This window comes from Lactuca sativa, chromosome 8 (assembly GCF_002870075.4).
Source record: "Lactuca sativa cultivar Salinas chromosome 8, Lsat_Salinas_v11, whole genome shotgun sequence".
In the NCBI taxonomy this organism is placed as follows: domain Eukaryota; kingdom Viridiplantae; phylum Streptophyta; class Magnoliopsida; order Asterales; family Asteraceae; genus Lactuca; species Lactuca sativa.
The window spans coordinates 93,168,591-93,240,679 of record NC_056630.2 but is presented as its reverse complement, the minus strand read 5'-3'; the positions used below and the strand labels follow the sequence as shown (position 1 = coordinate 93,240,679).

The window sequence follows — 72,089 nt, the reverse complement described above, 5'->3', positions numbered from 1 at the left end:
TCTGGAACACTCGAGTTCTAGCCTTCGATTATTTATGAGCAGGTCAGAAACGAGAGAGAGAGAGAGGAAGGAGGCATTTGAAGGAATTCAACAAAGGATAGATATTTGATCAGGTTTCTCTATGATCTCTTTATACAATTGTGAACTATGATCTTTTTATACAATTGTGAATCAATCATTGGTGATAAGTTATTTATTTTTATCAGGTTATGGGTTTGATTGTTTGACAAGAAAGAAGGAAGAAGGAAGAACAAGAGGGAACAGCTGGTGTTTGGGTGGTCTGAGGCTAGCAGTGAAGAAAGGAGTGCACGTTAGTTCAATTCAGAAAGGGTAAAGGGAACACCATTTTAGTTGTACAAAATTAGATATTTTGGGGTTGCTTTTGACAAAAAATCGATGGGTGTTTGTAGAGTTGATTGGGTTTGTTGTTTTCACAGGAATGGGAGAAGGAAGAACACGATTGGGAAATTGGCCTTTTTTTGGTTTGCTAGGTACATAAGGGCAAGAACAAGATTGTTCTTGTATTTCTTGACGGTAATCCATGTGACAGCATCTATTGTGAAAAGGAAACACTTTTTCCTTTGGGTTTAAGTGTAGTAATGTCCTGAAAACCATAATGAAATGGAATCACAGAATGGTATTGGTGAGATTTCAATTCTATTGGAATGGAATCACGAATTCCAATTCTGTTGGAATGGAATCACGAATTTCAATTCTGTTGGAATCACAGAAGTTGATGTTTGAAGAACGGACCACAAAATTGAAACGGGCCACATTATTCTTTTAAAATGCATTAGTCATTGTTAGATTTTGATTTTTTCTTTCACGTTTTGAAAGTTTTTTTAGTTTTATTCTTTAACAATAAATGTAATTCTTAACAATTGTTACCTGTATTTTATAAGAAATAATGTATTTTTTGTTTTTATTCTTTAATTTATTCTTCAAGAATTTGTTAATCTACAAGAAGTTTTTAAATCTATGATCAAGAAATAGATTCAAGAATATTTTTATTATTTATTGTTCATGAATATTTTTATTTTTGAATATACTCACAAACATATTCTGTCAGAATGTCCGAATTAAAAGAATTATAATTCGTAAAATCGGATTTTTTAAATTAATAGAATCTATTATCCCTTAAAAAAATGCAATTTTCCTTTATTAAATCTGTATTAATTGACTAAATTACCCTTGTAATTAATTAAGATGATATTTTTCAATTATATTTAATTCAATAATATATATATTAATCACTTTTTTAAAATAAGTAAATTTTATTGGCCCATATTTTTGCATACAATAACACAATAATTACTTTGAATAGAATAACCTAAGCCTATATATATATATATATATATATATATATATATATATATATATATATATATATATATATATATATATATATATATATATATATATATATATAATTTTTTTCCTATTATCCCACTATAAATACCACAACACCAAACATTTTTTTAACCCATACCTACTTACTCTCTCCAAAAAAATATTAATCAAAATGTCATCATCTTCATCATCCGATTCGACGACTCTAGAGGAGACTAAGTTTATCGGTTTCGTCATGGCGAAAGGTTGCATACTTTCAAAACCGACAAGGCGAAACATCACGTGCACGATCTAAACCAAAAAAATCGTCGTTGTGTAGAAATCGCGAAGCCGAACACGATTATCTTATAGAAGACTACTTTGCAGATGACGCCATCTACGCTGTAAAGTTTCGACATCGGTTTCGGATGAGGAATGAACTATTCTTACGTATTGTTGGCGATTTGGAAGGCCGCTTTCCATATTTCCAATGGAAAATGGATGCGAGATGAATAAAAGGTTTCTCTCCAATTCAAAAATGCACGGTTGCAATAGAATATGGCATGGGCGTAGACAGATGGGACGAGTATTTTCGGATACCAGAGCGTACCGTGCGGGAGTGTGTGTACAAGTTCTGCAAAGCGATCTGTTTGGTTTATGGGCAACGATATTTGTGCAAACCAACTATGAACGATATCCACCAATTGTACACGGTGCATGAAGGCAAGCATGGATTCCCTGGAATGCTAAGTAGTATTGATTTCATGCATTGGAGTTGGTCATTATGTCCCAACGCATGGCGTGGTCAGTACATGAGAGGCGACCACAAAGAACCGACGATCGTTCTAGAGGTTATCGCATCACATGATCTTTGGATATGACATGCATTCTTTGGTCCAGCTGGTGCAAACAATGACATCAATGTGCTAGACCAGTCGCCGGTATTCAATGATATCTACCTTGGAAAGTCACACGATGTACCTTTTTAAGCAAATGAGGTAGCTTATAAGCGTGGATATTATCTTACTGACGATATATATCCTCCCTTGTCTATTTTTGTGAAATCGTTTACATGTCCTAAAGACCTAAAAAGGAAAAAGTTTAAAGAGGCACAAGAGTTAGCTAGGAAGGATGTGGAGCGAACATTTGGTGTACTTAAGAGACGTCGGCAAGTACTAGTAGCCAGGGCAAGGTCATATGAAGTGAAAAGGTTACAACATGTAATGTATGCATGTATCATATAGCATAATATGATACTTGAAGACGAAGGAAGAGCGATATGTCGGTACAACGAAAATGAAGTTTTGCCAAATGTCGAAGGAGTAGTCGTTGGTACACAAGAGTATAGGGTAAATAGAAGAGAAGTACACAATCGCGACATTCATCACGCCCTTCGTGCTGATTTGGTGGAGCACATTTATAGGGCTCATATTCAGCCGGCCGATAGAGTATTGTCACGATGATTTGTTTGACGAATCAGACGAGGATTCTGATATGTTCGTCGCGAGCGAAGATTCTGATGACGAGAGTGACGTTCAGGAGAATGATGAAGACGATGAGGTCGATGACGATGACGATGATTTCGAGTGACGTATTTTGATTTTTTTTTAAATTATGATATTAATTATGTTTTCTATATTGTGGTTTGTTTGATTTTTTATTTGTGTTTTTTTTTATTTTCTATTAAATATTATGTTTAATGTAAGTTTTATTTTAATTAATGAAATGTTTTTTATTTTTAATTAAATTTTATGTTTATTATTAATTTATGTTTTTAAATTATGATATTAATTATGTTTTCTATATTGTGGTTTGTTTGATTTTTTATTTGTGTTTTTTTTTATTTTCTATTAAATATTATGTTTAATGTAAGTTTTATTTTAATTAATGAAATGTTTTTTATTTTTAATTAAATTTTATGTTTATTATTAATTTAAAAATTATAAATCATAAAAAAGAATTAACTTTATTTTAAAAAATAAAAGAAAAACAAAGGTGAGAGAAATGAAAGTGAATGAAAAAGTGATATCGCCCACAAAAAGTGAAAGTAATTTCGCTTACAAAATAAACATGTCATTACTATTTACTTGATCACATAAATCCTTTATAAAAAACCAATACGGCAATACCGTTTTATCCCCCCCCCAACCCAATCGGAGATACCCACGGTGCTTTTTCAATTTACTTTTGCAGGCCATGGGTTTATGATTCTGAAAAGGGAAAAGAAAAAGGAAAAGAAAAAGAAAAAGAAGAAGATTACAGTATTAAATTAGATTACCTAACAAATTAATAATAGTAGTAAATGGATCCATAAACGTTAGAAGCTCAATCTTTTCTAATTGTTTTTGCCGGGGAGTCTCTGCAAATTCTGAGGTTCTTGCAACCGAAGATCATGTTTTTATCCCAACCCAGATAAGTTTTCTTAATTTCGCAGCAGTTTTTTTCGAATTTCTCACTATTTGTTCAAGAATTTTGATTCACAAGAGAGAATTTTGCGTCTACTTGCTTAAAAGATCAGCATCTCTCTTTTTCTGAATCGGGATTCGTTTGTGTTCATCCCCAATTCACTGCATCAAATCCTGATTCAGAGAGAAAAACAAAACTTGGGTCTTTAGTTTCACTTTCCGTATATTCGTTGCTTTGATTCCATTGCCATTCTTGGTTTTGAGCTATGAGATTCGTAACTTACACATACTGAAGGTGTCCTAGGTGAAATTCGTTTGTGGGTTCGATGAGATATAATCTGAGAAAGCTAATTGACTGATCTTGGTTAGGAGTTGGAGTCTGTGAGTTCTCATATTAGTTACCTCTAATTTCAAGAACTCGGTTCGTAGTTCTTGAAATTTGATCTTTAGGGTTAGACTTGTTATTCTTGATCCAATTCGAAAATTTCAATGTTTTAAGTCTCGAAATCATTTTTCCAAAAGAGATTCAAATAGAAGAAATTCAATTTCTCTGTTCCACAATGGGAAAATCAAGAAAAAACAAGAAAGTAGGATCAAACAATGTTAATCCGGATCAAAGCAAACTTGACGATGGTAATACCACAAAGATCTACGATAAAGACACTACCATTTTCATTTCGATGGCACATGAACTTAAAGATGAAGGAAACAAATCGTTTCAAAATAAAGATTATGAAGGAGCGATATTAAAGTACCAAAAAGCCCTCAAATTACTTCCAGGAAACCATTTAGATGTTTCTTATCTTCATAGTAACATTGCCGCATGCTATATGCAAATGGGTATCGCTGATTTTCCTAGAGCCATTCATGAATGCAATTTGGCACTTGAAATCACACCAAAATACACTAAAGCACTCTTGAAACGTGCTAGATGTTACGAGGCTTTAAATCGACTCGATTTGGCTTTAAGAGATGTAAATATGGTGTTAGATTTAGAGCCCAATAATCTCATGGCAATGGAGATCGTAGATAGGGTAAAATCCCGTATGGAAGATAAGTCGAATCTTGAAAAAAAAGATCACAAAAGTGAACTAGATATCGATTCTATTCGAATCTTGGAGCCATTGAAGGAAAAAGTACATAAAAAGAAGAAGAAAAGCACAAAACTTGATCGGATTGATGAAAAGAAAGACGAGTTAAAAGATTTTGAAAGAGATGATAAAAAGATGGAAGACAAGATAGTTGTGGAGGAGAAGATAAACACAAGTAGCAAAGAAGAACCGAAAAGGGTTGTGAAATTAGTCTATGGGGAAGATATTAGGTGGGCGAAAATTCCGTTTAATTGTGATATTATAAAACTAAGAGAGATTGTAGATGAAAGGTTTCCCATTTCAAAGGCAGTTCTTATGAAATACAAAGATGAAGAAGGTGATATGGTGACAATTACCACAAACGAAGAACTCCGGTGGGCAGAATCGTCAAATTCAGATCAAAGGAATGCAATTAGACTCTACATATTTGAAGTCAACCCTGGTCAAGATCCATTCTTTGACCATGTCAGAAGATTAGAACAAAAACAAAAGCTTTTAAATTCATCTGCTTGTATCGATGATTGGATTCTTGAATTTGCTCATCTTTTCAAGAATTACACCGGGTTCAACACGGATTCATATTTGGATCTTCATGAGCTTGGAATCAAGCTCTACTCAGAAGCTATGGAAGACACTGTCACAAGTGAAAAAGCTCAAGAATATTTTCAAATGGCAGCTGATAAGTTTCAAGAAATGGTAGCTTTGGCTTTTTTTAATTGGGGAAATGTTCATATGTCAAGAGCACGAAAAAGGGTATACTTTAAGGAAGATGATGATTCACTTTCAGAGATCGAAGATTCGTATGATTGGGCACAAATGGAGTACTTGAAAGCTGGTGAGAGATACAAAGAAGCTATCAAAATTAAACCTGATTTCTACGAGGGTTTTCTTGCTTTAAGTCAACAACAATTTGAACTTGCAAAACTTTCATGGTGTTATGTTGTTGGCAAGAATGTGAATCTTGAATCATGGGATTCAACAGAAACAGTGAATCTTTATAATGAGGCTGAAGAGAATATGGAAAAGGGTATGAAAATATGGGAGGAAATGGAAAGTGAGCGTGTTAATGGAGGTTTGAGGCCAAAGTTAGAGTTTCAGAAAACCGATTTGGGGAAATTTGTTGAAGATGTTAAAGAAGATGAAGTGGCTGAAAGGGCTGCAAATATGAGGTCACAGATGAACATATTATGGGGGAGGATGCTTTATGAAAGATCAATTATGGAATATAAGATTGGGAATCCTGTTTGGCATGAATCTTTGGAGATGGGTGTTGAGAAATTTGAAGTAGCAGGAGCTTCGCGTAATGATATTGGTGTTATGATAAAGAATCATTGTTCTAATGTTACCACACAAGAAGGTTTGTTCTTGATTTTCTTTTTCAACTTTTTTTTTTGGTTTTTGATATTCATAATTTGAAGAAATCTTGGTTTTTAATTTCGTTTTTTATGGTTTTTAGGTGTGGGATTTGATATTGATGAGATTGTGGAGGCATGGAATGATATGTATGAAGCGAAAATGTGGCAAACGGGCGTTGCTTCTTTCAGATTAGAGCCGTTGCTTAGAAGAAGAGTTTCTAAGATTTTCCATGCCTTGGAACATGCTTGAAATCTATGGTTTAATATAATGCTTTTATAACCTTACACACATTTTTTATCCTCTTATACTGCTTTTATAAGCTTACACATACATTTTTTTTCTCTCCCTTTTTTTTGAGTGTAACAAAGTGTGACTTCTTGTTTATCTTCATGTGGAGTCTTGTTTTTTTTGGGTTGTGATAGATTCATTTGGACATAAATTGACATGAGTATATGTTCCTTCATTCTTTATCAATACACATATTATATAGAAAGAATCATTTTTTTGGATGTTTGGAATCATTAATCGCCTTTTTCTTTCTTTTCCTTGATATATTTTGGACACAAAGCTACTATGTGTCAATGATATTGAGTAGTAACCACGCTTCATATGTGTTCCACTTATGTAATTCAAACATTTTTTAAGGGTTTAGTGACTCATGTTTTGATTTTGGTACATTTTTATGAAATTTGAAAACAAAACCCATCCACTTGAACTATATATGGGGGTTGCCTTGACAAAATTTCATCTGTATGTTGACCATTGTGATGAGGATGGAGTTCAATAAATTTGTAGAATTTAGTGAAAATTTACTATGTTGGAAAGCACAAGGCTCTACTATTGTGTTCCTAGGTAGAGTTTATATAAGGGCTTTTGACATAAAAGTTTTTAAGTTTCTTAGATTTTGTTGGTTTTGTCAATGTGACGATTTTTTATTCATTAATGTCCAAAATTTGCCAAGTCTTTTTTTGTTTTTGCCCTTTCTACCTATAATAGTAGGTGTTCAGGGACAAAAATAACAAAATTTAACAAACTTAAGGACTTTCATGTCAAATTTGGAAAACATAATTAAAATAAAAAAATATAAGATTTGTAAACTTAAGGATTTTTTTGCAAATTTGAAAAATATACTTAGGGTAAAAACATAAAATATTTGTAGAAAGGACAAAAATGAAAAAAAATGGTAAACTTTGGACATTAACGAACAAAAAATCGTCATAGGAACAAAACCAACAAAACCTGACAAATTTAAGGACTTTTATGTCAAAAGCCCTTTATATAATGGATTAAGCCTTGTGAAATGTGATTTGGATGTTTATGTGTTTTGGGACCTATAGGGTGCAAATTCCGGATGAATTGCTTTGTATTTTGACCATTGTGATTATGATTTTAATGATTTTATAAGGGATTACCCATAAGTAATCTATAGAAACTATATTTTGTATTTTTTTTCATTATAGATCTATTAAAAAAAATACTCAACTTTTATCTATTTTTTTTGCTATTTTATTCTTGGAACCGGTTACCAGATTTCATAGAGACGCTATATTTTACTTTTTTCTCATTTTAGACCTACAACTTTTTTTTAAAGTAAACTTAACTTTAACTTATTTCTTGTTATTTCCTTAATGGAGTCAATTACCAATAGGTAACCTTATATTGTAACGACCTAATTTTTACGTCAAAAAATTTCATTTTTGATTAAGTGATTTGCAAAACATTCGTAACAAAATATCATCCAATCATATCATTTAATAAAAACATGTCTTGTATCTGAATACCGAATCGTAAAAACTTAATAATGTCAGAGTACAAATCTCAGAATAACTCATAGTGCGGAAAACAAAGAGTGTGTGTATGATGTGCCGCTACCGCGCCAGCTCCTTCCCCTTCGCTGAAGAGGTACCTGAAACCAAAACTGTAAACTATAAGCACGAAGCTTAGTGAGTTCCCCTATCGTACCACATACTATACAAACACATAGCATACATACTGTCGGGCAATTCTGGGGTGCCCGACCTACCCGGTATGGCCATTCTGGGGTGCCGATCTACCCGTGTCAGGCCATTCTGGGGTGTTGACCTACCCATGTCGAGCTATTCTGGGGTGCTGACCTAATCGTCGGTCCTAACAACCGACCCTCGGGGACTAATCCACCCCTACTGCTGCTATCACGTATATCATAACACAAACATACTATCAGACATATCTGGGGTGTCCGAACTACCCTTCGGTCCTAACAACCGAACTTGGGGATTATTCTCCTCCTACTACCACTATCACATATAACATATCATGCCAGCATATAAACATATCATCACATACTGTCAAACATATATGGGGTGTCTGACCTACCATTCGTTCCTAACAACCGAACTCTACTACTATCGCATGTAACATATCATGCCAACATATAACATATCAGGTAGTAGCAACCTAGATGATATCACAAACACAATCATCTAATCATACAACTCCTACTGTTGGGTCGACATTGTGGCCGTAGACCCACCACTACTGGAGGGTAACTCACCTCGTAGTAGTTGATGATCTGTGCGGGAATCCTCTGACTGCTGCTACTGCTGCTCCGGAAATCCTCCGACTATAATTCACACAAAACACTTAGCCATACACTGCTAATTGTTCTTAGGGTAAAATGATCATTTTACCCCTGACCAAAATCAAAGTCAAAGTCAACTTCTAGTTGACCTGACTCGTCAAGTTGGCTCGCCAACTCGCCGAGTCCCTATCCTTCCATTTTTTCTTATACCCTCTCTACTCGTCGAGTTAGGCGATGACTCGACGAGTTTTCCTTCTTAATGAACATCAACTGAATCCTCATCCGACTCGCCTAGTTGTATGAACACTCGTCAAGTTCACCTTCAACTGATACACAGGTCATGTCCTTGACTCGCAGAGTTGTATGAACAACTCGTCGAGTTCATCTTCATCCTTAAGAAGATTGCCTTGGACTCGCCGAGTCTGCTTATGCACTCGATGAGTCCCATGAACTTCTAGAACAAAGGCTTAGTCCAGAACATTGGGTCACTCCCTGGGACCCCCTAAAACCTTTCCACACTCAACTGGGTCTTTATGACCCTCAACTGATGGGACAGAAACCTTGGACTCGCCGAGTCCAAGAATGGACTCGTCGAGTTGGTCACATCCTCTCACTAAATCTTCGATTTCTGATGTACAACCCTTCATCAAAAGATAGATCTATGCTTCTACAATCGATCTAGCACATAAAGTTACAACCTTTACGTGCTTGCATGGGACTTTGAGCTCAAAAGGTCCTAAAACAATCTCTTACAATGCATGGGGCCTTCTTTGAGTGCAAGAGCCACTCCTTTCTGCCTTGTAACCCCTCTAAGGGCCTAGATCTGAAACATCAACCCCTAATCATGCTTGCCATCATGGTTGGTGACCAAAATGGCTTAGAAAAGCCCTAAAACTCCACAAAATGGGATCTATCAAAAGAACAAACAAGGTATAGACTTTATACCTTCTAAAGACTGCAAATGATGCTCAAAATCGGATCCTTCTAGCCTCCTCTTGATCCTTTAAGCTTTTCCTTCCTTCCTTGGGTCACAAAAGTACCAAAATCACTCCAATGCCTTAGATTTCTTCAATAACGGCTAGGGTTTGCTATGGGAGTCTTCTAGGAGCAAATGGGACGAAGGAGGCCGAGTTAAGGTGTTTAAATAGGGTGCAAACCCTCGGGTTAGGGTTTTTGTCCAGATAGGGCCTACTCGTCGAGTCCGGGACTCGACACGTCGAGTCCACTACTTAAACCCCGCGTCTCATCCCGCTTCTACTCGGCGAGTTGGTCCTTCAACTCGCTGAGTCCAAGGCCAAAATGCAAAAATATTAATAAAAGAATACGTACCAAGAACCAGGTGCTACAAATCTCCCCCACTTATTTTAGACTTCGTCCTCGAAGTCTGCTGCTCGATCCTGAAACAGCTCGGGGTAATGCTCCATCATCTCGTCCGCCGGCTCCCAAGTCCACTCCGACCCCTTCCGGTGCTGCTATTGCACTTTCACGAGTTCTACTCTTTTGTTTCAAATCCTTCGACTTCCAGTCGAGGATTGCCACCTGTCGCTCAATGTAGTTCAGACTTTCATCAATCTGAATGTCCTCCAAGGGTACCACTGCTTAGGCTTCCACCAGGCACTTTTGCAGCTGGGAAACATGGAAAGTGATGTGTATCTGACTGAGTTCGGCCGGCAAATCCAGCCTATACGCCACCCTGCCCACCCGAGCTATAACCCTGAACGGTCCAATGTACCTGGGGCCCAACTTGCCACGCTTCCTGAATCAGATAACGACCTTCCATGGTGACACCTTCAAGAGAACCATATCCCCGATCTGGAACTCCAGGTCTGATCGGCGCTTATCGGCATAGCTTTTCTACCGACTCTGAGCAGTCTGAAGCCTGCTCCGGACCTGCTGAATCTTCTCTGTCGTCTTGAGCACTCCTCAGTGCTCCCCATTACCCTCTGGCCAACCTCGCCCCAACATATCGGGGTCCTACACTTCCTCCCATATAGCATCTCGAAAGGAGGACGATCAATGCTCGCATGATAACTATTGCTATAGGAGAACTCTGCCAATGGAAGGTAGGTATCCCAACTACATCCGAAGTCTAATACATATGCTCACAGCATACCCTCCAGGGTCTGGATGGTCCGCTCGCTCTGACCATCTGTTTGGGGGTGAAAGGCGGTGCTAAAATGCAGACAAGTACCCAGCTCGTCATGGAACTTCCTCCAAAACCTGGAAGTGAACCGCACATCCCTATCTGAAATCACAGAAACTATCACACCGTGCCGCACCACCACCTCCTGGATATAGACGTCAGCCAACTTCTCGGCCGAGATGCTCTCCTGAATCGGGATAAAATGGGCGCTCTTGGTCAATCGATCGACGATGACCCAGATCGAATCCACTCCCCGCGCGGTCCTGGGAAGCTTGGTGATAAATCCATTGTGATGTCTTCCCATTTCCACAGCGGAATATCCAACGGCTGCATCTTGCCGTGAGGTCTCTGATGCTCAGCCTTGACCTTCCTGCAGGTCAAGCACCGCTCCACGAACCATGCCACATCCCGCTTCATGCAGGGCCACCAATAGTCCAGACGAAGATCCCTATACATCTTCGTTTCCCCGATATGAATGGAGAACTGAGATTTGTGCGCCTTCTCCATCAGAACCTGGCGCACACCCCCGTGGTATGGCACCCACACCCTACGGTGTAGTGTCAGTAATCCTCGACTGTCATAGTCGAAGGAGTAAACCTGCCCCACGATCCGCTCACTCTTCCGATGTTCCTCCTTCATGGCCTCCTGTTGGGCCTCCCGAATCCGCTCCAACAACGGAGTCACCACTGTCATCCTCAGGCAGATATCCCTGATCGGCACTGCCTTGCGGCTAAGCGCGTCGGCCACCATATTGGCCTTACCCGGGTGATAAAGGATCTCACAATCGTAATCCTTTACCACGTCCATCCACCGACGCTGCCTCATGTTTAGATTCAGCTGATCCATGAGGTACCTCAAACTCTTATGGTCTGTGTAGATGGTACAGCGAACCATATAGAGGTAATGACGCCAAATCTTGAGGGCGAATACAACAACCCCCATCTCCAAATCATGTGCCGGGTAGTTCGCCTCGTGAGGCTTCAACTGCCTCGACGTGTAGGTGATAACATGCCCTCTCTACATCAATACTACGCCCAAACCTGAGATGGATGCATCGCAGTACACAACAAAATCCTCCATGCCTTCTGGCAGGGCTAAGATTGGCGCCTCGCACAATCTCTGTCTCAGTGTCTCGAACGCGGCCTGCTGCTCAGGCCCCCAACGAAAGACCACGACCTTCCTTGTTAGCCTGGTCAGAGGTACGGCTATCTTGGAGAAATCTTGGATGAATCTCCGATAGTAGCCGGCTAATCGTAGGAAACTCCGAATCTCGGATGGAGACTTCGGAACCTCCCATCTCATCACGGCCTCCACTTTGGCCAGGTCTACTGAGATCTCGTTCTAGTTGACGAGATGCCCAAGGAACTGCACCTCGCGCAACCAGAACTCACACTTGGAGAACTTAGCATACAAGTTCTCCCTCCTCAAAGTCTCTAGAACCTCTCGCAGATGCTCCTCGTGCTCCTCCTGCATCTTGGAGTAAACCAAGATACCATCGATAAACACTATCACAGACCGGTCTAACATCAGTCTACACACGCGGTTCATGAAGTCCATGAACACGGCAGGAGCATTGGTGAGCCCGAAGGGCATCACCACAAACTCGTAGTGGCCATAGCTCGTCCGAAACACGGTCTTCTGTACATCCTCCTCTCTGACCCTCATTTGATGATATCCTGAACGCAGATCAATCTTGGAGAACCAAGATGCTCCCTGTAGCTGGTCAAAGAGGTCATCAATCCTCGGGAGCGGGTAACGGTTCTTCACCATTACCTTGTTCAGCTCCCGGTAATCTATACACATCCAATGCGACCTGTCTTTCTTTCTCACAAACAGAATCGGGGCTCCCCAGAGAGAGCTACTCGGTCGAATGAATACCTTGTCTAACAGCTCCTGAAGCTGTGTAGACAACTCCTGCATCTCAGAAGGAGCCAACCGATACGGTGCCTTGGCTATCGGAGCCGCACCAGGGACTAGGTCGATCCTAAACTCCACCTACCTCTCCGGAGGTATCCCTGGCAACTCCTCGGGGAATACATCTATAAACTCTCGCACTACGGGCACATCACCCACTATCGCCTTACCCGCCTCCCGGGTGTCCATGACATAAGCGACATATCCTGCGCAACCCTGCTGAAGGTAACATCTAGCTCTCGCTGCTGAACATACCGCTGGTCCTTGTTGTGGCCCCTCGCCCTGAACTACCAACTCTCCCCCACTTGGAGTCCTGATCCGAACCAGCTGATGCGTGCAATCTATCACTGCCCCATTGGGGCTCAACCAATCCATGCCTATAATCACCTTGTTCCCTCTCAACAGAATAGGAACCGGGTCCACCAGATAACACTCCTCGAATAATCTCAGCACACAGTCTCGAAATACCGTCGATGCTCGCACCGATCAGTCATCTACAATCTCTACCTCTAAAGGGCAATCCAACATGCTCGAAGACTTAGGAAACTTCTTGATAAGCGCAAGAGAGACAAATGATCGGGTAGCCCCCGAATCAAATAGTACCTGAACTGGGATACCGTTCACATGGAACGATCCTAAACAGAGCACATACATAACATATCAAAATCACAGCAGCGCATCATAAAGCATAAAGATAAGAGATCATATCGTCACCACATCGGGTGCAGCGCGTGCCTCCTCAGTTGTCAACTGGAATGCCCGGCTCCTCACCACTGGAGTCTCTGCCTTGCCCTGCCGGCCATCAGTGATCCGCAGGGTTGCTGGAGCTGATGTTGCTGTCAATTGGGGGCAGTTGGCCTTCTTGTGGCCCCTCTGGTTGCAGTGGAAACATACCAACTCAGATGTCTGAATAACCGGTGCAGGGGAAGTATAATCCCTGCTGAAATGCCCCGTCTTGCCGCACTTGTAGTATCCCGATGATCCCAATCTACACGCCCCCTCATGTGGCTTGCCGCATTTCCTGTAGCGGCCCGGTCCTGACTGGCCTTTCGGCCTACCGTCTGATCCCTTGGGCTTCTTCCCCAAAGCCCCAGTCGTCTGACCATCCTCTATCTTTCTTCTCCTGACATGCTCCAGATCAATCTACCTCTCCCTTTCCCTGACAATCATGGAATCCAGGGTAGGGCACGCTGAAAAACTAACATGCTCCCGAATGTCGACCCATAGCATGTCGTGGTAGCGGGTCCTCCTCATATCCTCATCTCCCACATACTGGGGAACCAGTAATGCCTTATCCCGGAACTTGGCGGTGATCTCCGCCACAGTCTCCGTAGTCTGTCTCATGTCCAAAAACTCCCTGGCCAAATGCTGAAGCTCTACAGCTGGCACAAACTCTGCTCGGAATCGGGTCACAAAATCTGACCATGTCATAACCTCAACAACCGAGGCTCCCAGAGAGTCACCAACCGACTCCCACCAATCCCTGGCCCGGTCCCTCAAACACCCTGCTGCAAATCGTACCTTCTACCCTCGGGGTAGAAGCTGGTCAGCTGCACGGACTCAATGTCCGCAATCCATCGTCTGGCAGCAATGGGGTCCTTCGCCCCGTGGAAATCTGGTGCACCACTGCCCCTGAAGTCCTTAAAGGACAGTGTGCGGGATCCTAACTGGCCAGACACCATGTCACTCCTGAACGCCCTGAGGCGATCCTCCATCAGCTCGACTATCCCTTCCTTGATCGACCCAAAGATGATGGGGGTCGACTCAAGGATGCCTCTGGTGATCTCTGACGCGATGAACTCGCGTAGCTTCTCATCTACTGGCTCGGAACCTGATCCCGAACCCGATCCCTCTCCTAAACTGCCAACTACTGGCCTCTGCCGTAGTACCAACATTCTGCAAAACATAATACCAACCGTTAGTGATACCGATACATCTCGAGGGATCACATGCACTACAAGTTCCCTGGTCTTGTCTCAGCCTTCCTCAATTTAGGTACGGATCCTCTGCTTTCAGTAGTACGGGCCCATACTACCTTCCACATCTATCTGTACCTTCCTCAAGGACTGCCTTGACTCCACTAAGTCCCCTTTACCACTGTTGATTCTCTAATATTCTCATTCTAGGCTTACCCTAGGGAAAATCTCTAACTCCACCCCGAACTGGTCCTCAGCTGCTGAAGGCCTCCTTGTAATGCCAATTAGCCATTACCTGAATACCATCACATGTGAAGAGGCTCAGATAATCCTTCGAGTAACAGACTCATCCCTACAACGGTTAGACTCAGACAAGAGCTGTGCAATAGGGCCAAATCCAGCACTCTGAGATTATTCAACCCTGATCACATGTGACGTGACGTATTCACCTAATGGCTAACTCCCATCACTCAGAGTCCCACAAAGCACAATGCAAGTGGCATTCAAACGCAGGAAAACTACTCAAGCAAATTTTTCCTTATAATGAGAAGTTGAACTAGCATATAATGCTGAGCTCATACTACCAGGCATAACCTAAACAGGCTATCCTACTACTGTCTACTCAATACTAGCATGCAATTCTCATAAGCTGAAGCACATAAAGCAGGCACATAAGGCATGATTCCTAGATCCTTAGTCCTATTCTAGCATGCTGTTCTACTGAAACTGATAAACATAAGATAACTGGTATGGGTACTATTGGGAATACTTACTTGAGCTCGTCCGGTTGCGCACATCACACACTTGTTCCTTCTCAAAACTTCTTTATCTTAGCTTTTAAAAAGTCATTTTCCTTGTAAAAATCTTTTAATCCCTTGGTTTGAGTCCAGACACCCCCGAAGGTGTGTCCGAATCCCTCAAACCAGGGCTCTGATACCAACTTGTAACGACCCAATTTTCACGTCCAAAAATTTCATTTTTGATTAAGTGATTTGCAAAACATTCGTAACAAAATATCATCCGATCATATCATTTAATAAAAACATGTCTTGTATCTGAAAACCGAATCGTAAAAACATAATAATGCCAGAGTACAAATCTCAGAATAACTCATAGTGCGGAAAACAAAGAGTGTGTGTATGATGTGCCGCTACCGCGCCAGCTCCTTCCCCTTCGCTGAAGAGGTACCTGAAACCAAAACTGTAAACTGTAAGCACGAAGCTTAGTGAGTTCCCCCATCGTACCACATACTATACAAACACATAGCATACATACTGCCATGCAATTCTGGGGTGCCCGACCTACCCGGTACGGCCATTCTTGGGTGTCGATCTACCCGTGTCAGGACATTCTGGGGTGCTGACCTACCCATGTCAAGCCATTCTGGGGTGCTAACCTACCCGTCAGTCCTAACAACCAACCTGAAACATCCCAAAATACAACTCAATTTTTTTTTTAATATAATAAAATCATATGCTGAACATCATATCATAAATCTATACGTCAATTATCTCAAACCATAATAAAATGTCGTGATACAACTGTATCAAATCAAACTAAGTATCAAACCAATCTCCCAAGACAAAAACTGAAGCTATGGTGTGTGCGATGCCATCATCCCGAACTCTTCACTTTACTTGCGGAAGTACCTGAAACCAAAACTGAAACTGTAAGCACGAAGCTTAGTGAGCTCCCCCAAATTACCACATACCATACAAACATATAACAATTACTGGGCCTTGCCCACTGCATCGGACCCAAATCCAGAAACTGCATCGGACCGGAGTCCAGAACTAACCAGGGCCTTGCCCTCTGCATCGGACCGAAGTCCGGAACTAACCAGGGCCTTGCCCTCTGCATCGGACCAAAGTCCGGAACTAACCAGGGCCTTACCCTCTGCATCGGACCGAAGTCCGGAACTACTGAGGCCTTGCCTCCTGCATCAGACCGAAATCCGGAACTCACTACATCGGAACGAAGTCCGGAACTGACTGGATCGGACAGAAGTCCGGAACTACTGAACATAGCATAGCATAAACATATCAGTAACACAACAACACATATTGCATACTGCTTCGGGCCATAACCCGGAACACATAACACGCAAACCTGTCTGAGCCACAAAGGCATCAAACATACTAACTACTGCATCGGACCGAGGTCCGGAAACTACTGCTAGCTAAACGGGCTGGCATTGTGGCCTTAGACCCGTTCCTACTGGAAGGAAACTCACCTCGTGAACTGGCTGCTGAGTTTATGGCTCTAGAAGCTATCTGCTGCTCTGGTATCTCCCCGGCTACAATTCCACAAACACACTCAATCAAATACTAATAACTGTATTGGGGTAAAAATGACTCTTTTACCCCTGGCTAAAGTCAACTCTCCCGGTCAAAGTCAACTTATAGTTGACCTAACTCGCCGAGTTGGGCCGCCAACTCGCCGAGTCCCTACTCTCACTTCTCAACCCTGTTCGCTGCTACTCGTCGATTATGGCATCAACTCGACGAGTTCCCTTTCGATTCTAGAACTCAGGCTATCTGCATCCGACTCACCGAGTTGTACGAACAACTCGACGAGTTGTTCTTGAACTAAGGAGATTGCCTTGGACTCACCGAGTTGTATGAACAACTCGTCGAGTCCCTCCATTACTGAGTCTGACTCCGGCTCACTGAGTTCATTCCACTACTCACCGGTCCCCACTCAGAATCACTCAATTAAGGGGGAAAATTGGGGACTCGCGGCTCGACACGCCGAGTCCTAAGAATGACTCGCCGAGTCGCATGCATGCAGTTACTATAAACTCGATTCTGCTTGAATCCAACACATATAACTTGTAGATCTGGGCTCCTTAGGCTCGATTAACACGTAAAGATTCTATCTTTACGTGCCTATCAGCATCCATGAAGGTTAAAAGGCTCAAAAAGCATAATAAAGGCTAGATCTAGGGTTCTCATGCAAAGCAACTTCAAAAAGGCAATAGATCAGGGCTCTACAACTCCTAAATGAACAAATCTAGGGATATCTCGACCCACCAAGGCATCCATACAACTATAAAGCTTGGAAAAATACATTAAACTAGCCTTAGAGGTGTTCCAATGGAGGTTCTAAGCACAAAACAGAATGATTCCGAGAAATACCTCAATGAACTTTGATTTTGACCTTGGATCTTGGCTCTACACCTCTTCTTTTTGGTCATTTCTTCTTTTTCTTCTTCAAGCCTTCAAAAATCCACACAAAACACTTAGTCAAACAAGGAATGGTTTAGGGTTGCTCACAGGCTCCCTCTGAGGGTGAAGGAGGCGAGTTTGGGGCACATATCATTGCTTAAATAGTGAGCAAACCCGGGGATTTAGGGTTTCTTTCAGACAGGCGGACTCGCCGAGTCCCGAATATAGACTCGTCGAGTCGCCGACTTACATGTGCTCGAAATCCCGTCTCCACTCGACGAGTCGGGCTATAGACTCGCCGAGTCCCTCTGGAAAACTTCAAAATAATAAACATGAAGACAACATACCAGAGACGGGACGTTACAATTCTCCCCCACTTGACTCAGACTTCGTCCTTGAAGTCTGCTACAGCTGAATCTGCAAACAACTCCGGTTAGTGCTCTCTCATCTCCTCCTCAGCCTCCCACGTCCACTCAGACCCCTTCCGGTGCTGCCACTGCACCTTCACTAACTCAACCACCTTACTCCTCAAGGTCTTCGTCTTCTAATCCAATATCGCTATCGGCCTCTCAATATAGTTCAGGCTGCTATCGACCTGAATGTCCTCCAGGGGCACCACCGCTGACTCGTCCACCAAACACTTCCTCAATTGGGAAACATGGAAAGTGCTGTGAATCTGGCTAAGCTCCGCCGGAAGATCTAACCGATACGCAACCCGTCCAACCCGGGCCAAAATCCTAAAAGGACCAATGAACCTGGGGCCTAACTTGCCCCTCTTCCGGAACCTGATGACACCCTTCCAGGGTGAGACCTTCAGGAGGACCATATCGCCCACCTGGAACTCCAAGTCTGAACACCTCCTGTCGGCGTAGCTCTTCTGCCGACTCTGCGCAGTCTGCAGTCTGCTACGAACCTGCTGAATCAACTCGGTCGTCCTGAGCACCACTTCGGTGCTCCCAATGACTTGCTGACCGACCTCGCCCCAACAAATCGGGGTCCTGCACTTCCTCCCATAGAGTATCTCGAAGGGAGGCTGATCAATACTCGCATGGTAATTGTTGTTATAAGAAAATTCTGCTAACGGAAGATACGTATCCCAACTGCCACCAAAGTCTAGGACACATGCCCGGAGCATGTCCTCGAGAGTCTGAATCATCCTCTCGCTCTGCCCGTCCGTCTGAGGGTGGAAAGCGGTGCTGAAATGAAGACGAGTACCCATCTCATCGTGAAACCACTTCCAAAATCTGGATGTAAAACGGACGTCTCGGTCTGACACCACCAATACCGACACTCCATGACGTCCCACTACCTCCCGCACATAGATGTCGGCTAACTTTTCCGTTGATATGCTCTCCTGGATCGGTATAAAGTGAGCACTCTTCTTCAACCGATCCACTATTACCCAAATCAAGTCTACCCCACGTGCGGTCCTGGGAAGCTTGGTGATAAAATCCATGGTGATGTCCTCCCATTTCCACACAGGAATGTCTAACGGTTGAATCTTGCCGTGAGGCCTCTGGTGTTCTGCCTTGACCTTCCTGCAGGTCAGGCACCTCTTTACATACCAGGCGACATCTCGCTTCATGCAGGGCCACCAGTAATCGGGTCGAAGATCTCTATACATCTTCGTCGCCCCGGGGTGGATAGAAAATCGAGACTTATGAGCCTCGTCCATCAGCACCTGCCGTACTCCGCCCCAGTACGGTACCCACACTCTCCCGTGAAGAGTCAACAACCCTCGACTATCATAATCAAACGAAGCTACTCGGCCCACTATCCTCTTGCACTTCCGCCTTTCCTCCTTGAGGCCCTCAACCTGAGCCTCTCTGATCCGCTCCAACAATGGAGTAATCACCGTCATCCTCAGACATAAGTCCCTGATAGGGGCTGTTGTCGCCTTGCGGCTTAGGACGTCGGCCACTACGTTGGCCTTCCTTGGATGGTAAAGGATCTCACAATCATAATCCTTCAGCACATCCAGCCACCGTCTCTGCCTCATGTTTAGATTTGGCTGATCCATAAGGTACCTCAAGCTCTTGTGATCCGTGTAAATGGTAGAACGGACCCCAGAGAGGTAATGTCTCCAAATATTGAGGGCAAACACCACCGCCCCCAGCTCTAAATCGTGGGTAGGATAGTTAGCCTCGTGAGGCTTCAACTATATCGAGGCGTAAGCTATCACATGCCATCGCTGCATCAATACTGCTCCCATACCTGTGATTGAGGCATCACATTAGACTACAAAATCCTCTATTCCTTCTGACAGGGTAAGGATCGGAGCCTCGCACAATCTCTGCCTGAGGGTCTCAAACGCCGCCTGCTGCTCAGGCCCCCAACGAAACACCACCGACTTCTTGGTCAGTCGGGTGAGCGGTACTGCTATCTTGGAGAAATCCTGAATGAATCTCCTATAATACCCTGCCAAACCTAGGAAGCTCCGAATCTCGGATGGAGACTTCGGGACCTCCCACTACATCACGGCCTCTATCTTGGCCGGATCTACCAAAATACCCTTCTGGTTGACGAGGTGACCAAGGAACTGCACCTCACGCAACCAGAACTCGCACTTGGAGAACTTTGCGAAAAGTCTCTCCCTTCTCAAAACTTCTAGCACCTCCCTCAGGTGCTCCTCATGCTGCTCCTGAGTCTTGGAATACACTACGATATCATCTATGAATACTATCACAGGCTGATCCAACATCGGTCTGCATACGCGATTCATGAGATCCATAAATGCGGCTGGAGCATTAGTGAGCCCAAAAGGCATCACCACGAACTCGAAATGACCATAGCGGGTCCTGAAAGCAGTCTTCTGCACATCCTCGCCTCTGACCCACATCTGGTGATATCCGGAGCGTAAATCGATCTTGGAGAACCAAGATGCCCCCTGAAGCTGAACAAACAAATCGTCTATCCTCGGGAGGGGGTACCGGTTCTTCACCGTTACCTTATTTAACTCCCAGTAGTCTATACACATACGGTGCGACCTATCCTTCTTTTTCACAAACAGGATCGGCGCTCCCCAAGGTGAACTACTCGGCCGGATAAAACCCTTGTCTAGCAGCTCTTGCAGCTGCGTAGACAACTCCTGCATCTCAGAGGGAGCTAACCGGTACGGTGCCTTAGCTATCGGAGCCGCACCAGGAATTAGGTCGATCCTGAACTCGACCTGTCTCTCAGGTGGTATTCCCGGTAAATCCTCTGGAAATACATCCGGGAAGTCTCGCACCACCGGAACATCGTCAACTGTCGTCTTGCCCTTCTCCCGGGCATCCAAGACATAAGCTACATAACTGGCGCAACCCTGCTGAAAATAACGCCTCGCTCTCGCCGCTGAACACAGAACTGGTCCGCGTTGTGGCCTCTCGCCCTGAATCACTAACTCTCCCCCACTGGGAGTGCGAACCCTCACTAATTGCAGCTCACAATCTATCACTGCCCCATTGGGGCTCAACCAATCCATACCCACTATAACCTTATTCCCTCGTAGGGGAATAGGGACCAAATCCACCGGAAACTGCTCGTCGAACAACTGAAGACGACATCCTCTGTGCACCTTAGCGACCCTCACAGTCCTGTCGTCTACTATCTCAACCTCTAGTGGACAATCCATCTCCCTTGGAGCTCTACTAAATCTCTTGCTAAGCGCTAGCGATACAAACGATCAGGTAGCCCCCGAATCAAATAATACTGTAGCAGAAATGCCGTTCACAGAGAACGACCCTATACAAAACATATAACCATAAGCGATAATCAATAATAAATACAGAGATGAAGGGAAGATACATACCCGTCACCACATCAGGAGTTGCTCGCGCCTCCTCTGCTGTCATCTGAAAAGCTCTACTCTTCGCCACTGGCGCCTCGGCTCGGCCCTAACGACCATCCGTAATCCTCAAGGTAGCAGGGGCAGGTGCCGCCACCTTCCCCACTGTAGCTAAACTCAGACACTGTCCCCTCTGATTGCACTGAAAGCAAATCAGATCTGATGTCGCAATGGAGGTAGCAGGGGCTGTACAATCTCTGCTCAAATGCCCAATCCGACCGCACTTGTAGCAGCCGGAGCTCCCTGCCTTGCACACCCCATCGTGCAATCTCCCACACTTGCCACATCGACCGTGGCTCTGATAACTCCTGGATCTGTGATCTGAAAACTTGGGCTTTTTGCCCGAACTACCTGTACCCGAAACCGCCTCCGGCTTCCTCTTCCTTTCCATCTCAAGATCAATCTCCCTCTCCCGAGCCCTAGCAATCATGTCATCCAGCGTTTTACAGTTGGATCGGCTCACAAACTGGCGAATATCGCTCCGTAGCATCTCATGATAACGGGCCTTCTTAATTTCCTCGTCAGTTGCATACTGAGGAACGAGAAGAGCCCTTTCCCTGAACTTGGCGGTGATCTCTGCCACGATCTCTGTAGTTTGGGTGAGGTCCTGAAACTCCCTAGGTAACTGCTGCACCTCAATAACCGGTGCAAACTCCGTCCTGAATCTGGTAGAGAAATCAGCCCAGGTCATGGCATCTAACGCTGCATCATCTCCAATGGCATGTCCAACCTCCTCCCACCAATCCCGTGCCATGTCCTTCAGAAGACAGGACGCCAATCTGACCTTGTCCCCCTTGGGACATCTGCTCGTGCGGAATGCGTTGGCCACATCCGCCAACCATCTAGTACTCACTATGGGGTCCCGCGCCCCGTGGTAGTCTGGAGCTCCACATGCCCGGAACTCCCTGAAAGTAAGCGTGTGCGACCCCATCATGGCCGCCACCTCGGCACGAAAGGTGCCTAGCTTCTCCTCCATCATCTCTAGTATACCCTCCTTGATCGAAGCAAAGATCACTGGAGTCTGCTCAAGAATGATACGAGTGACTTCTGAAGTGAAGAACTCTCTAGTCTTCTCATCCAACTGTTCGGCTCCTGAGCCTGATCCCGATCCTCCTTCGGCACCTGAACTGCCGCCTGCTGGTCTAGAGCGTAAAACCACCATTCTGAAAACACATTACGATAAATGTCAGAAACGTTGATATATCTCGAGGGATCACTACTAATACAGACCCTCCGGTCTCATCTCGGTCTTCCTTGATTCGAGTATAGATCCTCTGTTTCCAGTAGTATGGGCCCCTACTACCTTCCACATCAATCCGTACTTTCCTCAAGGACTGCCTCGACTCCACCCAACCACTACTACTGCTGCTGATCTCTACTACACTCATCCTAAGCTTGCCCTAGGGAAATATCTGACTCAATCCTTACCAGTCCTCAGCTGCTGAAGGCCTCCTTGTGATGCCAATTGGTCATTACATGAATGCCATCACATGTGGCGAGGCTCAGATAATCCTTCGAGTGCAGAACTCGTCCCCACAACGGTTAGACTCAAATGAGAGCTACGCAGTAGGGCCAAATCCAACACTCTGAGATTATTCAACCTTGTTCCCATGTGATGTGACGCATTCACCTAACGGATAACTCCCATCACTCAGTGTCCTACAAAGCACAAAGCAAGTAGCATTTGGACACGAAAACTACTCAAGCAATTCTATCCTCGCAATGAGAATTGTACTAGCATACAATGCTAAGCTCATGCTATCAGGCATAACCTAAACAAGCTATCCTACTGTTGTCTACTTGATGCTAACATGAAATTCTCATAAAGCTGGAACACACAAAGCAGGCACATAAGGTATCCTACTAGATCCTTAGTCCTATACTAGCATACTGTTCTACTGGAACTGAAACAATTGATCATAATAAAAACTTGTATGGGTAACTTAGGAGTACTTACTTGAGCTCGGCTGATCGCATGCACCACACCCTTATCTTGTTTTCAAAACTCCTTTCTTTCTAAGTGCTTTTCAAAAAAAATTCTTTCGAAAACACTTTCCTTTTGAAAATCTTTTTATCTTTCCCTTAGTTTGAGTTCAGACACACCCGAGAGTGTATCTGAATCCCTCAAACCAAGGCTCTGATACCAACTTGAAACATCCCAAAATACAACTCAAATTTTTTTTTTAATATAATAAAATCATATGATGAACATCATATCATAAATCCATACGTCAATTATCTCAAACCATAATAAAATGTCGTGATACAACTGTATCAAATCAAACTAAGTATCAAAACAATCTCCCAGGACAAAAACTGAAGCTATGGTGTGTGCGATGCCATCATCCCGAACTCTTCCCTTTACTTGCGGAAGTACTTGAAACCAAAACTGAAACTGTAAGCACGAAGCTTAGTGAGCTCCCCCAAATTACCTTATACCATACAAACATATAACAATTATTGGGCCTTGCCCACTGCATCGGACCCAAATCTAGAAACTGCATCGGACCGGAGTCCGGAACTAACCAGGGCCTTGCCCTCTGCATCGGACCGAAGTCCGGAACTAACCAGGGCCTTGCCCTCTGCATCGGACAGAAGTCTGGAACTACTGAGGCCTTGCCTCCTGCATCAGACCGAAATCCGGAACTCACTGCATCGGAACGAAGTCCGGAACTGACTGCATCGGACAGAAGTCCAGAACTACTGAACATAGCATAGCATAAACATATCACTAACACAACAACACATACTGCATACTGCTTTGGGCCATAACCCGGAACTGTTGGATTAGTGTCTAAGTCCATAACTATTTTGGTATGTACTTGACCCGATGGTGCATGGTCCTTTTGGGTTGTCTTCACCAAAGCAACTTGATGGAATGAATTATGTACATATATGATTAAATATGATTGATTAATATATTAAAGGAGAAATCATATTGTTTAATTAATATTAGTCAAGAATTAATAAAAATTAAGTTTGTGACTAAAAGAGATTAATTAATCTTAAGGGACTGGAATTGTAATTATAAGATAATTGCAATTTGGGCTATGGATTGCCTTATATTGAGGAGTGGACGAATTCTATGGGGAAACCCATTAGAAATCGTCCAAGGCCTTTAAGGAAAGGAGTCCATGGATTGCTTAGGGCTTAAGCATCCAAATTAGGGTTTCCTTGTTAGATAACCCTAATAGCCTCACTATATATAGTGCCCTTATGCCCCAAAAACGAAAAGAAGACTTCTTCTAGGGTTTGTACACGTTTTGGGCAGCCTCCTTCACCTCTCCTCTTCATCCTCTTGCTCTTGGTGTTTGTGAACCATTAGAGGAGTGACATTTGTGACTCTAAGCTTTCTAAAGTCAATACAAGAAGGATTTGGGATTGTTATTGCTACATAACAATCAAGGTAATATCTTAAACCCATTCTTATGTTAATATGATTACTTGTAAGCTAGAATTAGGGTTTATAGTCTTGGATAACTTGCATGTACAATAGAGAAACCTAGATCCAAGCATTAGGGTTTGTATGAGCACATAGGATGTTCTTATGACCAAAAACCCATCAGGAACACATAACACACAAACCTGTCTGAGCCACGAAGGCGTCAAACATACTAACTACTGCATTGGACCCAGGTCCGGAAACTACTGCTAGCTAAACGGGCCGGCATTGTGGCCTTAGACCCGTTCCTACTTGAAGGAAACTCACCTCGTGAACTGGCTGCTGAGTGTATGGCTTTGGAAGCTATCTGCTGCTGCTCCGGTATCTCCCCGGCTACAATTCCACAAACACACTCAATCAAATACTAATAACTGTATTGGGGTAAAAGTGACTCTTTTACCCCCGGCTAAAGTCAACTCTCCCGGTCAAAGTCAACTTATAGTTGACCTGACTCGCCGAGTTGGGCCGCCAACTCGCCGAGTCCCTACTCTCACTTCTCAACCCTGTTCGCTGCTACTCGTCGAGTATGGCATCAACTCGACGAGTTCCCTTTAGATTCTAGAACTCAGGCTATCTGCATCCTACTCACCGAGTTGTATGAACAACTCGACGAGTTGTTCTTGAACTAAGGAGATTGCCTTGGACTCACCGAGTTGTATGAACAACTCGTCGAGTCCCTCCATTATTGAGTCTGACTCCGGCTCACTGAGTTCATTCCACTACTCACTGGTCCCCACTCAGAATCACTCAATTAAGGGGGAAAAATTGGGGACTCGCGGCTCGACACGCCGAGTCCTAAGAATGACTCGCCGAGTCGCATGCATGCAGTTACTATAAACTCGATTCTGCTTGAATCCAACACATATAACTTGTAGATCTGGGCTCCTTAGGATCGATTAACACGTAAAGATTCTATCTTTACGTGCCTATCAGCATCCATGAAGGTTAAAAGGCTCAAAAAGCATAATAAATGCTAGATCTAGGGTTCTCATGCAAAGCAACTTCAAAAAGGCAATAGATCAGGGCTCTACAACTCCTAAATGAACAAATCTAGGGATATCTCGACCCACCAAGGCATCCATACAACTATAAAGCTTGGAAAAATACATTAAACTAGCCTTAGAGGTGTTCCAATGGAGGTTCTAAGCACAAAACAGAATGATTCCGAGAAATACCTCAATGAACTTTGATTTTGACCTTGGATCTTGGCTCTACCTCTTCTTTTTGGCCCTTTCTTCTTTTTCTTCTTCAAGCCTTCAAAAATCCACACAAAACACTTAGTCAACCAAGGAATGGTTTAGGGTTGCTCACAGGCTCCCTCTGAGGGTGAAGGATGCGAGTTTGGGGCACATATCATTGCTTAAATAGTGAGCAAATCCGAGGATTTAGGGTTTCTTCCAGACAGGCAGACTCGCCAAGTCCCGAATATGGACTCGTCGAGTCGCCGACTTACACGTGCTCGAAATCCCGTCTCCACTCGACGAGTCGGGCTATAGACTCGTCGAGTCCCTCTGGAAAACTTCAAAATAATAAACATGAAGACAACATACCAGAGACGGGACGTTACACAACCCTCGGGGACTAATCCACCCCTACTGTTGTTGTCACGTATATCATAACATAAACATACTATCAGACATATCTGGGGTGTCCGAACTACCCTTCGGTCCTAACAACCGAACTTGGGGACTATTCCCCTCCTACTACCACTATCACATATAACATATCATGCCAGCATATAAACATATCATCACATACTGTCAGATATATATGGGGTGTCTGACCTACCCTTCGGTCCTAACAACCGAACTCTACTACTATCGCATTTAACATATCATGCCAGCATATAACATATCAGGTAGTAGCAACCTAGATGATATCACAAAGACAATCATCTAATCATAAAACTCCTACTGGTGGGCCGGCATTGTGGCCATAGACCCACCGCTACTGGAAGGTAACTCACCTCGTAGTAGTTGCTGATCTGTGCATGAATCTTCTGACTGCTGCCACTGCTGCTCCGGAAATCCTCCGGCTATAATTCCCACAAAACACTTAGTCATACACTGCTAACTGTTCTTAGGGTAAAATGACTATTTTACCCCTGACCAAAATCAAAGTCAAATTCAACTTCTAGTTGACCTGACTCGCCGAGTTGGCTCGCCAACTCGCCGAGTCCCTATCCTTCCATTTTTCCTTATACCCGTCTCTACTCGTCGAGTTAGGCAATGACTCGAGGAGTTTTCCTTCTTAATGAACATCGACTGAATCCTCATCCGACTCGCCGAGTTGTATGAACAACTCGTCAAGTTCACCTTCAACTGATACACAGGTGCTGTCCTTGAATCGTTGAGTTGTATGAACAACTCGTCGAGTTCATCTTCATCCTTAAGAAGATTGCCTTGGACTCGTCGAGTCTGCTCTTGCACTCGCCGAGTCCCATGAACTTCTAGAACAAAGGCTTAGTCCAGAACGTTGGGTCACTCCCCGGGACCCCCTAAAACCTTTCCACACTCAACTGGGTCCTTATGACCCTCAACTGATGGGACAGAAACCTTGGACTCGTCGAGTCCAAGAATGGACTCGTCGAGTTGGTCACATCCTCTCACTAAATCTTCGATTTCTGATGTACAATCCTTGATCAAAAGATAGATCTATGCTTCTACAATCGATCTAGCACATAAAGTTACAACCTTTACGTGTTTGCATGAGACTTTGAGCTTAAAAGGTCCTAAAACAATCTCTTACAATGCATGGGGCCTTCTTTGAGTGCAAGAGCCACTCCTTTCTGCCTTGTAACCCCTCTAAGGGCCTAGATCTGAAACATCAACCCCTAACCATGCTTGCAATCATGGTTGGTGACCAAAATGGCTTAGAAAAGCCCTAAAACTCCACAAAATGGGATCTATCAAAAGAACAAACAAGGTGTAGACTTTATACCTTCTGAATACTGCAAATGATGCTCAAAATCGGATCCTTCTAGCCTCCTCTTGATCCTTTAAGCTTTTCCTTCCTTCCTTGGGTCACAAAAGTACCAAAATCACTCCAAATGCCTTAGATTGCTTCAATAACGGCTAGGGTTTGCTATGGGGGTCTTCTGGGAGCAAATGGGACGAAGGAGGCCGAGTTAAGGTGTTTAAATAGGGTGCAAACCCTCGGGTTAGGGTTTTTGTCCAGACAGGGCCTACTCACCAAGTCTGGGACCCGACTCGTCGAGTCCACTACTTAAACCCCGCGTCTCATCCCACTTCTACTCGGCGAGTTGGTCCTTCAACTCGCCAAGTCCAAGGCCAAAATGCAAAAATATTAATAAAAGAATACGTACCAAGAACCAAGTGCTACATATATCCCCATAACTCATATGTGTATTAGGCATTCAAGGGTCACATTCTACTAAAATCATGGCTAAACTTGCATATAAATTTGTAATATAGAATCTTGGGCCTCTCGGCTATTTTCTCATTGTCATTGTTTCTTTCCATACAATTGGATTGTTTTTATGTCAAAAGAAATATGTTATGGAATTACGGGAAGCTGAATGTCATCTTGCAAATCTACTCCTACTCTATATTGAAGAAGGTTCTGAATCGAATTCGGGACAATGAGCATTGCTATATGCAGTAAGACGTGTGGAAGGGGTACTATAAAGAGTAAAAATATAATCAAGAGGACCTTAAACATAGTGTAGTACACACTTTAAATCTATCATATGGGATTCACAAGGTGCATACATGTGGAAGCATATATATATATATATATATATATATATATATATATATATATATATATGTTGAATATGAGATATATTGTTGGTTGTAGATGTATTCTCATGTACGGTTCTGGAATAGGGATGGGAATAGTGATGTTATCATCCACTATATTATCTAACAATTCAAGTACAGTTGATATAGTTGAAGCGCAGTCAAAATATGGTTTTCGGGGATGGAATTTGTGGCGTCAACCTATAGGCTTTCTAGTTTTTCTAATTTCTTCCCTAGCCAAGTGTGAACGATTACCCTTTGATTTACTAGAAGCAGAAGAAGAATTAGTAGCAGGTTATCAAACCGAATATTCCGATATAAATTTTGGTTTATTTTACGTTGATTCATTTTTAAATCTACTAGTTTCTTCATTATTTGTAACAGTTCTTTACTTGGGGGGTTGGAATAGAAAACAAGGTTATGATATAGAGTTTGGTTAGAGTAAGGTTGTACATCCTTGGTACTAACTTTTCCTTTGCATCGTTGGGAGTGGGAGTAGGTTTACAAGATGACATTCTAGCTCATTCTAGTATTTCCATAGCATATTTCTTTTGACATAAAAACAATCCACTTGTATGGTAGTAAACGGCGACAATGACAACGAGAAAACAGTTGAGTGGTTCAAGATCCTTCCTTAATAATTTATGTGCAAGTTTAACCAGATTTTGGTACGAAGTTCATCCGTCAATGCTTAGGACGCACATGAGTTTGGAGGATATATGGTTACTTGTTGATAATCTGCTTCATTAATGAAATAACAAATAATAGATAAAAGTTGGTTTATTTTGAAAAAAAATAGGTCTAAAATAGGAAAAAGAAAGACAAAATATAGGGTCTTTATGAAATAAGCCCAATAGGGTTACTCGTTGATAACTAGATTCAAGAATGAAATGACACGTAATAGGTAAAAGTTGGGTTTTTTTGAAAACAAAAAGTTCCAAGTCTAAAACGAAAAAAAAGGCTAAATGTAAAATGTTAACGAAATAAGCCCTAGAAATAAATAATAACATTGAAAACATTTCTAATCATTAGATTGTCCATTTCAACCATACAAGCAATATAGAATAACCATAAGGCTGGATGGTGTGGTGCCACAAGAACCACACTCTCTCCTTTACTACGTAGTCGCCACATAGATGTTATGTCAATTATATCACACACAATGTGGTTCTTTACCACACACTAGGTGTGAGAACCTTGGTAGAGAGAGAGAGAGATGAGAAGAGGAGGGAAAGAATTGAAGAGAGAAGAGAAGAAGAGAGAATGTGCGGCAATTTTTAAGTGAAGAGAGAGGAACTGCACTCCCTTACCGCAGAGTGGGGGGTGTTCTCCACTGCCATCGTGGCAAAAATTGGGTGCTACCGCATCCACACCCTCAAGCCTAAGGAGTTGAGTGTAACAAGTTACATTGGGGTGCACTTCTTCGGGTGTAGGCCCAAACTCTACCAAAAAATATAATAATAAGGACCAATCTAGCTCCCCTATGCTCACATGGATGAATAATGGTGCTATGATAGCATGTTAGGGCTTAAGATCAAAGTTCTTGATATGAATGACGTAAATACCTTACAAAGCTTTCTTAGAACCCTAATTTACCCCTAGGATTCCCCTAAAGTCATTCTACAAACACAGCTATATTATTAGGGTTCCCAAGTGAGTCGAACCAATCATACACGGTAACATGGACCGTGACTGTAAAAACTTGGTCTACCTTGAGTCGCTCCCGTTGTACTAGTACACTATACTCTCTGGTTGGCTATGCAATTCTGATTGGCTCAAATCGACAAAATTATGATCATGCATATATATTAACAAGTTGAACCCATCTTATACATCAAACTTTATCATCGATTTATATATCCTACAAATTTTAAAACAACTGAAAGAAATTTAAACTTTAGTAGTTACATCTCTGGCTGGCTATGCAATTCTGAGATACGTAGGTGGAACAACTAAATCTTTGATTATTATTTTATAAAGTTGTTTATATATATATATATATATATATATATATATATATATATATATATATATATATATATATATATATATATATATATATATATATATATATATATATAGTGACCTTATAGGCATATCACAATCGAAACATTATCAACTCATTAGTCAAACAGGTAACGTCACTTATCCTCCTTAATAATTGAAGATCTTTTTGTCACATGTCAATCTCCCATGAGTTTTGATACTTATCATTTTGTTGTATTTTTTAAATAAATATTATCCACTTGTCAGTTTTTTGTTTGTTTCAATTTTTCAAATTAAAATCATATACTTATATATGTAAAGTATTAAACATCATATATATTATATTAAATTACAATAAATACGTTTCCTCATTTTTTGTTTTAAAGTTACATTAAAAAATATTTTTTGTTTACACTTTAATGTTTAATCTTTTTTTAAATTAACCCGTGTAATACACGGGTTTCACGCCTAGTATTATATAAAATAAAACAAAAAAACATGAGTTGTTAAACCTCTTGAAAGTAAGTTTCAGAAACCGATGTAATTTTTCAATATAACTAATCACTGTACAAATTAAAAAGAAAAGGCACAAATGCAAATGAATCAATCTACAAAACTTGGATTGTATCTTATGAACATAAAATAACATCAAATAATGATACAGCATATCCATGTCTCCAAACCATATAAAAAAAAAAAATCATGCCCGTGAATTTCGCCCTAACCCTAACCCCAACCCTAACGGGCCAGAATCGGTTTTACTTTTCCCTTGATTCCCATGCGAACAATTAGAAGAATGAACATGTGAATTCAAGTTGTTATTCACATCAATGGAATGCTCATTTCCATTCCCATTTTGTTGGTCCAAATTTCTTGTCATAGGCATCATATTAATCTCCTCCGATCGATGAGCTACTTCTTCAATCAACTCAATGTCTTCATTGTAACCATTCACAAATAAATCCCAACAGTTTTTCTTGCATCCATGATCATACGGGTTTCTAAATCGACCCCCGGGTCCTCTTAAGTAGCTATACCGCATCATGTTTGCCATTTCATTTGTGGTTATATTTCTACCAACCTACAAACACGATGAAAATTCAAAATTCATACTTGTTTTTTTTTTTATAAATTTTTATATAATATGAGAATGAAAAATCAGAAAATATACCTGAGAGATTTGCATAGATGTTAAGGCTGCAACACCCATGAAGAGAAAACCATCTGAAATTATGAATATTAGAGCACCCATGTGCTGGTTTCCAGCATGGTTTAGCCATGCTCCAAAAGTAGATGGAGCCATTGGGTCGGTTAAAACTCCTGCAATAAATCATTAATTTGTAAAATGTTTTTCCAAGGAATGGAATCTGTCAAAGGAATTGGAATCTGACAAAGGAATTGGAATCTGACACGTGTTTGGTTCGCAAGAAATGGAATACAACTCAATGGTGGTTTTATTTATATTTAGATATTTTTGGTTTATTGAGAAAAAGTATGATTGGATTTTTCATTTTGATTTATTTCAATGTAAGGGTATTTTGGTCTTTTAATAAAAAAGGAAGAATTGAATTGAATTGAATTCCTTCCGGTCTCCCATAGACATGTTGTGAAATCCATCAAAAATGTAACTTGAAGGATTTTCCAACGCATTGAATTCCGATTCCATCATCAAATCAAACACACCCATGGAATGGAATCTTGAATTCCGATTCCATCGTCAAACCAAAGACTAGGAAATGAGAGAGCAATACTTGTAAGAGCAACTGTGCCAGTTATCAGCATGGCAAAAACTTCAAGAACCAGGAAGCCCAAGAAATCCCTTTTATTCTTCTGTTTCATGAAAAAAAAAATTGAAACATATTGTTATGAAATTTAATTTATATTACTAGAAAATGGAAATATGAACAAAAACAAACCTTCCCAATGCAATTAGACACCCAGGGGCAATGATGGTCAAATTGCTCAACACATCGGTCACATGTTGAACAATGCTTCGATCGAACAGGTCGTACAATCTAATAAATAAGTCAACAAAAAAAAAAAAAAAAAACCTTATATTAAAAATAAAAAATAGTAAAGAAATTAATAGAAGTATGTGGTTATTATTATTTGTTTTTATACTGCAGCATTTACCTTACAAGTTGCACAAAGTTGAGACCAGTTACCAGCTAGCAATGCAGGATCACCAAGCTCAATCTTCAGTAAAGGCTCCTAAACAATACAAAGAAAAGAAATAATAATTAAAAAAAAAAAGCATCCAATATTAATAAAGAATTTATAGCTATATAAAAAAAATCAACAAATGACTTACATCATCTTTCATACTTTGTGAATCGTGTCTGTTTGTTTTAACATAACCTGGATCTTTGCTACAAAAACCAATAAACCATCCATAAGTCGAAATATTAAAATTAAATATCCAAAAAATAAAAAAAGATAAATAATTAAATTTAAGTATAAGACATACCAACTACACCGATAAAACAATACCAATCCTGCACTTGCCAATAGTACAGCAATCCATGCAATTAATGCAGAAACAGCTGTCATTTTAGGCAAATTTGGAGCTGCAAATTTATAAAAAAAACTGATAAGGTTTCATCAACTTTAAGTTATAAAATATAAAATATATAGTATTAAAAGATTAGAAAAATACCCATAATGACAGAATTAATATAGGTCAAAATTAGCACAAATATTACACATAAAAGTGCTGGTGCTAATCCTAGTTTTGAAAGTTTCCCTATTGTACTGTTTCCATCCCAACGTTTATCCAACATCCTCCTAGCATTACCCTAATAAAATCACATTTTAAAAAGTTATTAAAAATAGAAAGTAGTAAAAAAAATATGTGTATTTACAAAAATACCCTTACAAGGAAAAAAGCAACTTGTCGATGGTTTTTATCAGATGCGAGCTGTGCTGGTGTGAGACCAGTGTTGTCAGTCACCATTAAATCCTCTTTCTTTCCTGCTTGCACAAGCACTGTACATGCCTCTAAGTTTCCCCTTATAGCAGCCCAATGAAGAGGTGTACAACCTATAATAATAATATTATTATTTATTTTATGAAAAAAAATAATTTAATTAACTTTCATTTGCTATAATAATCATACCTTCTTTGTCTTGGCGACCTCTGTATGCATCAAGAAATAGAAGAAGTCGGATACAGTCTGCAAAGCCTTTATATGCAGCCCTGCAAAATGACGTAAATACCCTCGTGTCAAGTGTCAGAAGAAATGTTAAATGTAAAGCATCCAATTTAGTGTACCAATGCAAGGGGCTTCTTCCGTCATTATCAGGAAGATCAGGGTCTGCATTCCATTTTGTGACAATGTGATAAAGCAAGGCTGTTTGACCATATTGAGCAGCAACATGGGTTGTCTGTAAGAGGAAACCAAAATTATAGTGAATGATTAGGTGTAAGATTTATTTATTAATATTTGAATTTTGTTTTTGAATAATGTGATAAGAAGATACAAACCTGATATCCATACACATCAGCAGCATTAATCTGAGCACCTTCATGAAGTAAAAGCTCTGCAACTTGAATGGCTCCTCGGACAGCACTCCAGTGTAATGCTGTTTGTCCAGTAAGATCTGTAGCATTTATATCTCCACCATGCTGCAGATTTTATAAATAAATAAATAAATAACTACCACATATGTAATAGTTGGATTCACAGTTGAATACTCAACTGTAAATGTTACATATATGGTGGATTGGTGGTTTTGGTCTAATACAAGAAAGATGAAAGAAAGAACCCTAGAATCATACATTGAGTATATAAGAGATAGAAGAAATGTGTTGCTCCATTATCAGATGTTAAAGTATTACTTGTTTCAGCATAATAATAAAAAAAATATAAAAAAGACAAGATATACTCTCAACATGAACATATTCAGGCTTCAGCAACTCAATGTTTCAAACAAGTTGGTTAAAGTCAGTTCTGTTCAAATAACTTTTTTTTGATATATGTGAGGATTCCAACAAAAGGCAGCAACTTGTTTGATATCTAAAGTCGAAGCGTATTGTGTGGAAGGAGAGAGCAATAGTTTCCAAATCTGAACCTGAACAACGCACAATAACTACTGTTTATCATAAGGATCTCACATGTGGTAGATAGAGTTAGATACTCTTAGAAATGAAGTAGATGATGAAGCAAAACATAAGTATATGAATCATCTAACCAGCGTATATACATCTATGTAGAACAAAGATAAAATTGTGATTAGTGAGTGTTAAGAAAAACCTGAATGATGTATTGGGCAGCAGCAGCACGATTATTGAGGGCTGCCCATTGCAAAGCGTAATACCCGAGGTTATCCGGCTGTGAAACGGAGCAACCTTCCGACTCCACCAATCTCTGAAGCTTCTCCAAATCACCATACGCAGCTGCAGTATAAACATCGTCCCTCAAACTGTCTTCATCTACTCCTCCCTCTGTCGTTCCATTCCCGTTCCCGGTGGCAGCATCACGATCTCTAGATTCTTGGACTTCGTCAACAACCTCGATCTCCGATGACATCGTTGATGCTTACACTTACAGGTTGTCGATATGAATTACAATCAGATCAAATTGAATGTTAGAATAATGACACGATGGTTTCTTGCGGATTAGGGTTTTTCCAGGAAGGGGCATGAGGGGGGAAGGAGTCAACCTTCTTTTTTTCCTCTATCTCGCCTATGAATTGAGGTTTGACTTTTTATCACAAAAAATATATATATATTCTAGAATAAACTTTTAAATAGTGATAAACACAATATACATGTTATATAAAATTATAAATCTATAATAGGTTATTTACTGAACAATTTTCTTATGTAACAATCTTTTAAAATATAACTAATGTATGCAACTAAATGACTATTAAACTGCTTAGCGGATTACCATCTCATTTTTGTGTTTTAGTAATACTCAACTAAGGAACAAAAGTGGGTGGTTGTATGCTAATCCATCGACTAGACGCATTTGGAAGAGAACATGAAAACCAGCCAAGAGTCATGAACATTGTAAGCCAAGTAGCCTGTAGGGTCATAACCATGGCCATTAATGACGTTCCACACTTCAAGGTTCTATCAAATCTTTATTCGTGTGTTTGACAACAAATATGTCTTAGCTTACATTAACGACTCATTGAATGGTACCTATTAATATAGAAGTTTTGACAAGTCCTTGTCAACCAAGTTCTAAACAATGGGAAGAACACTAAGATCTCAATCTTAATATAGATTGTCGTGTTCAATGACAGAGTTGTATATCCTTTTGCAGTTTTATGCAGAAAAGTCTTATTATTTTGAGAAATTTTTTTAATAAATTCATAAAAAATTGAAAAAAAATAAATAAATAGAAAAGTCTCATTATTTTGGGAAAATCAATTTCTTGTTAGAATATAAAAAATGACTTTTTCGTTAATTTGGGCAAAATGTTAAAATATAGGGACTTTTCCGTTCAAAAAACCTTTTATATAACATCCATAAAAATCATGAAAAAATTAAACTTTTAAAACCGACCCCAAGTCATAAATTGTTTACATCATAGCTTTCAAAACATGTCCAATATCAGAGTTTTCCCCAAGATCATAAGTCCTAAACATGAGGATATGTACGGCCACACCTTTGTATTCCCGTGATCCTCTGAAGTACCTAAAACATAACCAGAAACTGTATGCCAACAATTAGTGAGTTTCCCCCAAAGTACCAACACAACACATAATCATAATAACAACAACAAACAATATACATACAGAGCCTTCAGTCTGACTAGAACGCCCCACCGGCCTACAGTCTATCTGGTATGCTCATAGAATCTTCAGCATGACTGGTATGCCTCACCGGACCTTCAGCCTATCTGGAATGTTCTCCGAGCCTTCGGCCTGACTGGTACGCCCCTCTGGCCTGCAGTCTATCATGGACGCCCTAGGTCTCTCGGCCTTCAGCACACAACAGGAGCGCCTCAACCCAACATACTATTGCATATCAACATATATCATATCAAACCCTAGCTAGCATATACATACAGTCATACAGATCTAACATATCACTAATGCATAGCAGCATACTCAATACCACAATACAGATCTAAAAGATCACTATAGCATACAAATATAACATATCACTACAACACAACAACATACTCGATACCATAACGCAAATCTAACATATCACTATCGCATAGCAACATACTCAATATCAAAACACGGATCTCACAGACCACTACATCATACTATCATGCGATAAACCAGGATAATCATCCAAAAGGTCGGCCTTGGTGCCTTCGACCCAAAAGTATAGTAAGGAGAACTCACCTCGCACTGTCGAATCTCACATAAAGAATCTATGGTTGTTGCCCTACTAAAAACCCCGCGCTACAATCACCGAAATAATCATCCATCAATAATCGGATTTCGTCCACACTAAGTGCCCAAACTAGGGTAAAAGACCTTTTACCCTTTACTCAACATGAAACAAACCTAGGCCCAAACCAACAATCCAAAGGCCCAAAATCTAAATAAACACCTAAGGCCCATACATGGCCCAGTTTTCTAAATTGGGCCCAAACCTTTATATGTGCCTTGCCCCAAGGTCCAACAACATTCCTAATCCAAAACAATTGCATTCAGATGGCCCACAAAGCCCTAAGCATCAAATCCCAAAAGAATGGCCTAAACCAAAGCCCAAAATGTGTGAAGCCCACTGACTAAGTACACAGAGCGTACTCAACTGTACGCCCAAGCGTACATGCTTTAGGGCTTGTACGCCCAACATACTCCTCCCATTCAGTCATCTTCCACATTTAGCCCTTAATCCCTTAAGACATTACTCCACAACGTAGATCTGACATCCTTGAGCTGGATTATCACGTAAAGTTGCTAACTTTACGTTCATGCATGGCTAAATGAAGCTCTTAAGCTCAAAAGGACTTAATAGGTGACTTAATGCATGCATGTGACCAAAAATCCCATAAATCTTGCACCTTTATGCTTAAGGAATCCATAATAAGCTCAGATCTAAAAGAATAAGTCCTTAAAACATCCCAACTCCTCAAACCAACCCAATAAGGGACCAAAAGCATGAAAACTAAGATATGAAGAGATCTAAACATATAAAAGACAAGTTTTGAACTTGATACCTCAATAAGCTTGCAACAAGGGTGATGATTCTAGATCTATAACCTTCTCACCAAGCAAAGAACCTTCAATCTTCTTTACTTCCTTCACAAAGGGAAAAATACCCACCAAAATCTTCTCAAGATTTGATACTTTATCAATCTTCTGCCGTAATATTTTATGTGCTACTTTCTCAAAATTCGAACTATGAAGAGGAATGCCGTAATCATAATCGAAATTTGAGAACACATTATGTTTCCTTGACTAAATTATTAACATTCCACAACCTAAGCCTTTACATTTAAAATGAAGCATAATATTCTCTCCCTTAATTATAGCAAAACAACTATTCAACCTTTACAACTTTGCAAAGTATGACTTTTGTTTTCTATAATTAATATTGCTAACTTGCAATACATGCAATCATAACATTTATGCTCCCACTATCATGATAATTATTATAAACACAACACTTATGCTCCCACTAGCTTTGACATGTATTCAGAAACCAGCTTAACTTCCAGAAAAACAATACTTATTGAATTTCTTAAGTTCATGTTTCTAATACCTAATGCTTTGATAATCCTTTATCTAAGCTTATACACATTTCCCTTAGATAGCTCATATGTGTGTCTAATCAATTCAGACTAACTGCCAAATCTCACAATTCGAATCATGGAAAGGGATACCGTAACCATAATCGAATTCGAGAATCCGATTTTCACAGTCACTATCTTTTTAAAATCTCTCTTAGTGAAAGCATTTCCTTACAGTCATTTTCATGAAGGAGGGAATCTTATGACACTTAGATTTTAATGGTGTATGTGTTCCTATCCATGTGAATTTGTCAAAACCAAAGTTTACGACAAATTCAAACTCATATGGACTGAACTTTCTTAATCTTGACTTCTTGCCTTATGGTAACACAGCTGCCCACCATGTCTTCCAAGTAGTTAAGCAGCTCACCTTTTCCTATCAATGTACTTTTCATTTATCAAGGTCCTTGCCTTTTATACATTCAAATGAGAACTCATAGGACTCATACGCATAATTAACTCAATTGGAACGGCATAGAAACAAGATAGTGTCAACACGATAGGTTGTAAACCTCAACTCGTGTGCTAGTGATGATCGATAAGGTTTATTTTGATTGAGACTCTCACTGACTCCTTGACATATAAGATTCTCTTGTCAATAAACATTTCTTGACAAACAAATATTCAAGAGTTAGTGTAGTTTTTATCAAAACACTTCATAAATTGGTCCTAGTTGGTCTTTGTCTTATCCAAGACATCACAACTTTCCACATTTGATGAATGCTATAAACCTTCTTAATACTTTTCACTCAATGTCACAATCTTAACTCTAAGACTTGTTTTGGAACGAAGTATGACTGACTTCTTGATTTAACCATTTCTTCAATTCTTGATTCCTCTTCTTAGACATACAATTGTACTAAGACTCACTTAGAGGATCAATTGGGATATGGTTCTTAATCATTAAGACCTATCATAAAGCATAAAAGGTACTCTCCCTTCTTCTTAGAATGGAGAAACTTTTATCTTTCTGCCTACTTGATTCTTCTTATTCGTTATGCTATTGATTTAAACTTTTTCAATCAATTTAGAATTACACTTAATCTTATAAGTATAATCATATTTACTAAATTTTTAGTAAATCATGACGAATATCTTGTTACTCTTATGGTGGACTTGATCAACACGCAACTTTGTGTACTCGATCTCCTAGTCCTTCACTTGACACTTTGTCAATGAATTAGTCTAATTTCCAAATATGGAATTTCTCATTCATCGTGCTAATATTAGAAACCTTCAAACATCAATTTTCATGCATGTCATTGCAAGGATAAATAAATAATATAAAATCAAAATTTATTTTATTGCGGAAAAATTTGTCCTTACAATGCAATTCATTGAAAAACTATGCTCATTCATATTTCTAATTCTAACTCTAAGTAGTAGCTCAAGAATCTAATCTTCAAGTAATGCGATCGAAATCCATTTCTTCACGGTTAGATTCTGCTCACTTCTTCCCTTAAGCTTCCTTTCTTTTCTTCGATCCTACAAAACATCAATTGTAATCTTATCACATTGTGTATTAAGAATCTAGAATAGAAGCTTAAAAGAGTTAGTCAATGGATTTTTACCTAAAGCAGAGCCATACGTTTTGACTCTCCCATCTCTTAGATCTCTTAAGTAAATAGGGCAGCTTCGTCTACAATGCCCCTTCTCTTGGCAATAAAAGCAAGTTGACTCTTTTGGAACAGGACATGGAACTACTTCAGATATTGCCTTTCTCTTATGATAAAACTATTCGATCATTGCATGTCTTTCATTGCTATTGCCTATATCCATAGAGGTCTTGAAGGCAAATTCACCAATCAACTTTGCTTTTCTATTGTGCCAAACCATTGCTGATTCAGCGGCAATAAGCATATAGGTGAGATCTATAAGGGTCACGTCGCAGTTCATCATATAGTACTCTCTTACGAACTCACTATATGAGTTAGGAAGTGACTGAATAACCCAATCAATAGCCATCTCCTCACAGACAACGGATCCCAACATCTTAATCTATCAATGTGTGACTTCATCTCTAGGACGTGTGCACACACTGACTTTCCTTCTTTATGTTTACTTGCCAAAAGGGCTTGAGTGAGTTTGAACTTTTCAAGTCTTCGAACTTGTGGGTTAGGGAGAATAATTGGAGGAGGTGGAAGAAGTGAAGCATGATCTCTTGTTCCTCGATCGAATCGTGGAATATCATCTTCATGTGGAATGCTTGTTCTACGGGATTTGAGAAGACCATAGTTGTCGTACTTTGACATCTACAAAATGGGAGAAAAACAAATTCAAGTTAGTTGATTGATTGAGTCCTTAGTAAATCACCCAAATGAGATACTAAGGCTAGGACCCAACACAATATGCTACAACCTAGAAAAGGGATGCCGTAATCTAGTTGCAGAATATTTGAAGGTAAGTGAATGACGATTCACTAATTTCCACCATTAAAAACGAAAAAGAAATTTAAGTTTTAAATCTATGAAAAATCCGAGATCCTTTGAGATTCATTGAACTTTTCAATGGCATGTTTAAATCTCGATATGCCCCTCTAGTTTGTGACTGGGATGCCAAGGATCACAAAGCGGGTGTGAATAACCATGCAAACTTACATGGTGCCCTCACATGTTACAGTCACCTATTCGATGTACCGGTAAACCACACACGCTCCACCGAACTATGACAAACATTGAGTCACCCTTTGCTACCTTTTCTTAGAACCATTTAGTGTGTCGGTTAACCACACACGCTCCATTAACGTCTTCGCAAGGGCACAAAGTGTAATTTCATGGAATTGCATCAATTCACTTTTGCCTAAGTAACTAAGATTGGGAATTTGTAAAACATTTAGTTACTTTTGTACTTCATTATACTTATAATGGAAGGTTTTGTCATATCCTACCCGTTCGGCTAACTACCCTCCACTAGTCAAGAGTGCGGTGGGTAAGAGTGGATACCCATTCAATCACCATATTATAGGCAATTTCCTTAAACACCCCTTATAGACCAGCTTCGTGAATGAGGCCTACTAGCGGTAAGACTGACTTTTACTCATACATATATATAATGTTAGACTTTTAATGTTATATATAGTATAGGGTGTATTTTACACTTTTAAAATACTAGGAGGTCAAATTTAACAATTATACTTTTATTTCAATTAAATTGTAAACCTAAACTTTTATGGATTTGTTAAACCTCTTTTAATTATACACCTTAATTAATTAATAAAACCATAAGGGTGTGATATGAACTTTTCAAAAACAATACTAGGGTTTTAGAATTTAACATTCCTAATTAAACCTTTAATCAACTTTTAAATTCCAAAACTTGAGGACAAGTTTTGAAACATTTCAAAACATTAGGGTTTAGAATTTAAATGTGCATCAAAAATTAAACTTTTAATCAAAATTTAAATTCCAAAACTTGAGGGCAAGTTTTGAAACATTTTTCAAAGCATTAGGGTTTCAACTATTTAAATTTCAAAACTAAACTTTTGAGTTCAAATTTAAACTATAAAACCTAAAGGGGAAAATTGAAACTTTTCATAACACAAGGATCAAATAACAAATAATATAAATTAACAAATTAATTTTGTCATTATCTATATTTGACCTAATTTCAATTTCTTGCAAAATAAGTTGCCCAATTAATACAAATAATCAACTTTAATCATATAAGGAAGTTATTATCTAATTAATTGGTAATTATCTTGTGTTTTGGCAAGGATATTCATTAAGAAACAATAGAATTCGTATTTTATGGGTTTAAAACGAATATGGTAATAATCCTTAAGCAAAACAGCAACAAAATCCAAAGTTTCCTCTGTCTGACGCTCCGACTCGCCGAGTCACACTTTGGAACTCGCCGAGTCCAGGTAGTGACTCGCCGAGTCAGGTTGAACAGAAGGCCAAAAAACGATTTTCAGCAACATAAAGCATCAATACAATAGAAACCAATCTAGGCTCTGATACCACTGATGTGTTTTGGCTATAAGAACATCCTATGTGCTCATACAAACCCTAATGCTTGGATCTAGGTTTCTCTATTGTACATGCAATTTATCTAAGACTATAAACCCTAGATCTAGCATATGATAATCAATATAACATATAATTAGGGTTTAGATCATACCTTGATTGTTATGTAGCAATAACAATCTCAAACCCTCCTTGTATTGACTTTAGAAAGCTTAGAGTCATAAATGTCACTCCTCTAATGGTTCACAAACACCAAGAGCAAGAGGATGAAGAGGAAGAGAGAAGGAGGCTGCCCAAAACGTGTGGAAACCCTAGAAAACAAGTTTTTTTTTGGGGGGGATAAGGGTTCTTTAAATAGTGAGGCTATTAGGGTTATCTAACAAGGAAACCCTAATTTGGATGCTTAAGCCCTAAGCAACCCATGGACTCCTTTCCTTAAAGGCCTTGGACGATTTCTAATGGGTTTCCCCATAGAATTCGTCCAACCTTATAATATAAGTCAATCCATGGCCCAATTGCAATTATCTTATAATTACAATTCCAGTCCCTTAAGTTTAATTAATCTCTTTTAGTCACAAACTTAATTCTTATTAATTCTTGACTAATATTAATTAAACAATATGATTTCTCCTTTAATATATTATTCTCATAATATATTAATAAATCATATTTAATCATTTCTCTTCATAATTCATCCTATCAAGTTGCTTTGGTGAAGGCAACCCAAAAGGACCATGCACCATCGGGTCAAGTACATACCAAAATAGTTATGGACTTAGACACTAATCCAACAACTTTGGAGGTTGAAGGCTTGAAAGACAAGAAAATCAGAAAAGTGCGTACTCACGAGGTGAGAGTTAGAAGATTCACGAGGTGAGTATGGCCTTCTGGAAGATAAACATCACAGATCAGGAATTCGTGTTGTATACGAATATTTACGTATTCACGAGGTGAATTTTAAAAATTCACGAGGTGGATCGGGCAAAATTAAAAACTATATATCCTTGATCCCTACGACTTTGAAAGTTTTTGTTGGATTAAAGGGGTGCCAGAAGTCGAAAAACCAGAAGGAAAGAAGGCCTAGAAGTTGGTTTTAACACCAAGGAAGAAGTAGTTCACATTTTGATTCATAGTTTAGTACTTTAAACATGTCTTTGAATATAACTTGTGCTTGTTTATTTGCTAGTATGTCCAAATAAATCTAGTTGCTTTTGTTAGCTTGATGAAGTTGGAACTCATGGTTTTGATGCATTAGCTTTGACTTTACTTGTTAGTAATATGCTTGTGTTGATTGATTTTACCTAGCATGTTTAAGTTAATATTTGATTGCTTTAAATTCTTGTTCTGTGTAGTTAGTGAATACAAATCTGCATGAATTTGAATACTTAATAATTGAGTGAACACTAGTTTATTAGAGCTAAGATCAAACCAATCTTAGATAAGTAATTGAATCATTGAATTAAGTTGTGCTAGAGAACTCATATTATGACTGTAATTGTGTTTTGATGAATCAATCTTACATGGCTCCAATCTTATTCAATAATTGATTATGTTTTAACTATTGTGTGACCATACATAGACTTACATGAATTAATTAAAGTTAGTAGATTTAAAACTAAATTGCTAATACTATCTTAATTGGTACCAACAGTAATTGTCATAGCTAAATTATAAACAATTGAGGGAAAGTGGATTTGAACTAACAGAAGTGTTTTAGTAATTGATTGAATTTTGTATTAAGAATTAAGTTAATCTAAACTTGCAAAATTAGATAAAAAACCCTTCCTTTGTTAATAATTAGGTTAATTTAGTAGTAAGTAGATTAATTAGTTAACACCGTTCCCTGTGATCGACACCCGACTTACCCAACTATTCTATAACTCGACTAGGTACACTGCCTAGGTGCATTTTAGTTAGTTAAGTTAGTTAAGTTAGTTAGGTTATAAATTATAAAATTAGTGGGTACTTTTGTGCACATCACCAACCCATCTTATCCTCACAAACCGACTATGACCTGTGTCTACCAATGATAGCGTTCCATTACTAGTTGATCTCGATGATTGTCCAACTCTTGAATTCCTGAAGAATGCTCCCCAAAATTCTAGCAAGTATGATAATTTCAATCACTTCTCATGATACCGCACCAAATCCTTAATCTATTTATGGTGGTGACTAAAACCATAACCCTTGCTCTGAAATGACGAATCTTTACCCTAACTCCTCATCCTCAAATGAGTCCCTGAATTTTAACCATCAACAATCCTTGGTGATAACAAAATTTCCCTGGCACTTCCAATGACTTAACGAATCATACGACTGACACCACCATTTCCTTGTTACCGCTCCTTCCCTAGAAACGATAGTGATTGAACCCAAAGGTTCTCTCATGAACAACTGTCGATCCTACATGAACGAATGTATCATGCATGAACACTGACTTCGCTAATGAAATATTTCTGCTACTTTGACCATAGATCTACCAATCCATACCCCTGAACTGGATCCACCCAAGGAACCGGAACAAACTACTGAACCACTGAATCCCGCCCAACAAGATACGACCCACCGATGACTCTTGGCATGCGAAATGGCATATGAAGATTCGTAAATCAGGCAAAATAGAGAACTAACCCGAAGATACTACTTACCAATACCCAACAAGATTCCAAGGCAGATACAACACCGATCAAGAACAATTTTGCCAAAATATCAATACATAATTAGGGGTTCAAACTATATACCAGAGATTTCTTGCAGATCGACCTGGACCTCCTGAGGAACGATGAGCATTAAGACCCGAAATCCCTCCGCTTCCAAAGTAGGATAGTTGGACCTGAATGATCGGTTTTGAGCATTACAACATTCCTATGGTGCACATGCAACCCTAATTGCTTTGGATCTAGGTTTTTCTCAAGTTATACATGCAAATCAATTATCCAAAGCAAGAACCCTAATCTAGCATACAATTGTCGTATTTAACAAATAAACTAGGGTTAGAAGAATACCTTTCTTGTTGATAGCTTGATCTTGACCTTCAAGAGATTAGTGCTTCAATTGTTGCACCTCTAATGGAGTTACAAACACCACTTAGCAATAGATGAACAAGAGAGAGAGAGAGAGAGAGAGAGAGAGGGAGGATAGAGGTTGTCAATTTCGGATAGGGTTCTTCTATAAAGCATAGGGCAGAAAAGAATAGCCAAAGGGGTTCTTATATAGTTGAGCTGCTACTAGGGTTTTCAACTGGAAACCCTAATTTCCTTGCTTAGGCCCTAAGCAATCCACATACCCCTACATGAAACGCCTTGGATGAAATCTTTATGGACTCCCATAGAGTTTTCATCCACCCCATATCAATAGGGTCCATTAGCCCAAACTAAAACTGTTATTGATTTATATAATCAGTCCCCGTTCTTTTAATTAGTTTCTTTTGATCACTAAATTAATTCCAAATTAATTTTTGATCAATACTAATTAATTAATATGATTTCTCAATTAATATATTATTCTTATAATATATTAATAAATCATTAATTAACCTCTTTCTCCAAAACTCAGCCTATCAAATTGCTATGGTGAAGGCAACCCAAAAGGACCATGCTACTATCGGGCCAAGTACATACCAATTATAGTTATGGGCTTAGACACCTAATCCAACATTGAAATGACCTGGATGGTGACAATAAAAGCATATTTGATCCTTCTTACAATCCCGTTGCACATGCCCTCTTTCCCCCACACTTGAAACACCTGAACTTGTGACAAGCAAATCTGTGAGTCCCCCCACACTTGCCACACACCTCATAATTCTCCTGAATTCCAGTACCTTGGTTAACAAACTCAGTCTCCTTGTCCTCTGTTGAAAGGGCCCCCTTCCTCTTTCCTAGTTGTGTCCCCACAACCAGATCTCCCGCAATAGTCATCTTATTAGCAACACCTTTCATAGTTTGCAAAGTTGCACTTTACTCCTAGAGTCTGGAAATTACTCTGCCAGAGATCTGATTTACGACACCAGACAATTCTTCTTGCAAAATCTGTAAAACCTCCACGGTAATCATCTCCTGCATCTGATCGATGAACAACACCGGCCTATCCTGGCCACTAGCTCCTGATCCTGATCCGGTTCCCGCCTCCAATCGCCTCGTCATCACCCTACTGAACATAAAACAGGGAGGTATCAAATGAAACACATATCATACTAGGGGAGCCAACTCCCAACAAAGCCCTAGGGGTTGTGACTTCCTTGCTATGCGTATGTGTCCTATTCTTTCAGTAGTACGGACCCATACCGCCTTCCATACCTACCCTTATTTGTCTCATAGGATCATCACAACAACCCTACCAATACCCGCACACTAGCATAATCATACACTCTATCCTCACTTCCTAGAGGAAGACTAAACATAATGCAACTGCACGACTGACCCCCAATAACTCACCCTACCACTAACTGCCACACGATCCTCCATTAGTGCCAAATAATTACCGCATGAATACAATCTGTGACAACCTGAAATTTATTCCGTCATTTTTAACCCCTCCTTCCGTTAATAAGCCTCGCTTTATTAAACTGTTCGTTAACCTTTTGGATTGGTTAATTAATTTGGGACTTTTAAAATGACTTACTAAGGGTTGAAACAAATTAGAAACACCCTCATTAATCCCTTGAAAAGTTTTAGTTTCAACCAAGTCGAAATACGACCATTTAATCGGGTGCAACCAAAAGCCCCGTTTAACGTTAGTATTTGTAACGCCCGCAGATCCGGGCTAGTCAATTTAGAGGCAATAGGGGTCGAAAACGACTTTTCGAAAAAAAGATTATTTAGAGTAAATAATCTTAACCAAGTTGTAGAATATGTCACAAGGTTTCCGTACATATAAAGAACGCCGAAATCCGAGTTATAACGAAGAAGTTATGACCCGTCGAAGTTTTGCGACAAAACCGACACGATACCCGGAAGCGTAAATAGTGAATTTACGATATAGCGAGATTTAACCTTAGAGATCTAAATGAAATTCATAGAATATGTTAAACTAAGAACATCGATAAAAAGAACGCTCAAATCTGACTTCGTATGAAGAAGTTATGATTTTTTGAAGTTTCGGAATAGCAGTGTACAGCCCGAAATTCGAATATTAGATCGATTGATTTTTAGCCGACACAACCTAAACGAGAATCGAAGATCTCGTTATTAGTAGCGTAATGATAAAAAGACAGAAGAAAATGGACATCAGATAAAGAAGTTATGAGATTTTAATGGACCAATCCTGTCCCGGCCTGTTAAAAATATAACTTTAAAAATAAAGTCAAAATTAGCCGACGGAGTCTAAACGAAAGTTGTAGAGTACGTCTCCACCTACGCGTGGATATAAAGAACGTCAAAAACGGAGTTCATATGAACGAGTTACAAATTATAATAGCATATTTACGTATTAAAATAAAGTATAAATCATGTATACGTACACACACACACACACACATATATATATATATATATATATATATATATATATATATATACATATGTATATATCATTAGAAAGGTATCGACGATGCGGTCATTATAAGACTAATGTTGAGTTCTTTCGACATCAGTTTAGTACAAATATCATTAAATCCATTTAAAATAGTATTATAGAGGGGTATTTAGTTGTTTATATAACTAAAAGGTCATTAAGTAATTATGGAGGGTAGTTTTTGAAAATTCAATTAGTATAAATAAGAGCCTTGGGCTCTCATATTTCTTGCACCATTCTCTTGATTCAAGAGTCTTTCTCTCCTTATCCCCCGAGCATTTCGGTCCCTCGTGATTCGACTTCTCTTTCTGTAGTTTAGTATAGTAAGGTGAGCGCTAAAGCGCTGCACGAATCTTTCTTAGAAAGATTCAGCGACGAAGTTCTGCCCCTGCAGAGCCCGACTCCTAGCTAAAACCCCCTTGTAAGTAAGTTATGCTTACCTTATTTTAATATAGCTTATATTTAAAATTAGTATTGTTATTATGAACTTATAATAAATATTTGAGCTATTATTATAACTTATATAAGTGTCGTTATAATATTTTTTTTAACTACTCGCGGTACGGGGAATCTGGTTTAAAGGGCCTCATAAGGTTGTTGGATTTCAGAAGTGCTATATGCCAAAATGGTCCTGCCCTCCGGTGTTTTATGTCTGGCCCCTGTCTGTACATAGTGGTTGGAAAATATTGTTTAACGCTTATATAATAATAATAATACTAAGACTAATAGTTGGTCACGGTAAATATTAGACTAAAATTTAGCGATAATAATGCTAGGTTTCGTCGAAGGAAAATAGAATCGTTAGAAGCAAGCGCTGCCCGATTTTGGAATCATCACTTTAACAAGTGAGTGCATAGTTACTTTCAGCTTACACATAGATATGAAGTATTTTATATAAATTACGTGCTATGTGTGCATATTATCTGAATACTTGCTATCTATGTTGGATGAACGTTTTATACATGTTTTCAATGATTTAAACTGTATATGTATTTTATATCTACAAAATGTGTTGGGTAAAACATGGGTAGATGTAATAGTTGCTGTGTGACAAGATAAAACGATGAAAGGCCTCGTTATAGATGTTATTGATGATCCAGTCATCTAGCAGAGTATAGATGACGACCACGAACTATTCTAGACAGTCCAGTGGAACACTAGCAGGCTCGCAACCTGTAGGTGTTTATTCGAACTGTGTGTTTATTTGAACTGTGTGCTCACCCGATGTACTCCATCCCCCACATGGTTGCCTTAAGGACATTTATTGCTGAGGAATCCCCTTAGCAGTAGTGTCCGTCCCGATGATAATCCTTAGGATAGGTCCCTTATGATAGATGCTTAGGGACGTAATGTGAGGATAACGGGAACGGGTAATAAGGGTTTGTTTAATTTAATGAAGTTAATAAACTTATTTATTGTGGGTTGAAAACCCTATGTGCTCACCAGGCTCCCAAGCCTGACCCACTCAGTTTTATGTATTACAGGTAGTGGCGCTTGAGCATAGTTATGATGTTTGGACGAGGGATTACGGATATAGGCCTGTAGATATGAAATAATGTAGTAAGGCTTATATTGTACTATTTATGCTTTTGATCTGTACGAACATGACATCCCAAGTCTTTTAATGAAATACATTTCTATGGAAATGCTTTTGATAAATCTTTATCATATTTTGTTTTGGGACAAATTCCGCAACACTTTTATTTAAAATGTTACTCTGATGTTTAAACAAAGCATAAACAAACCGGTCTTTTCTGGCCGTGATTTTGGGGATGTCACAGTATTGGGTAGATTTCCACCGAGCCACAAGCTCAACCCCTATATAAGGGGGGAGTGGACTCCATTCACACTCTTTCCACTCTCTCTCTACACTCTCTCTCTACAACTTGTTTTCGAGCCAAAAATGCCCATTCCGAGCCCCAAACTAGTAAGTAATCTATCCTAACTTGTTGTGTAGCTTAGTTAACATACAAATTCGTGTTTAAGACATCAAATAGGGGCAAATCCATGTGTTTACGACCCAATAACATTCTTGGACCGTGAACACCCTTAAGTGGGGTTTTTAAGCCCCAAACCCCTCTAAACTACCCCTAGGGCTTAGATATGACTTGTGGACTTACACCTTCGAGCTTAGAACACTAAAACCTTGCATTTTGGAGAGTAAACATGAGTTTATGGCCCAAGAACACTCTTGGACCGTAAACCCCTCTTTAAGGGCCGTGAACACCTTTTAAGGTGTTAGAAATGCCCTCAAACACCTCCTATGGCCTTGGAAAATGTCTAGAAGCAACCACCATTGAAGTAAAGGCATTAAACATCAAAGAATCATTGGACATAGGAGTTTACGGCCGTAAACCCCCCTAGTATTGGTCCATGGGCCGTAAACTCCCAAAAGGTGGCCAAATGATGCCCTAACACCCCCATTTGACTTAGAATAATGCTTAGAACTTTATACTCTATCATTTAAGGCTTAGATCTATGAAGGAAATAACCAAGTGAGAGTTTATGGCCATAAACTCCTTGTTTAGGGTCTTGAACACCTTAAATGGTCCATTTGTTGCCTTAAACCCATTCATATGCCTTATATTTGGACTTAGCCTAATTCTATGAGTGAGATAAGACCATTTAGCATCCTAGAACACCCCCACCATGAGTTTACGGCTGTAAAATCATGGGGAGTTGGTCTTAGGGTCGTGAAATCTATAAAGAGTTTACTTTAGAAGAGTAAACTCCCTATCTAGGCCATACACTCCCTTAGATGTTACCCGGGACATCCCTAGCACTTAACCAAAGTGTTTTCCGCACTTTAGGATGCATATACGTGTTTAATTAGTATTATATTTACTAATTGTATGTAAACATATGTCATCATATGTTAATAGGTCACTAAGTGTGTTCAAGTCTTTACTTGACACCAAGCACCCAACCGGCACTTTCGTTCGATCCACTTACAACAGGTGAGTTCATACCCCTGAATTAACCTTTTAAATGTTTTTACATGATCTTATGGGGGGGGAATACAAGTTAAAACGTGCCAGTTATCATATCAATCACATGTGATTGATAACCCGCATGCACAAGGATTTATTACACTGTCAGCTGTTTTACCAAGTATGATACTATAAATGGTTTTCCAAAACGTTTTTACTTGTATAAATCTTTTCTCAAATTATCTCTCGTGCTGTATATTTTACTTCAAAACAAGTTACAACAGTATTTTAAACAAAGGTTTTCTTTACCTATATTGTTTTATCAAAATTTCATTCAAAACTTGTTTATGAAAGGTTTTCAAAGGATTTCCAAAGGTCTTCAAGCTTATTTTACAAAAGGATAACAAGTCACAATTTTCTTAAGTTTAAAGGTTTTCCAAAGTTTTCGTCAAAGTTTTCTTCTATGCTTCTATACTTTTGCTTCGTTAGATGCTTCTACTTCTTTAAATGCTACTACTTCGTTAAGTGCTTTTACTTCGTTAATGCTACTACTTCGTTAAATGCTTCTACGTCATTAAATGCATGCCTGTATTTGTATAGTTATATAAATAATGTTTAAAAGACTTAGGAAGGCTAGTTCACCCTATTTCCTTTTCCTCGTTGGGATGTGGTCTGGTGGGTATCAGATATCTGTCCGAAGGTCGTTTAAACATTAGTTATATATCATGTATACATAAATGGACATAAAGGCTCTCTCTCTCTCTCTCTCTCTCTCTCTCTCTCTCTCTCTCTTTCTCTCCTATTACATCACCTTGGGTAGTAAAGGCCTCTCTCTATTATTCATGTTCCTGGAACCCTAGTAACTATTATAAGAGTTTGGAGACTTTATCTCTCACTCTATCCCTCTCTATCTCTCTCTCTATCTCTCTTACTTTAGAATGTGACACACTATTTCCCTCTACGATGCTTCATTGCGCCAATGCCGTGTAACCAGAGTCTCTGGGAAGGAGAGCGAACATCATGTGTATAGATCTATACGGGATTGACACTCCCACACCCTGACTACTACTTACAGTCCGCGCCGGTAAGGCCCATGGGTGACATAAAGCCACTACTACTACTGCCACTACCTCTACGCGTGACCTGGAGGGTCATCGAATACTCTATCGTTGATCAGCATGGTTACATACAAGTTCACATTCACCCTTTGTTTTAGACCTTGCTAGCTGTATCTTTCATTTGATACTGTCTGGGGTCTGTACATGTTTCTTTGTTTTAGACCTTGCTAGCTGTATCTTTCATTTGATACCATCTGGGGTCTGTGTTTCCTTGTTTTAGACCTTGCTAGTTGTATCTTTCATTTGATACTGTCTGGGGTCTGTGTTTCCTTGTTTTAGACCTTGCTAGCCGTATCGTACATTTGATACCGTCTGGGGTCTGTGTTTCCTTTAGTTAGACTGAGCCAGGCGTATCATTCATTTGATACTCTCCTAGAGTTTATGATTTCTTTTGCCTTAGTTAGCAGTACTTTCTGCTGAGGCATATGTTATTTTCCCTAATGTTTTTACTAGTAATATACTCCTACTTTCTTTAAAGTCAAATATCGTATTTTGGGTAATGATAATATTTCAGGGAAAATTTCTCTTTAAAACACAACACTGTCGAGTCTTGGTAAAAGACTGCTTTTAATTAGAAAATATAGGATTTTCTAGAAAGGACGCTAATACACCATAGATTCTAAACTACTACTTTTTATAAAGTTATTTTTGAATAAAATGCTTACTTACACAAATGACACTAAATACTTATGAACTCACCAGCATTTATAAAAATGCTGATACTCGCTTTCAAAATAACTTGTATTCTCAGGTCAGCACTAGACAGGTACACCCGGGTGCGTTCGTGAAGCCAGCCTAGAACCAAGCTGCATCTATACTAGTTTCTGTAATACTGTGATGTCTCTATTAAATGTAACTTATGTAAAACTATTACTATTAATGCAATGGTTGTTGTACTTTGATTACTATACTGCATATGTTGTGATACTTGACATGACGTTATCCATCCCAGAACGTTTCCGCCGTTCCGGTTTTGGGGTGTGACACAATCACATGCCGTACAACTTAAACAATCTTAGTCTAAAATATTCAATCCTACAACAGTTGGACTCAGACAAGAGCTACAAAACGGGACCGAATCCCTTACCCTAAGATCGTTTAACCCATACAGCATGCAACTTAGCGTATTCACTCAATAGTCAGTTCACACGTGAAAGAGTCATACAACAATCAATCAAATATTCTATAAGAGATAAGGCATCATATATCAGGAAATTCTATCATATAGTTCCTAAAGATCCTTATCATGTTACTAGAATGTTGTTTTAACATATCATAACGTAATTTCAAATAAATCTGTGGTAATTTGGGGTCTACTTACTGGCTCCGGTTGATCATACACATCACATCCTCCTTGATTATTTTGAAAACCATTGGAAAATTGTTTTAAAAATCTTTTTCTTTAGTTTGAGACTGGATTCAAACGAGTGTTCTTCCAATTCACTCAAACCAAGGCTTTGATACCAACTTGTAACATCCATAAAAATCATGAAAATTTTAAACTTTTAAAACCGACCCCAAGTCATAAATTGTTTACATCATAGCTTTCAAAACATGTCCAATATCAGAGTTTTCCCCAAGATCATAAGTCCTAAACATGAGGATATGTACGGCCACACCTTTGTATTCCCGTGATCCTCTGAAGTACCTAAAACATAACCAGAAACTATATGCCAACAATTAGTAAGTTTCCCCCAAAGTACCAACACAACACATAATCATAATAACAACAACAAACAATATGCATACAGAGCCTTCAGTCTGACTAGAACGCCCCACCGACCTACAGTCTATCTGGTATGCTCATAGAATCTTCAGCATGACTGGTATGCCTCACCGGACCTTCAGCCTATCTGGAATGTTCTCCGAGCCTTCGGCCTGACTGGTATGCCCCTCTGGCCTGCAGTCTATCATGGACTCCCTAGTTCTCTCGGCCTTCAGCACACAACAGGAGCGCCTCAACCCAACATACTATTGCATATCAACATATATCATATCAAACCCTAGCTAGCATATACATACAGTCATACAGATCTAACATATCACTAATGCATAGCAGCATACTCAATACCACAATACAAATCTAACAGATCACTATAACATACAAATATAACATATCACTACAACACAATAACATACTCGATACCATAACGCAAATCTAACATATCACTATCGCATAGCAACATACTCAATATCAAAACACGGATCTCACAGACCACTACATCATACTATCATGCGATAAACCAGGATAATCATCCAAAAAGTCAGCCTTGGTGCCTTCGACCCAAAAGTATAGTAAGGAGAACTCACCTCGCACTGTCGAATCTCACATAAAGACTCTATGGTTGTTGCCCCACTAAAAACCTCGCGCTACAATCACCGAAATAATCATCCATCAATAATCAGATTTGGTCCACACTAAGTGCCCAAACTAGGGTAAAAGACCTTTTTACCCTTTACTCAACATGACCCAAACCTAGGCCCAACCAACAATCCAAAGGCCCAAAATCCAAGTAAATACCTAAGGCCCATACATGGCCCAATTTTCCAAATTGCGCCCAAACCCTTACATGGGACTTGCCCCAAGGCCCAAAACATTCCTAGTCCAAAACAATTTCATTCAGATGGCCAACAAAGCCCTAAGCATCAAAGCCCAAAAGAATGGCCCAAACTGAAGCCCATAACGTTTGAAGCCCACTTAATAAGTACGCGGGGCGTACTCAACTGTACGCTAAGCGTACATGCTTTAGGGCTTGTACGTTACACGTACTGGCTTATACGCCGAACGTACTCCTCCCATTTAGCCATCTTCTACATTTAGCCCTTATCCCTTAAGATATTGCTCCAAAATGTAGATCTGACATCCTTGAACTGGATTATCACGTAAAGTTGCTAACTTTACGTTTATGCATGGATAAATGAAGCTCTTAAGCTCAAATGGACTTAACAGGTGACTTAATGCATGCTTATGACCAAAAATCCCATAAATCTTGCACATATATGCTTAAGGAATCCATAATATGCTCAGATATAAAAGAATAAGTCCTTAAAACGTCTCAACTCCTCAAACTAACCTAAAAATGGACCAAAAGCATGAAAACTAAGATATGAAGAGATCTACGCATGGAGAAGACAAGGTTTGAACTTAAAACCTCAATAAGCTTGCAACAAGGGTGATGATTCTGGATCTATAATCTTCTCACAAAACAAAGCACCTTCAACCTTCTTTACTTCCTTCATAAAGGGCAAAATACCCACCTAAATCTTCTTAGAAGCTCAAGAATACCACAAAGAAGGCTTAAGGGTCAATTTAGGGTTTTAGGAGGTTTGGGGGTTGGTAAAGAGGCCATCCCTACAGACTTAAGGTGCTTAAATAGGGTACAACACACTTAAATTAGGGTTCCTTGCACTCCTCATATGCCCATCGTACTCCTCGTACGCCCAACGTACGAGGTCGAGGCTTCGTGATCAGTCTGATGACTACGCTCAGCGTATGCCTCACATAATGGTCCTCACACAAGTACGCCCTGTGTACTCCCCATGTATGCCCCCGCGTACTAGGATTTTCCCCAAACCCTAAATTCTTCTGAATGCCATAACTTCTTCATTATAAATCCGATTTCGATAATCCTTATATCCATGAAAAGGTAATGAGAAGCTCTACACTTTTATCATCTCATAATCGCCGTAAAATTCCCCAACAAAAATCCAATTTTCATAAAAGTTTGAGCTGACATTTTCCCAAAACAATCAATTGCTCCAAAACACACACCGAATGTAACGTCGTAATTTTTACCATAATTTTTTTTCTTTTTGAAACATTTATTTTACAGAATACGTTAGCGGGAGACTTAGTTTTTTTATTCAAAACATTTTCGAAACCGCAACATTACTTCAAAAATTCAAACATAATTTCAAACCATTTTAAAATGTAAACAATAGTATTTTAAAGTAAATAATAAAAAAAACGTGTCCAAGAGTGGTATGGTTAATATAAATCTACTACCCATAAGAACCCTTCTCACCAAGGCTAATCTTCTAATCTGCCTGCACCAATCATAAGGCACAAAAGAGAAAATATACAAGTGTCACCCCCTACTGAGTGAGTTCAAAAAGTTGCACATAAAACATACAAACCCCAAATGGGTCAATCATTCCATTTATGATGAAACATAAAAATGATAGACAAGTAAAGATAGCAATACAGCCGCATAATATATAGCTAACCAGTCATATATTCTACTACATACATGCATAAATGTTCAACCACAGTTCTACCACATAAGATATATAATCGACCAAATACCATATAAACAACTGAATAGCATGTAAACAATCACATTTGATATATAGATAACCTTTACTTGTTCAACCTTTTATTAATAACCAACCTTTTTTTATATATTCAACCTTTTAATATACAACCAACCTTTGTTATATATTCAATTGTTAAATATGCAACCAACCTTTTGTTAGATGTTCAACCTTTTAATATGCAACCAACCTTTTGTTACATGTTCAACCTTTTATTATATCTATCCAATCGATTGATAGAAAAGTGTCCCTTAGTGCTACCTAGCCCAAGAGAAATACCCCGTTCACTACTTACGTGCATGGCCAACCGAATGCTCTAAGTGGCTCATGACTTCCACCCGAAACACCAAAAATCACCATATGCTTTAAAACTTTAGGTAAAGGATTATAGTCACTCAATTTTCACACACAAAAGGATTGAATGATAGTATTAAGACATCGATTGTGTACTTTATGAGAATACCAAACATATGACACAAAATGTTGAGAGTAGAATGCCTAGACGAACGTTTAGAACAAAGTTCCAGATTTTGACCCGTAACAACCACCTGTTCAAAGCCATTTTAACACCACCAAGGACTGCAAATGATACAATAGTTTTTGTATATTCTAGTAGTTTATACTTTTATCTTTTCAAAAACTACTTTTAAAAGTCCAAATGATTTTTCTACAATTTTATATGATTTTTACAAAACAGTCTATCCATGCAGCTAATTTCCGACCAGTCAGTGAAAAAGGCAATTTTCACCTAAGTTGGAGGCAACAACAGGTCCTGGAAAAATTCATGAACAAACTAGACTCCAAACTAACCCTTTGAGAGTTTACGGATAACTGATACGATTTCTGATGATTTTTCTACATTTTTTCAAAACAGGGGCAGAATGGGAAATTTTCAGAATTTCCCAGCAATGCATTCTAAGGGTTAATTGACAACTTAACAGTAGCAACATGTCAAGAAGTTAAAATAAAAATTTCAACCTCAAGCCATGATTCAAAGTATATTGCTTATATGGGAAAAATAAGGTACTTTGCTAGAAAACACCACTAGCGCTTGAGTTTTCTCCACCATTAAGCCTCACATTAATAACTTTTAGGGACTTTTTAGGACCTTTTGGATGGTTCAAAACAAGGTCTTAGATGAAGGAAATTACTCACATGAATCCAAGAAAATTGACGATAACAAAAACACAAATTCTTACAACAAAAGAAAAAATTTGACTCCAAGATTGTCACCAATTCTTGAGTACCAATTCCAACACATGTTGAAGTGTTTTCAAAAGGAATTTTGACAGCAAGAAATAGCTAAGAACACACATCACATGGCTAGAAATCGGACATATGATAATTCACTAGAATTGAAGTGAAAAGAAGAAGATTATGTGGACCAAATCACTAGCAATTGAAGTATGGACACAAGAGAAGGAATAATCAATACATACCAACACTTGGGATCGATTTCACAACTCCAATACTCTTCACGAAGTCGACGATTGCAACCCTTGTTCCCTCCTTCTCCTCTCGGTTCACGTCACCTCCCCCTCCCCCTCTTCATGACCGTCGTTGCCTTCTTCTCTTCATTCTCTATTAATTGTCGCACGCTCCAAGCCTAAGAACAGATTGGATTTTGTTTTCTTCCTTTGTTAATCGACGCAAGCAACACAAGTTGAAGAATGAATGTACGTGGCCTAAGGAAAAACAACGTTCAATGCTTTAATCTCCCATAATTGCATCAATTGAAACCCATGGGGGTTTTAATCCGATTTTTTGCATTATAGCCCCTCAAGAGGGTGTTTGGATTAAATTTTAAAATGACTTTTACTTTTATCTTTTAGAAAATGTCCAAAAAGATGTTTGGTTAAGTGAAAGAGACTTTTGTAAATGACTTTTCCAATAGAGTAAATTGAGCCTTTTTGAAAAGTCACGATTACGTGACTTTTTCCAACTTTTCAACTGTTAAAAATATTAAATCACCAATACACCCCCATATACCCTAATTAATTCTTCATTCACAACATATTACCTACTCTCTCGTTCTCTCTGTCACTTTCTTCTCTCTCGCATCTCGATTGTTCCTGCAGCACTGACGACCTGCAGCACCAGCAACACCAGCAACCTGCAACATCGGGGTCTTCTTTCTCCATCTCCAATCAGGTTTGTTTTATTTCAAGTCGATTTCCGATCTCCGATTTTACAAAATCTTCCTGTCTATTTCCGATTTTCAGTAGCAAAGAAATGTAGTTTTTGAATTTTCCTTAAACTGAACAATGATTTCTTCCTCTCGATTTCTGAAAATCGATATGCTGTGATTTGTTCCTCCCAATTTCTGAAATTGATATGCTGTGAAATAGTGATTATTCTGTGAACTTTATGAAATATGGGTTAATAATTAGCTAAGCAGTTAATATCTGCGACTTCCAGGTGGGATATCGGTTATCGGTACTTTTCAAAATAGCGGTGTCAAATATCGGTCAAAAATATCTGACCGCAAATATCGGTGATACTTACCGATATTTAACCGATATTTACCGATATTTCCAGGCGATTTCCACGTGGGATATCGGTTAAGTAATTTTACTTGCTTTTTTTTAGTGTTAAGTCATGGCATTAAGTCTTATGGACTTAACTTAACTGAACTTGCTATTATGTTAAGTACTTAATTGTTAGTTTTAGGTCATAAACTCATGTTTTAAGTATTAAACAGTGTTGTAAAAATCCCGATTAGGTCCCGATTAATCTCTGATTAATCCCTAGGCGCTACTCGACTGATTAGAGAGCGCCTAACTATTAATCCATGCATACAAAATGACTGAAACAGTAGAGTCCGATTAAATTTTATCACTTTGAAGAAGTTATATCTCAATAGAAACTATTTGAGGTATGATTAGTGTTGTATTTATTGTATTAACCTATTTTGTTATGATATTAGTGGCATTTATGAACTTTTATATGATATTAGTCATATTTAATTTTTTAAAATCTAACAAATTAGCAATTAATGGTCCCGGATTAATCCCTCGATTAATCTCCGCCTAGTCGATTAATCCCTTAACCCCAGTCGACCGACTAGCTAACGTCGAGCAATTTTTACAACCTTGGTATTAACGGATCTTATTGCTATGTTAATAGTTACATACTTAAGTGTTAACTTGCTAGTTTCTATAGGTTTGATCATGTTGATGTGTTAAGTACATAATTCTTAAATGATGATGATAATATTAGAGTTGATGTGGATGATATAGATAAAATAATTGGATGCCTTGGTTGATGTGGACTTGGAGGAAGATTCCATGGCTTACGTAAGATTATGTTTCAAACATTGACATTTTTGAATTTTGACTTTTTATATTACTTTTATATATGTTTTACGCTTATATATACTAATTATGCATGATATAAAAATACCGATATCCCATCGCGATAACCTATATCCCAAATATCGGCCCTTGACCGATATTTGATTTTGGACCGCTATAACTGCCTAGATAATTAGTGAAATTGATGAAATATGAAGCTGATGAAATTTTTTGTTCAACGATGATATTTGTGTTAACGAGTAACCGATTTGTGAAATTGATATTCCGTGATATTCTATTTTTTCTATTTTGATTAGAATTTTGATAAATTAATGAAATCATTTAGGAAGGTTAATGAAATTAGTTTGTTGTTTAAATGTTGATATTATATGTAATTCATAGATAATGGATGAAAACAACACTATGATTGTTGATTTTGAAACATCTTTAAAAATGACAAAAACCAAAATTTGGGTGGGATAACCGTAGCTTCATGATGTTTGTTGATTCGTGCTTGATTGAACAAAAAAAGGTCATAAATCCCGTACCTCTTTTGATAAAGTTGGGTGGGAAAATATACAAAAACGCATTATGGAGAAAACATGTTACATCCTTGAAAAAAAACAACTAACAAACAAATGGGAGAACATGAAAAAAGAGTGGAAGTTTTATGATCTCTTAATGAGGCTTGAAACCGGACTCGGTGGGACGAGAAGCCTAGTAGATGTGTCGCCTGAGTGGTGGGAGGAGAAAATAAAGGTATGATTTCTATTCTTTTTAATTATTTTAAGTTATGATTGCATATAGATTGAACATATTTGATTTACAATATCTTTTTGTCTTGCAAGAGAATAAAGGTTATGCCAAATTTAGGAACGTAGATTTGAGCATATTTGATGAGAAATATGCTACTTTGTTTTGGGATTCTATTGCCATTGGAGATCAGACTATGACTCCATTACAATTTCAAAACAATAGCAATCCAAACGAAGAAAATATGGAGGGTAAAGGAGATAGTGATGAAATCAATTTAGATGATGATGAGCCTCTTTTTCCTTGTCTCCATGAAAGTAGTTCAAGTAAAAGGAATAGGTCTAAGTTTGTTTCCAACAACCGTCCAACCAAGAGTAAAAGTTCAATTTATAAAGAAAAAATTGATGCTTTATTGGATGCCATATCATCAAAAAGCACACAAACTTATCCACAAAATAATCCTTCCACAACAATATCAGATTGCATGGCCATTGTCATCAAGTTTCCTGATTTTCGTGAAGGGTCCAACGAATTTTCACAAGCATTGCTTGTCTTCACCAAAAAGCAAAATCGTGAAGCTTTTATGTTTCCAACGACCGACGAATCCAAGATGGAGTTTCTTAAGTTACTTATGAAATAATGATTTAGCAATATGTGTTACGCTTTGACATTTATGTTTTATCATTTGACAATATGTGCTATGCTTTGACATTATGTTTTATGTTTTGACATTATGTGTTGTCCTTTGATATTATGTATTTGACATTTTATATTATGTGTTATTGTTTGTCTTTATGTAATCGACATTTTATATTATGTGTTAAAGGTTGACATCTTTTTATTTGTATTATTGTAAGTCCCCAAAATTGCTTGTGTATCAATCAGATCCAATAATGGTGCGGAATCCCAATCAATTGGATGATGTCAGATCAAATAGAAGAGAATGAGAAGAAGATTTAAGATGAATCTAATGTATTGATGATATGATTGATGCTCCTTATAATAGATTCTCTCTCTCACACACACACACACTTCTTCTCTCTTTTCTCTTTCTACTCTAGCCTCTTCTTCTTACCGCACACTCCTCTACCCATTACATCTATTTATATGGACCTCCAGCCATACACATGTGTACAGCCGCACACCCTGTGTACGGCCGTACACATAGTGTGCGGCCGTACACACGTGTACGGCCGTACATACAAACCGCAAACACATACAACATTACATAAAAATATATTTTCCTAGAAAGGCAAAGTATAAACCATATTTTTGACCCAACAATCTCCCCCTTGGTTTATAGCTTTCTTTTCTAAATGGTCCAACAAACTCCCCCTAAAAAGTAGCTGACTTTTTCTTGTTAATCTTCATTGGGAGCTTGGCTTCAGCATTAATCTTTGATTTCTTCATAGCTTCAAGATGAACTTGATGAATCTTCATGAATGACTTCATCTCGAGCGGTTGGTCTTTTCTTCAAGATTTGACTCTGAACGCACATTGGGTGAGGAGGCTTGATGTACTGATTCTTGAAAGATAACGCTTTCAGCTTGAGAATCTTCAGAGAGAACAACAGAGAGAAATAATCTTCTGGATCACTTCAGCAGGTTCATAAATAGCAGCAAATTGATTGAGGAGGCTTCAATGCAATCTGTCAAATAATCTTCAAGTACAGCTTCACCATGCTTCTGGGGTTGACAAATTGAATGTCGAAAGAATAATCTTCATTTCTTGCTCCTTCGAATGCGAATTCTTCGATGCTCACGGATGAAGCCTTGGCTCAGAATATCTTCAATACAGTCTCCACGAGTCTCATCTACGTCTAAAATCACTTTTCAAGACAAAACAAAACTAAAAGAAAAATTAGCACACAAAAAATATTTTTTGGATTTTTGATATTTTCTGGAAAAATAAAACAGAAATAACAATTTTTTTTATTTTCTATTTTTTGTTTGATTTTTTGAATTATTTTAATTCTCCTCCTAAAATTTGTGCATAAAGGAAAACTATGAACAAATTTAACAAAAATAAAATGATATCTAACTTTAAGAATGATTTGGGATCAAAGTTTTTAGACAGCCTTATCCGCTTGTCAGTACCTTCCATCTTCACGTCTTTGTCTGGTCGATCGCCCGTATTGTTGTCCACTTAAACACGAAAAATTGTGACAAAATTAGGACATACTATAAGTGACAAGACAATGTGATCCTGAGTTCCTAGATATTATATCTAATTCTAAGTTTCTAGATACTATATCTTAAGGACCATTCAGCTGACGACGACCAGGGATATTGTTGTCCACCTAAATTGAGCAGCGAGATCTATAGACAATCTTTGAGTGTTCAATTTTAATTGTACTAGAACATGTTTCCCGCTTCCAGATATGCCCCAGTAATCAAGGACTTCCAGAGTACTCCTTACATCGGATGAGCAGACCATCATTAGGGGAGAAGATAGATTCAGAGTATTATCACTTATAGTGCATATGCTGTGTACCAGGTCGGATTGTTAGTCACGCAAAGGAGACAACATATGGCTAACAGATAAGAGGAATTTCATATGTATATATATATATATATATATATATATATATATATATATATATATATATATATATATATAATATGCAGAGAAATAGAGTTGCATATGTTACAGCCCAGGTCGGATCTCTTCCAATCACGCAGAGGAGGTAACATATGACTAACAGACAAAGAAAGAAAATGATTTTCTACAAACCTAATTTATCGGAATTTACCAGTTGCCCCATCAATACCGGAATTAAGGACAGAATCCACACATGGAGGAAAAGTTAAACCACGGTTCCAGATACGGGTTCATTTAATGTGATGAGTAGATTCCCATATATATCTCCCTGCTCAACCTATCCAAGCATTGTATTGTCAGGCTAAACGGATCTAACTAGGTCAAGATTTGTCAAGTCATTTGATTTCTTAAGCTCAACTCTGCCTAGTCATGTCCATTTAGAATCTTTCGTGCCTACCGATGCATCAAACGAGAGCATAGACCCTTCAACTTTGGGTACGTTACGTAGACTCAGGTTGCATGTTATCACATAATCATATCACTTCCCAAAACATCTCCCTCAAGCACATTCCATAACCAACATATTATTATTATTATTATTTTTTTAAATTTTCTAATTTTTTTGTTTTTTATTTCTCCCCCTAAATTTGTGCATAGGAGAGAAATGAAAATAAATGCGCAAATTTAAACTATCCTAAAACAAAAATTTGTCTTTAAAGCGAATCAACTTAAGAAAAAAAACTCAGGAGTATAGAGAAGAAAACTCAAACCGTAAGTCACCGATTGAATTTGCATCCAGAAGGTCTGAGAACAGCACGCATAAACTCAGAACAGATCCGAAAATTCTTCATGTCGTTAAGCACAAACCACATGAGTGACCACTTCCTTTCTTCCCTTCCCGCAAGGACACATACTCTCAAATAATGTTTTGAGTGTTGTATAGTTGAGAGATGCCTCCTATCATGTGCCTGGAGCAACCACTATCAACAAACCGAAGTCTGATGATATGCCTCCATAGCTGCTCCAGCACAAAGCGGGATCAGTTGGTCTTTGGAACCCAATCCATTTTGAAACTGGGTTGACCTTTGTCATCTTTGCATGGTACTCTCTCCCATGACATGTCCTGCTTATCACAAACAAAAGATGTAGAAATATTAGAATCGTTAGAAGATTTGGGAGAGTGAACCTTTGGTACCCATCTGTAGTCGGGTTTGACCCATTTCTTTTTCGATCCGATGGGTGCCTCGGCACTTGATTTTGAACTTGAAGTCGGCCGTTGAGATGACTTTGATTTTGGCTTCACGGGAGCATCTCTTGGATTTTGCTTCATGGCCGACATTCCCTTCATGCCTTTGGGATTCAGATTCTTGGCCTTGTGCGCGTTCCAGTCACCATTTTCTGAACGTGACCTTGAGGGGTTTCTTTTAGAAAATATCCCTCTTGGCGCGTTCTGCCAGCCTTGTGCATAGTAGGGAACGTATGCACGATTAGGACAATTTCTGGCAATGTGTCCAGGTGTTCCACAGTGAAAACACGTCTTTTTCTTCATTGTGGAGTTGTTTCTTCCTACTTCTGGTGGCGTATCCTTGCCTTGCTTCTGGTTGTTCCTACAAGCACAATTGCAACAGGCCGTCGGCTTCGATTGTTTTGGAGGCTTGTATTTCTCAACAACAGATTGATCAGAAACAACCGAGTTCGAAGCAACAGATTCAGAGTTCAAGGAGTCATTGGATTGTTCAATAGTTTCTGCTTGTTCTCATCTTCTGCTACTTTACCTGCACATGAAGTAGAAGCATTAGTATCGTTCATCTCAACATCCTTAGTTGCCTGTTCAACAACTGGTTTACCGTATACCATAAATGGTTCTCGGTCAATCTCTTCCTGAGTCAAAGGTATGGATATATAGTTATGATTGAAAGGGGGAGGAACACTATTATACCCTAGACCCTTGTTTTGATTATCTTTGAATTTCAATTGATTCTCAAATAAGGACTCGACTGTCTTACTTGACGCAGTGTAATTTTTGAAACTAACATCTGTTTTTCCACACTTTATTTTCAAAGCGTCAAGTTCTTCAGTTACATCAGCAAGTTTGCGTTTAATGTGATCGTAATTTTCACACTTGTTGTTGTACTCTTCCTGAAGCTTCCTAAAGTCTTTGGTTTTTGCTTCTAGTTGTGCTTTTAACGGTTTCTGACCTTTCCTTAGAGTATAGCCTTCATATTTAAGGTCCTCATTTTCCCTTTTTAGCAAATCAATTTGTTCGCGAAGAAATTTAATTGTGACTTTACAAGATAGAGTACATGAAACTTCATTTACCGGAATTAATGTGGAACTCATTTTTTTTTTATTATTTTTTTTATATTTTTAATTGCCCTTTGACTTAAAAACCGAGAAAGTCAACCTCAAAAGTCAATTTTAAAAAGTCAAACCCAAAAGTCAAACCCAAAAGTCAAACTTAAAAGTCAAACCGAAAAGCTAAATTGAAAAATTAAAAGTCAAACAAGAAAGTCAAAGTTTAAAGTCAAAGGTCAAATTTTAAAAGTGAAAGTCAAAATTTTAAATCAAAAGTCAAAAATAAAAGTCAAAAATTAAAAACTAAAATTTTTGGTTGAAAAAAGTATTTAAAATTAAAGGAAAATCAATTTTTGGCTAAAAATGAGAAAAATGCGAAAGTTTGAACCGAAGACCAGCTTATGTTTTAAAAGACCGAAGGATTGTCACAAAAGAATGGTTGGATGAGTTGGCAAGGCGCACAGACTTGAATCTAGTGGTTCCAGGTTCAATTCCTGCCACCTTCAAGCTCGTTTCCATTTTTTTTATACGAAGGCTGCTAAGCGAGGACGGCTACGAAGCGAGGACTAGAGCTGCGAAGCCGAGAACGATGTTGCTGAGCCGTGAACTAGAGGCGAGACCGAGCCGTATACCGAGGCCGCACATGGAGCCGCACACCGAAACCCTAGCCACACACCGAGCCGTATTCTCCGAGCCGCACATCGAGGCTGCTGAGCCGCACACCTTCAAGTGGCCGCACTCTTTCAATAGATTCGCGAAAAAAACGACGTTTTTCACCCTTTTTTGCTCTAAAACTCGATCAAAAACTCGTTTTTATGAAATATGCAAAGAAGTAACCCCTCTTATTTTTGTGAGATCTATCCAAAAACGCTATTATCTTTTCAAAATAAGATCAAATAAGCTCCAGATCTGAAAAAATTGATTGATACAACCAAGCTCTGATGCCAATTGTAAGTCCCCAAAATTGCTTATGTATCAATTAGATCCAATTGATGGTGCGGAATCCCAATCAATTGGATGATGTCATATCAAATAGAAGAGAATGAGAAGAAGATTTAAGATGAATCTAATGTATTGATGATATGATTGATGCTTCTTACAATAGATTCTCTCTCACACACACTTCTTCTCTCTTTTCTCTCTCTACTCTAGCCTCTTCTTCTTACCGTACACTCCTCTACCCATTACATCTATTTATATGGACCTCCAGCCATACACATGTGTACAGCCGCACACCCTGTGTACGGCCGTACACACGTGTACGGCCGTACACACAAACCGCAAACACATACAACATTACATAAAAATATATTTTCCTAGAAAAGCAAAGTATAAACCATATTTTTGACCCAAAAATTATGTAGGATGGATAATGATGATTCTAATTAATCCAATGATAATGAAGAATGTTGGGTGGAAGAGGATAGAGAATTTGAAATGTTATGTGGATTAGCTTTGAAAGGGATAATACTCGCTCGTAACTTACGTACGCCATGTCAGATTTCAGACTGCACAGGGCACATGTTTATTACTGAAGTACTAAATGGACATCCTAGACGTTGTTATGAAATGTTTAGACAACGTACCGTTTTTTAGACAGTTATGCATAGATATTGCTACAAATTACGGGCTACAACAAACACAAAATGTATCTATTGAGGAGTATGTAGGAATATTCTTGATGTCTTTGGCTCATGGGTGTAGTAATAGATTTGTGCAAGATTTTTTTAATCATTCGTGGGAAATGATTCACAGGCATTTCCATACAGTTTTGGAAGTCGTGCTGAAACTGAGTGTCGACATCATCAAGCCAGACGCAAACTATAATGATGATGTTCCCGAATATATATTAAATAAGCCTCGGTATTATCCAATGTTCAAGGTATTATCCAATGTTTATTTTCTTGGTAGTCAAACTTTAACAAATAATATATTTAAGATATAATTTTGAATTTGAAGGATTGCATTGGTGCTATAGATGGGACACACGTCAGGGCATCGGTTCCACAAAAAGATGAAGTGAAGTACATTGGTCGAAAGGGATATGCAACACAAAATATAATGGTTGTTTGTGATTTTAACATGTGCTTTACATTTGTCTGGGCCGATTGGGAGGGGACTGCACATGATACAAGAATTTTCAATGAAGCCTTACAAAGACCAGGTCTTAATTTTCCCTATCCAACGTGTGGTTAATATTTTTTTTGGAACACAAGTTTTATGTTTTTACTACTTGTTTGAAACGAATAATAAATGTTTGTTTTATTTACAGATAAATATTATGTTGTTGATGTCGGATATCCAAATACGAGAGGGTATCTTGCTCCATACAAAGGCACAAATATTCGTTATCATTTACTAGATTTTCGACATGGACACACAGCTGCTATTCGTGAACCTCGTGGACCGAAAGAGAAATTTAACTATCTTCACTCATCATTGCGAAATATCATTGAATGAACTTTTGGAATGTGGAAAACTAGGTGGGTGTTATTAAGAGACATGCATGTTAATTACAAGTACAAGAACCAAGTGAGAATTGTGATAGCATCGATGAGGATCCATAACTACATTAGAAAGGTTGGTAGGTCTGATGAAGCGTTTAATAGGGCACAACAAGAATCCTACAATCTCATACGAGGTGATACCAATAGTGATGTTTACGAAGAAGGTCCAAGTACACGTCGCACGAGCGATAATGATTTATATATGGCAGCTATACGAGATATTATTGCACAAGATATAATCACATTGCGAAGATGAATGTAATATTATCTATGATATTTTTTTTATGAATTATTTACAATTTGTATGAACGTAGTAATTTTAATATTGTCATGGTCTAATCCAAAAAATTAGAAATATTTTAAAAGAAATTTATATTTTATATTTTCTAATAAAATGTTTACAAAATTATAATATGTGTTTAAAAAAAATTAAATATAAAATAATATATGGAAAGTAGTAAATCAATGTAAATATGTAAACATATCATTTTTAGTCATTTTACATGTAAAAGTTAAACACTTTAACTTTTGATTTTTTTTCTTCAAAAGTTAATCCAAACACATTTTAAAAAACAACTTTTGTAAAAAGTTCTTTTAGAAAAAGTCATTTTACAAAAAAGACTTTTACCCCCACAAAAGTTAATCCAAACACCCTCCAAGTATAAATCTTGCAACCCTTTCAACCTAACCCTAGATAAGTTAACTTTTTCAGTTTGTTTTAATGATGTTTTGGCCCTTCTATTCCATTTAAACCCTTTTAAGGAATTATCTTAACCTTATAATCCCACAAACCCATTTAATTGAATTTTTTTTAATTATCAACTAGTCTGTTTAGATATTAAATAACATCATTTTAATTTAAATTATTTCATTATATAACCTTAAAACCGAAATAATCTTATGAATATAAATATTTGTCTAACGGAAAGTAATATAGATGACGAAAAATAAATTCGAGTCGTTACACCGACCCCTAGATCATCTAAATTTACATCACCCATTTCCAAATAGAAAAATGATTCGAAACAGGGCGTTACATTTTAGGACTTTATTAAAAAAATTTCCTAAAAAATGTGACTTTTCTGCATAAATCCCTCCTTTTGCACATAGAAATTGGGGTGTGTGAACCCCTCACACGAATGATATATTATTGATTCCAAATAGGATGGAAGTGTGTAGATATACTTATTGAACATGTGCATAAGTAGAGATGCACTTCAAAAACCAGATTCGTGTAAAAAAATTGATCGTATCCTAAGACTGAAGTTATCTAAAATCATATCGGAAAAATTTGATCCGTTAGATTTTAGTCAGAATATTTATATTATTCTGAACCCAATATCAGATTAGACTTCAGATAAACAAATCGATCCATATTCTATCCAGATCCAAAATTCTTTTTGTAGGAGCTACGATTTAATATATATATATATATATATATATATATATATATATATATATATATATATATATATATATATATATATATATATATATATATATATATATAAAGCCATTCGCGAACTTTGCCAACTGTATTATATTGTTTTTTTTTACTATATTGTGTTGGTTATTGTGGTAACCAAAACATAAACGCAGAAGCATAAACATTAAATATTTATCTCGAATCTTGTTAAAGAAAAGTTAAACAAGAAGAACGATTACATATCTTGTTCCATTAAGGTTTTCGAATTTGAAGATTAGAGTTGGGTTTTCTAGTTGATCTGAAGAGCTCTCTCTAAACCCCACAACAAACCCTAAAACGAATTTCTTGTAGAAATTTCGTATATCGTAAATCTGCTTCTCGTCACGTATTTATATCGATGGAGATATAACCGAAATGTGAGAGATATTAAGGATTTAGGAGATCTTGAGTTAAACCAAAAACTCAATTCACAAGATAAACATGGTAAGTGTATATCTTCATTTATTAATAAAATCAATCCATCAACAATTTTATATAATTTTCATAATTATATAAAAGCAATGATAACATTATTCATATACATTTATTAATGGTCCCAAGATATCCAACATATTGACCTTCCAAACACATATAAAGTGATGTTAGATATTAGTACTGAACATTCAAACTTATTTTCTTATACTTTCATTCTAAAAGTTCGATTTCAATAAAAAATGACATCAAGATATATACATTTTTATGTTTGAGAATCAAACAATGTTGCCGTGAAATTTATATCGACTCCCCAAGCAAAGGATGTTAGGGGATATTTTTGATTTATGTGAAATGTTTAGCGGTGTGTAAAAAGCTCGGTGTAAAAGGTGCATTGTTTTTTGGGCAAACACGATAATACTACCTTGCAAAATCATGCAAATTGAACTTTTCCCACGTTAAAAGCACAAAAGGATCCACCTTAAATGGGTGTTACTCCTGAATGAGTGACTTTTGTTTACAACAATGATTGAATTTGGGTAAAATTTTGCAAGTTCATGATCCAAGAGGGGTTTTCATTTAACCACTTCAACAACACAATTGACACAATTATTAAGTCGGATTTCTAATCGCAATACTGACAAGTAATCCGCACTACTTTAAGATGTGACTCTATGAATTATTGGGAACTAGCCAAAAAGTTTTGTGATAGAGATTTCTAAAGACAAAAACTTCACAAATGGTCCCTGTGGTTAGCTGAAAATTGCCACTTTAGTCCAAAAAGATTTGGACTAGCACCAGTAGTCCAAACTTTTCATTTTGTTGCGAGTTTGGTCCAATTTGCTTTGAACTTTTTTATATTGACGATTTTACCCTTACCCTTTTCTTTTTCTAGTATTTTTTGTTTATTTAAATACTTTTCTAATTAAAAGAAAAATAAAAAAGAAAATTTGTCTTTTTTATTTTATTTTTATAATAGAAAAAATACATCTCTCTCTCTCTCTCTCTCTCCAAATCTTGTATGAATGGATGAATGAAAGACTGTTGATTTCTGAAGATAATCAACGTTTTGAATGAACTTCTCAAAATTGGACTTCGGTTTAAGCATACTAAAAGGATGTAAACTCAGGTCTTCGATTTCAGTATATGGGAGAAAAGGATGAAAGGGTGTTTGTCTTTCAAACTCAACAGGAAGACCTAATAACCCATTCAACCGATCAAAGCTAACATGCGCTACATGGCGCACATTAGTGGGCCATCCAATCTCCATAGTAGAAAGATCTTGCTTTTCTACTGTAGTTGTGGTTTTGAAAGAAACAACAACCCAGAAAGATTTCCTGAATAGGGTAAACAAAAGTGCCAATAACGACAGTTGTTGATTATCCCTTTCTCTTCGAACATTCAATTCACCGTCTTTGTTGTCATCTTTTTGGCAATCGGTAACCCTAGAAACCCTTTCTCCAGCTTCTTCTGATTCTTGATTTACATACTGAAACAATGCAGTGTCATGGTGGGTTTGCAAAGAAGAAGAAGATGAAGATGGAGAATGGAGGACCTGATTTATGTTGTCGGTTATGGATTTTGTTCAAGATCTGGATTAGCTATTACTCGTCTCCGCCTAACAATCAGTTGTCGAAAACCCTAGCAATCAACAGTTGCCGCCATTCTGACAAATGCTAGGGTTTCAAACGGTGATGTTGTCGGATCTATCTCAAACCCTAATCAAAATTCATCTCCACAATCGAAATTTGAAGACAAAACTAGATTTGAAGACAAAACTAGATTGAAGGCAAGATATTGATTCCTGGAGTGTATGTTTCTGTTTGTGTTTGAAGGCAAGAAATCAATTTCTTTCCCTTGAATACTTGTGTATTAGCTATGGGATTCTGATTTCTTTATTTTCATCTTGTTCCCAAATATTCATCTTGTCGAACTTTGTCTGTATGTGTATGAATCAGGAAAAGAGAGAGAGAGAGAGAGAGAGAGAGAGAGTATGAATCTGGTTCAAATCTTTATCATATGGTGAGGGTGATGTTCCATTTTTCTGAAAATTATAATGATGAAGATGGGTTTTGTAGGGGTGAGAGAAAGAGGGAGAGAGAGTTATTTTGTTTTATGAAGAAGGAGAGAGAGAGAGAGAGAGAGAGAGAGATTTATTTTTTAAATCCGAAAATCAAAAAAACAAAAAAAGAGAAAATCATATTAACAGGGGCAAATCCGTCATTTAAATAAAATCAAAACAGGTTGGACCAAACAAACAACAAAATGAAAACTTTAGACCTTTGGTGCTAGTCCAAACTTTTTTGGATCAAAGTGACAATTTTAAGCAAACCACAGAGACCATTTGTGCAGTTTAGTCAT

The 72,089-nt window shown here is 38.5% G+C and overlaps 3 protein-coding genes across 3 annotated transcripts; 2 read left to right on the top strand and 1 right to left on the bottom strand.

The window, feature by feature from the left end:
- The first annotated feature begins 3,460 nt into the window (after positions 1–3,460).
- Positions 3,461–6,690, top strand: LOC111908362 (protein PHOX1). Its single transcript, XM_023904185.3, has 2 exons — positions 3,461–6,182; positions 6,282–6,690. Exons 1-2 carry the CDS (start codon positions 4,295–4,297, stop codon positions 6,428–6,430), a joined length of 2,037 nt encoding a protein of 678 aa, XP_023759953.1. The 5' UTR covers positions 3,461–4,294; the 3' UTR covers positions 6,431–6,690.
- Positions 6,691–31,418: 24,728 nt separating this feature from the next.
- LOC111908363 (protein S-acyltransferase 24) lies at positions 31,419–35,594 on the bottom strand. The gene is made up of 13 exons (XM_023904186.3): positions 35,149–35,594; positions 34,380–34,520; positions 34,167–34,279; positions 34,012–34,091; positions 33,772–33,935; positions 33,553–33,691; positions 33,364–33,463; positions 33,208–33,265; positions 33,030–33,107; positions 32,813–32,911; positions 32,648–32,726; positions 32,068–32,216; positions 31,419–31,977 (listed from the first exon to the last, which is right to left on the bottom strand). Exons 1-13 carry the CDS (start codon positions 35,422–35,424, stop codon positions 31,597–31,599), a joined length of 1,857 nt encoding a protein of 618 aa, XP_023759954.1. The 5' UTR covers positions 35,425–35,594; the 3' UTR covers positions 31,419–31,596.
- A 24,732-nt stretch (positions 35,595–60,326) lies between these two features.
- On the top strand, positions 60,327–61,128 carry LOC111908317 (uncharacterized). The gene is made up of 2 exons (XM_042897253.1): positions 60,327–60,494; positions 60,586–61,128. The coding sequence occupies exons 1-2, from the start codon at positions 60,327–60,329 to the stop codon at positions 61,126–61,128; spliced, it is 711 nt and encodes a 236-aa protein (XP_042753187.1).
- The last annotated feature ends 10,961 nt before the right edge of the window (positions 61,129–72,089 follow it).

Bases quoted from the DNA above. Each gene is read 5' to 3' on its own strand.
- LOC111908362 (XM_023904185.3), top strand. From the start codon at position 4,295: ATGGGAAAATCAAGAAAAAACAAGAAAGTAGGATCAAACAATGTTAAT. The intron at 6,183-6,281 runs GTTTGTTCTTGA...TATGGTTTTTAG, and splicing joins TAATGTTACCACACAAGAAG to GTGTGGGATTTGATATTGAT.
- LOC111908363 (XM_023904186.3), bottom strand. From the start codon at position 35,424: ATGTCATCGGAGATCGAGGTTGTTGACGAAGTCCAAGAATCTAGAGAT. The intron at 34,092-34,166 runs GTACACTAAATT...GTCATTTTGCAG, and splicing joins GGAAGAAGCCCCTTGCATTG to GGCTGCATATAAAGGCTTTG. The intron at 31,978-32,067 runs GTATATTTTCTG...TCGTGTTTGTAG, and splicing joins CATCTATGCAAATCTCTCAG to GTTGGTAGAAATATAACCAC.
- LOC111908317 (XM_042897253.1), top strand. From the start codon at position 60,327: ATGGAGAAAACATGTTACATCCTTGAAAAAAAACAACTAACAAACAAA. The intron at 60,495-60,585 runs GTATGATTTCTA...GTCTTGCAAGAG, and splicing joins GGTGGGAGGAGAAAATAAAG to AATAAAGGTTATGCCAAATT.